The sequence below is a fragment of the Zea mays genome, chromosome 7 (assembly GCF_902167145.1).
Source record: "Zea mays cultivar B73 chromosome 7, Zm-B73-REFERENCE-NAM-5.0, whole genome shotgun sequence".
Classification (NCBI taxonomy): domain Eukaryota; kingdom Viridiplantae; phylum Streptophyta; class Magnoliopsida; order Poales; family Poaceae; genus Zea; species Zea mays.
Window position 1 is genome coordinate 29,349,339 of NC_050102.1, and position 72,089 is coordinate 29,421,427.

The window sequence follows — 72,089 nt, forward strand, 5'->3', positions numbered from 1 at the left end:
ATTGTATCATCTTGGATAATGAGCGATCGGCAGCGCGATGCTGTCGCTAGGTTGGGATTTTCAAGCATATTTGATTTGCGAACTGATGCCTTAGAGAGCAGATCACTCATCAGGTGGTTGATGGATAAATTGGATCAACATGACATGACCATACGCCCAGGGGCTGGCAAGGAACTGAAGATAACAAAAGATACGGTTCATCTGATTTTGGGTTTGCCATGTGCTGGAGGAGGCAGAGAGTTTACTGATTGGTATGGTGAAGTGGATGCTGCTGCAAAACTGAGACGTGATCTCAATGTTGGTAAAGAAGAATTTGATGTTGTCAAGCTTCAAGACAAGATAGTGCTTGGCAACGATGATGAGCTATCAATTAGATGCTTTTTTTCTGATTCTATTCAATCGGCTTCTTTTTCCTTCTGCTTCTTGGGGCATTACAAACAATGAGGTACTCATGACTTCAAACATGGCCCGAATGTCTGATATTGACTGGTGTCAACTAGTTTACACGGATTTGTGTGATGCTGCCGCACGTTGGCATAAAAGGAACAAAACAAACATCACAGCAACAATATATGGATGCTCACTCATTGTTCTGGTAAGTATTTTTTTTGTTTAATGTGCATATATATGGTATGCAAATAGTTGTTATGTACTAATTTTATATATTTGTGCACTCCTTTTTTCAGATTTACTATCTTGATCACCTACATCACCCTGCATCTCATGTTAACAAATATGGTACTCCACGCATTAAGTTTTTTGACAATGAGACCATAAAAGAGTTGGCTCGTGGTGACAGACCCCCCCCCCCGTAAAACAGGTGAACCATTCAGATATGCAGAGGTTAGACATAAACAACTTTTTGTCCTGTTATGCAGATGTTAAAATATTATTACTGCTAACTGTTCTATATTACTTTATACAGTTTCGTAGCCGTTCAGAAACGTGTTACGTCATTGCTCCAGAACGGCCTATTTCTGCCGTTTTCAACATATATGTGCCACGTATCAAGAATTTGATTGGCAACAAGTTGCAATGTTTGCCCTCCCAGCAGCGTCCAATGTTTCAATCATTGTTTGATGCTCATGACAAAGAGGTGGATAAATACTGTGATTCCCTTCAGCTGAGCCATCAGATGATTGTTTCGAAGCAGAATGAACTCTCTGAAACATTTGGTGAAATGATCGATGAAGTTCTGAGAGCTGCAACGCAGCGCGATTCACAGCCAGAAGGTTTTAGTATTTATGTTTATTTTTTTAAACTAATCAAGTTCACGAATTATTTCCTGGAAAATAATATATACTTATACGATCTCAAATAATTTATTATATGCAGTTTTGTATATACAAATTATATATTAATTTATACTCATACAAGCAGCAACATATTTTTTCAGTGTATTTCATTTTTTGAAAACTGTATTTTATTTATGCATCCTGATAGTATACTGATGTAGTTTGCAAATGTGTATGTTTAACCATTTTTTTATAACGATACATTTATATTGCAGTTATATTTCAGTAACAACTACTATATTATTATATGTTCCAAATGTAGATAACCCCCCACTACCTCAATGCCTCCAACAAATGATCCAGTATCCACACCAACTGTTCCAACACCTGATAAACAACAACATGATCAGGAAAGCCATGTTCCTACTGATCATATCAAAGTATCAGATGATGTAAGTTTTCTCATACAAACTATATATACAATGCATATATTCTATTCTGCATACAAGTTACTGTTTACTCAAATCTCAGTTGTTTCCATTATAGATTGTCAGTGGGAACGTCTGCAAAAAAGATGAAGTTATGGATGCCCCTATTTTTGACAAGACTCCAAAATCTAATGTTTGACTTCCTTATATCACAATTTTTATTATTTCATTTACAATGTATGCAAGTAACATTAATATATATGCATGCTTCATTTTTTTTAAATCCCCAGGCTCCCACAACAGACAAGCCTGCTGCTCCTAAGTTAACACCAGATATAAATAGTGTAAGTATTTACACCTTCATCATAGTATGCTAATATTAATTATACCCTATGTTTCATTACGTTTATATTAATAAATTTATTGGTTACAGGAAGGACAAAAATCTGTTACACATGATACTCCTGTATCTGGTGCACCTCTATTCGATAAAACCCCACTGACAGATGTAAGACATGTTGTCATTTTCATATTTTTCCTATTTATACACTAAGACATACATATTTATGCAACTGTTTACTAACATATATTCATATATTAGGCAACTACTGACCTGGTTGCAAAGGATAGTTCCTGTAAAGCTGCAGTCGCTGAACATCCCCACGTGTCACGTGAAGACTGTGCTCGCAACCTGCTTAAGTTCATTTTGTCAGGAAAACTAGATCCGAGCATGTATGTATTACTTATTCAAATTCCAATTAAGTATAATTAGAAGAATTGTAATCAAAGTTTTTTCCCCAGGTCTATCATTAATTTTGGAGGATTTGGAGGGTCTGTCCTTGATGTTGTCCAGTCGTTTGGTCCCAACAAATGTCTTGAGAATACTTTCATGCAGGGATTTATCGACTGTATTCGTCAGGATGATGTATTATACAATCCAGATTCTGTAATCAACACTCTAATACTGAATGTCAACGTTGGGGTAATTTTTTCTCCACAACTTTGTATCTTATTGCAACACTTACTGTATAAATATATAATACTAATAAATTTATTTTCTTTGTCCAGACCGTTTTGAATATCGAGGAGTTTGAACAACACAGTTCAAATCCACAGCCCTTCACAACATCACTTCTTAAAGAACATCTTGAACCGACCCTTCCTTCAGATGATGTTCTGAACCAGATTAAATTGGTGAGCTCTAATCAGTTTCATTTGTACAAATGTTAGAATGTTCTTTTGGTCACTAGTTTTATGTTGTATTAGTTTTAATTTTTCATATGCATAGTATAAATCATTCATAAATTTACATATATATTTAACAGATCCTGGTTCCTATGCTACGCCGAAGCCACTGGACCCTTTATGCAATCAATTTTGAACGTCGTCGAATAGACATCTTAGATTCAAATCCTTATGGTACATTGCTTGGAGGCACTACATGGAAACAAATCCATAATGATCAAATGATGATAAATGGAACGAAGATACCTTGGTCCAAATTAATAATGAGAAGACTTAGCATTGCCTTACATGAAGCTCGACCTGAGTCAACTGTACCAAAGTTTGGCAACTATTGGGCTCCTTCCCAATTGTCCAACCATGACACCAGGGTCAAATGATTGTGGTTTTTTTGTCGCAAACTTCCTCCGCTACTACGATTTTGATGATGGCGACTTATCAGAATTTTATACTCTGGTATGTCACTAAATTAGTCTTCTAATCTTGCATATATTACTCCTTCAGATTTTATTCTACCATTAATTTGATATTATGGCTATTTCAGGATGAACCATTGGACCAACGTGCCTTTGTTCTGCATTACCTTACCTTTCATCGCAACAACATGGTTGCCCCCCTTCCTGCAGAACTGCTGCCTTTCAAGTATTCTCCAAGGAGACGCCGTTGTTTGAAAGCCAAGACTTAGATAGCATAGCTGAACATGATTCCCTGTGGGATCCACAAAACTGTTTATGTTACTTGTTAAGTCACTTATGTCAGGCCTCTGATCATGTGTTTGATACTCCGTGTGTCACTTATGTTCAATGTGTCTAATGTCTATGCTACTTCGCATCAGTTTTTATTTGAAGTGTGTCAAACATAATTGTTACCAGAATGTCTATTTATGTTATCTGTTAACAAATTCTATGCTTTTTTCATCTCCAGCTTGTGAGTTGGTTAATCGTTTTGCTTCCAATGTTTGGCTTATTTGTATTATCATATTGTTTCAATATTCAAGTTTTATGCATAATATATACTTCCTTATTTTATATACACTAGGTTCATCTTTTATACATTTTTCATGCTAATTATGCTAATTGTAACAAGTGTTTATGCTATATCCTGTTTGTTGTATTTGAAGTGTGAAACCGACGTATGCACTCCCATTTGATTAGTATTGTTAAGTGTATACAGTTTTATATACCATTAATGTCCAGACCTTCCGATTGCTAAACGTTCAATGCCAATTTGTTGTACATATTCAGTTACATAATTTGTGTAATTTTCTATATTTACGCAACATTTTATAGTTTTATATCAACGCATTATATAACCCTTTCATGCAAACTATTGAATTTCCAACAAAATAAAGCATAAGTCATTGTGATATTACAAGTTTCTACTAAATCGACCACTCTTTAGTCACACTTCAAATTATTCGCCCAAATCCATATGCTCATCGGCTTCTTCATTTTCCACTTCTTCATCAATACGATGTTTTTTTTGCAGTCGATGTTTCATTCCACTGTGGAGCAGTTGTTTTATTGTTTAGTCTTGATCCGGCTGGCCGTCCTCTCTTTCGATTAGACAGTTTTGCTAGCCTTTCCCTGTTCTCTTCCACAGACAGACATGTTCTGCTGTTATGCCCATCTGCTATTCCACACAAATGGCATCTCCTATTCTTCTTTTTCTCTCCTTTCGCACCTAGTCTCATAATCCTATCTTCTGAATTTTTGATTGTCCGGCCTTTTGGTCTTGCACGATCCGGCATACTCAGATTTATAACATCCACATTAAAATTCAACCTCTGCATAATAATAGACGTTACTATTTAGTATACACATATTTACATATATTTATACCAATCAGTAAAATCATTTATCAATGCTCACCTTTTTAGCTTCTGAGGATGCAGCAATATGTTCCATTTGTTCATGTGCTACGTGACACGGAGAACTTGTATCACCAACCTCATGTGAAATTCTCATGTTGTCCTCCTTTAGAGCCCAACCCAAATACATCAACATTTACATGCAGCATAAATATATATATTTTCATTTTAGACAAATAAACAATATTATTTTAATATGTACCTGGTTACCAGTTGTTATTATTGTTAACGCATGTTCACATCCAATCCTGGTTTTATGCGAATCCTACAAAATATTATTTGCTTATTACATTGATTTTATATATTCATTATGTACAATACTTCATGCAAGCTTATATATATATCTTTTACATACCTTATTATGACATGTAATTGTATTGTCATCTTCCATCCCATCGCCAGCATTATTTATATTCAACTCTTCTTCCTCATACAAAATAACATGTTACTATGCATAATTTATGTTACAAATAGTATAACACTAAAACATCTGCAATATTATTACCTAGTCTTCCTCATTATCACTAACATCTGTTGACTCATTACATCCAATATCTGGCTCCAATCGGCTTAGAACGACATCGAGCTCATCCAACACATCCATCGCCTTATCGTACCCTGCTTTTGACATACACGCCTGGCGAACTACTTTCATTGTTTTCGTTAACAACATTTTCTGTCTGTATGATTTAGTAACTCCATCCTTCCCCCTGAAGCTCTTATCAATTCTTTCAAACGGAACATCTTTTCTTGATGAGACAGTGTACCTTTGCAATATATACTTTGAAGGTATCTTTTCAACTTGAAGATGCATGAAGGCTCTTAAAAGATGAACACACAATAGACCTGAAAACATGAAAACGAACCATTATTTCAAAAATATACATTAATTTGTACTACAATCATCAAATTCTCTAGTTGAAAGGGAAATGTGCCCTTGGGCCATTTCTAAGTATTTTGGTGATTTAGTGTCCAATACAAGTACTTAAGTGTAAAATGGTGGACAAAGTACAAATCAAGGATAAAGGTATGTTTCTCAGACTTAGTACATTGTTTTATGGACTAATGTGTTGTGTCTAAGTGCTGGAAACAGGTAAAATCCAATTGGAAATGTCTTGGCTCGAGCAGCCAAGAATCTGCTGAGTCTGGGAGCACCGGACTGTCCGGTGGTGCACCGGACAGTGTCCGGTGGTGCACCGGACAGTGTCCGGTGCGCCAGGCTGGCTCGAGCGAACTGGCCGCTCTCGGGAATTCACCGGCGACGTACGGCTAAAATTCACCGGACTGTCCGGTGTGCACCGGACTGTCCGGTGAGCCAACGGTCGGCCGCGCGATCTGCGCGGGACACGTGGCCGAGCCAACGGCTAGAAGGGGGCACCGGACTGTCCGGTGTGCACCGGACATGTCCGGTGCGCCAACGGCTCCAAGTCTGCCAACGGTCGGCTTCGCCATTTAAGGAAAGAAATCGGGCACCGGACAGTGTCCGGTGTACACCGGACTGTCCGGTGCGCCAGTCGACAGAAGGCAAGATCAGCCTTCCTGGATTGCTCTCAACGGCTCCTAGCTGCCTTGGGGCTATAAAAGGGACCCCTAGGCGCATGGAGGAGTACACCAAGCATCCTTTGAGCATCATTGATCACTCACACTTCATTCTTGCGCACGTGTTCGACATTCTAGTGATTTGAGCTCCGTTCTAGTGTGCTAGTCTCTTGAGCTCAAGTCTGGGTTTTGCGTGTGCGTATTCGCTGTGATCTTTGTGTCGTGTGTGAGTTGCTAATCCCTCCCTTGCTCTGTGATTCTTCGTGAACATCTTGTGTAAGGGCGAGAGGCTCCAAGTTGTGGAGATTCCTCGCAAACGGGATATTGAAAGGCAAAGGAAAACACCGTGGTATTCAAGTTGGTCTTTGGACCGCTTGAGAGGGGTTGATTGCAACCCTCGTCCGTTGGGACGCCACAACGTGGAGTAGGCAAGTGTTGGTCTTGGCCGAACCACGGGATAAACCACTGTGTCATCTCTGTGTTTGATCTCTTGTGGTATTGTGTTTTGTTGAGACTCCTCTCTAGCCACTTGGCGATTATTGTGCTAACACTTAACAAGTTTTTTGTGGCTATAAGTTTAAGTTTCACAGGATCGCCTATTCACCCCCCCTCTAGGTGCTCTCAATTGGTATCAGAGCCGTTCTCTTCACAAAGGGACTAACCGCCCGAAGAGATGGATCCTAAAGGGAAGGGAATCGTGATCAACGACAAGGAGAAGGAGTCCTTCGTCAACGAGCCAAGGGATGACAAGTCCAACGACTCGGGCTCGGGCCACAGACGCAAAGATGGGAAGAAGAAGAAGACAAGACGCATCAAGGAGATCGTCTACTACGACAGCGATGAGTCTACTTCCTCCCAAAAGGACGACGACCACAACGAATACGAGAGAAAGAAACCGGTCAATTCGAACTTTTCTTTTGATTACTCTCGTATTCCTCAAAGTACTAATGCTCATTTATTATCTATTCCACTTGGTAAACCTCCTCATTTTGATGGAGAGGACTATGGATTTTGGAGTCACAAAATGCGTAGTCACTTGTTCTCTCTCCATCCTAGCATATGGGAGATTGTAGAAAGTGGAATGCTCTTTGATAGTACGGATAGTCCCATGTTTATTAATGAACAGATTCATAAAAATGCACAAGCTACTACTGTGTTGCTAGCCTCTTTGTGCAGGGACGAGTACCATAAGGTGAGCGGCTTGGACAATGCCAAGCAGATCTGGGACACCCTCAAGATCTCTCATGAGGGGAATGATGTCACCTTGCTCACCAAAATGGAGTTGGTGGAGGGCGAGCTTGGACGGTTCGCGATGATAAGGGGCGAGGAGCCGACACAAACATACAATCGGCTCAAGACCCTCATCAACAAAATAAGGAGCTACGGAAGCACGCGATGGACGGACCACGACGTCATCCGCCTAATGCTAAGGTCATTTACCATTCTTGATCCTCATTTGGTAAACAATATACGTGAAAATCCTAGGTACACCAAGATGTCGCTCGAAGAAGTTCTTGGGAAATTCGTTAGCGGGCGAATGATGATCAAGGAGGCGAGGTACGTGGACGACGCCTTGAATGGTCCGATCAACGAGCCGCAACCCCTTGCTCTCAAGGCAACACGAAGCAAGGAGGCGCTACCTAGCAAGGTGGCACAGATTGAGGCGGCCGGACTTAATGATGAAGAGATGGCTCTCATCATCAAAAGATTCAAGACGGTGCTTAAAGGTCGCAAGGGACAGCCAAGCAAGACCAAAGCCAAGGGGAAGCGCTCATGCTTCAAATGCGGTAAGCTTGGTCATTTTATTGCTAACTGTCCCGACAATGATAGTGATCAGGATCAAGGGAACAAGAGGGAGAAAAAGAAGAACTATAAGAAGGCAATGGGCGAGGCTCATCTTGGCAAGGAGTGGGATTCGGACTGCTCTTCGTCCGACTCCGACAATGAAGGACTCGCCGCCACCGCCTTCAACAAGTCATCCCTTTTCCCCAACGAGCGACACACTTGCCTCATGGCAAGGGAGAAGAAAGTAAGCACTCATAATACTAGTACTTATGCTTCTTCAAGTGAGGATGAGTCTAGTGATGATGATGAGATAGATTACTCATGCTTATTCAAGGGATTAGATAGAACCAAGGTAGACAAAATTAATGAATTGATTGATGCCTTGAATGATAGGAATATACTTGTAGAAAAGCAAGAGGATTTGTTGTATGAAGAACATGATAAATTTGTAGAAGCTCAGAAATCTCTTGCTTTAGAAATTAAGAGAAATGAAATGCTCTCTAGTGAACTATCTTCTTGTCATGAAACTATTGCTAAGTTAAAGAGTTTTAATGATGATTTAAATGCTAGACTAGAAGTAGCTAGTAAATCTAATTCTTGTGTAGAAATTGTTGAAACTTGTAATAGGTGTAAAGATTTTGACATTGATGCTTGTAGTGAACACCTAGTTTCAATTTCCAAACTTAATGATGAATTGGCTAGTCTTAATGCTCAACTTAAGACTAGCAAGAGTAATTTTGATAAGCTAAAATTTGCAAGGGATGCCTACACAATTGGTAGACACCCCTCAATTAAGGATGGACTTGGCTACAAGAAGGAAGCCAAGAACTTGACAAGCCATAAGGCTCCCATCTCCGCCAAGGAGAAAGGGAAGGCCCCTATGGCTAGTAGTGTGCAAAAGAACCATGCCTTTATGTACCATGATAGGAGACAATCTAGAAATGCTTATAGGAGATGTAACGCATATGATGCTTTTGATTCTCATGACATGTTTGCTTCTAGTTCTTCTTATGTGCATAATAGAAATGTTGGTAGGAGAAATGTTGTTCATAATATGCCTAGGAGAAATGTTGTTAATGTTCCTAGGAAAGTAATGAATGAACCCTCTACAATTTATCATGCTTTAAATGCTTCCTTTGCTATTTGTAGAAAGGATAGGAAAATAGTTGCTAGGAAGTTAGGGGCAAAATGCAAGGGAGACAAAACTTGCATTTGGGTCCCTAAGGATATTTGCACTAACCTTGTAGGACCCAACATGAGTTGGGTACCTAAGACCCAAGCCTAAATTTGCCTTGCAGGTTTATGCATCCGGGGGTTCAAGCTGGATTATCGACAGTGGATGCACAAACCATATGACGGGGGAGAAGAAGATGTTCACCTCCTACGTCAAGAATAGGGATTCCCAAGATTCAATTATATTCGGTGATGGGAATCAAGGCAAGGTAAAAGGGTTAGCTTGTCAGGCAGGTAAACAGGTGGGAGGAGCGCATCATAGCAAGAATGTGATGACCACATCAAGACCCCTGGAGCTGCTACATATGGACCTCTTCGGACCTGTCGCCTATCTAAGCATAGGAGGAAGTAAGTATGGTTTAGTTATTGTTGATGACTATTCCTGCTTCACTTGGGTGTTCTTTTTGCAGGATAAGTCTGAAACCCAAGGGACCCTCAAGCGCTTCCTCAGGAGAGCTCAAAATGAGTTTGAGCTCAAGGTGAAGAAGATAAGGAGCGACAACGGGTCCGAGTTCAAGAACCTTCAAGTGGAGGAGTTCCTTGAGGAGGAAGGGATCAAGCACGAGTTCTCCGCTCCCTACACACCACAGCAAAATGGTGTGGTAGAGAGGAAGAACAGGACGCTAATCGATATGGCGAGGACGATGCTTGGAGAATTCAAGACCCCCGAGCGTTTTTGGTCGGAAGCCGTCAACACGGCTTGCCACACCATCAACAGGGTCTACCTTCACCGCCTCCTCAAGAAGACGTCGTATGAGCTTCTAACCGGTAACAAACCCAATGTATCTTACTTTCGTGTATTTGGGAGCAAATGCTACATTCTAGTGAAGAAGGGTAGAAATTCTAAGTTTGCTCCCAAAGCCGTAGAAGGGTTTTTGTTAGGTTATGACTCAAATACAAAGGCGTATAGAGTCTTCAACAAATCATCGGGATTGGTTGAAGTCTCTAGCGACGTTGTATTTGATGAGACTAATGGCTCTCCAAGAGAGCAAGCTGTTGATCTTGATGATGTAGATGAAGAAGATGTTCCGACGGCCGCTATACGAACCATGGCGATTGGTGATATACGACCACAGGAACAAAAGGAGCAAGATCAACCTTCTTCCTCAACTTTGATGCATTCCCCAACTCAAGACGATGAACAGGTTCATCAACGAGAGGCGTGTGATCAAGGGGGAGCACAAGACGATCATGTGATGGAGGAAGAAGCGCAACTGGCACCACCAACCCAAGTTCGAGCGATGATTCAAAGGGATCATCCCGTCGACCAAATTCTGGGTGATATTAGCAAGGGAGTAACTACTCGATCTCGATTAGTTAATTTTTGTGAGCATTACTCCTTTGTCTCTTCTATTGAGCCTTTCAGGGTAGAAGAGGCCTTGCTAGATCCGGACTGGGTGTTAGCCATGCAGGAGGAACTCAACAACTTCAAGCGCAATGAAGTTTGGACACTGGTGCCTCGTCCCAAGCAAAACGTTGTGGGAACCAAGTGGGTATTCCGCAACAAACAGGACGAGCACGGGGTGGTGACGAGGAACAAGGCTCGACTTGTGGCAAAAGGTTATGCCCAAGTCGCAGGTTTGGACTTTGAGGAGACGTTTGCTCCTGTGGCTAGGCTAGAATCAATTCGTATCTTGCTAGCATATGCCGCTCACCATTCTTTCAGGTTGTTCCAAATGGATGTGAAGAGCGCTTTCCTCAACGGGCCAATCAAGGAGGAGGTGTACGTGGAGCAACCCCCTGGCTTCGAGGATGAACGGTACCCCGACCACGTGTGTAAGCTCTCTAAGGCGCTCTATGGACTTAAGCAAGCCCCAAGAGCATGGTATGAATGCCTTAGAGACTTTCTAATTGTTAATGCTTTCAAGGTTGGGAAAGCCGATCCAACTCTTTTTACTAAGACATGTGATGGTGATTTGTTTGTGTGCCAAATTTATGTCGATGACATAATATTTGGTTCTACTAACCAAAAGTCTTGTGAAGAGTTTAGCAGGGTGATGACGCAGAAATTCGAGATGTCGATGATGGGCGAGTTGAACTACTTCCTTGGGTTCCAAGTGAAGCAACTCAAAGACGGCACCTTCATCTCCCAAACAAAGTACACGCAAGATCTGCTAAAGCGGTTTGGGATGAAGGACGCCAAGCCCGCAAAGACTCCGATGGGGACCGACGGACACACCGACCTCAACAAAGGAGGTAAGTCCGTTGATCAAAAAGCATACCGGTCAATGATAGGGTCTTTACTTTATTTATGTGCTAGTAGACCGGATATTATGCTTAGCGTATGCATGTGTGCTAGATTTCAATCCGATCCTAAGGAGTGTCACTTAGTGGCGGTGAAGCGAATTCTTAGATATTTGGTTGCTACGCCCTGCTTCGGGCTCTGGTATCCAAAGGGGTCTACCTTTGACTTGGTTGGTTACTCAGATTCCGACTATGCTGGATGTAAGGTCGATAGGAAGAGTACATCAGGGACGTGCCAATTCTTAGGAAGGTCCCTGGTGTCGTGGAACTCTAAGAAACAAACCTCCGTTGCCCTATCCACCGCTGAGGCCGAGTACGTTGCCGCAGGACAGTGTTGCGCGCAACTACTTTGGATGAGGCAAACCCTCAGGGACTTTGGCTACAATCTGAGCAAAGTCCCACTCCTATGTGATAATGAGAGTGCTATCCGCATGGCGGAAAATCCTGTTGAACACAGCCGCACAAAGCACATTGACATCCGGCATCACTTTTTGAGAGACCACCAGCAAAAGGGAGATATCGAAGTATTTCATGTTAGCACCGAGAACTAGCTAGCCGATATCTTCACTAAGCCTCTAGATGAGAAGACCTTTTGCAGGTTGCGTAGTGAGCTAAATGTCTTAGATTCGCGGAACCTGGATTGATTTATAGCATACATGTATTTATGCTCTTGATCATGTTCCTTATGCATTTGTTGCTTATTGTGGTGCTCAAGTTGTACAAACACTCCCTGGACCTCACAAGTCCTTTTTGCAAGTGATGCACATATTTAGGGGGAGCTGTGCTACAACTTGACCCTTTGAGACTAATCATGTACTTGAGTTTGGTTGTTTTAGTCTCAAAAGAGGATTGAAAGGGAAAAGGTGGACTTGGACCATGCAAGACTTCCACTGCACTCCGATGAAAAGAGTAACTCTTCCAAGTTCATCTTTATACTCTTATTGCCTATTTGCTCTTAGTTGAAGATTTTGGTGAGGCAATGGGGTTAATGGGCCAAGATTGATCCCGTTTTGGTGTTTGATGCCAAAGGGGGAGAAAATAAAGGCCAAAGCGATAAATGGATCAGCTACCACTTGAGATATTTTGAAAATAGTAGAATAGAGCTTTTTGTTTGTCAAAACTCTTTTATTGTCTATCGTGTCAAAAGTTGGCTTCTTGTGGGGAGAAATGCTGATTATGGGAAAAGGGGGAGTTTTTGGAATCTTGAATCAAATACTCTTGAAATGACTCTCTTTATGCCTTAACATGTGTGTTTGACTTAGAGATAGAAATTTGAGTTTTGATTTGCAAAAACAATCCAAGTGGTGGCAAAGGATGACCCATATATGCCAAAATTGAACCAAAACAATTTTGAGTTCTTGTTTGAAATGTTTTTGTATTTGTTCTACTTGCTTTATGTTGTGTTGGCATAAATCACCAAAAAGGGGGAGATTGAAAGGGAAATGTGCCCTTGGGCCATTTCTAAGTATTTTGGTGATTTAGTGTCCAATACAAGTATTTAAGTGTAAAATGGTGGACAAAGTACAAATCAAGGATAAAGGTATGTTTCTCAGACTTAGTACATTGTTTTATGGACTAATGTGTTGTGTCTAAGTGCTGGAAACAGGTAAAATCCAATTGGAAATGTCTTGGCTCGAGCAGCCAAGAATCTGCTGAGTCTGGGAGCACCGGACTGTCCGGTGGTGCACCGGACAGTGTCCGGTGGTGCACCGGACAGTGTCCGGTGCGCCAGGCTGGCTCGAGCGAACTGGCCGCTCTCGGGAATTCACCGGCGACGTACGGCTAAAATTCACCGGACTGTCCGGTGTGCACCGGACTGTCCGGTGTGCACCGGACTGTCCGGTGAGCCAACGGTCGGCCGCGCGATCTGCGCGGGACACGTGGCCGAGCCAACGGCTAGAAGGGGGCACCGGACTGTCCGGTGTGCACCGGACATGTCCGGTGCGCCAACGGCTCCAAGTCTGCCAACGGTCGGCTTCGCCATTTAATGAAAGAAATCGGGCACCGGACAGTGTCCGGTGTACACCGGACTGTCCGGTGCGCCAGTCGACAGAAGGCAAGATCAGCCTTCCTGGATTGCTCTCAACGGCTCCTAGCTGCCTTGGGGCTATAAAAGGGACCCCTAGGCGCATGGAGGAGTACACCAAGCATCCTTTGAGCATCATTGATCACTCACACTTCATTCTTGCGCACGTATTCGACATTCTAGTGATTTGAGCTCCGTTCTAGTGTGCTAGTCTCTTGAGCTCAAGTCTGGGTTTTGCGTGTGCGTATTCGATGTGATCTTTGTGTCGTGTGTGAGTTGCTAATCCCTCCCTTGCTTTGTGATTCTTCGTGAACATCTTGTGTAAGGGCGAGAGGCTCCAAGTTGTGGAGATTCCTCGCAAAACGGGATATTGAAAGGCAAAGGAAAACACCGTGGTATTCAAGTTGGTCTTTGGACCGCTTGAGAGGGGTTGATTGCAACCCTCGTCCGTTGGGACGCTACAACGTGGAGTAGGCAAGTGTTGGTCTTGGCCGAACCACGGGATAAACCACTGTGTCATCTCTGTGTTTGATCTCTTGTGGTATTGTGTTTTGTTGAGACTCCTCTCTAGCCACTTGGCGATTATTGTGCTAACACTTAACAAGTTTTTTGTGGCTATAAGTTTAAGTTTCACAGGATCACCTATTCACCCCCCCCCCCCTCTAGGTGCTCTCACTAGTATGCAAATTTTTTATGCTAACCAACATAATACGTACAAACTTGTATGTTCCCACTGTTTGCACTCGCATGTATACTCCCCAGCTTCTATGTCTGCTGTTATCTTGAATTGATGTTGTCCCCACACAATTTTATTAGACCTTTTTGTATGTTGTACGATCCATTCATTATCACATCCGTCTGGGTCCTTTAATATTTTGTATGCAGTGGCGTATTTCATTGATTCCTCAAATCTATTCATAACAGCTCTGGTGTATGCTCTAGAGACTCTCACTTCGAACCTATATAATGTATCTGTTGTCCTTGGTGCCTATAACACATTATTATCATAATTAAACAAATTATTTACATAAATGTATGCAAACCGTTATTGCTAACAAGCACGACATACCTTGCTCACCAATGCCTCCTTTGATTCTTTCATTTTCCTGCTGTGCAACATTTTCATCATTTGTTTAGCGAACTCATGCAGTGGGGTGTTCGCATCTACATGTGATTGCTTCACTAATCTGTTCATGCTCTCACTTCGTTGTGTAGATACCATTACCCCACAGAAGTCATTTTTAAAAAATGCAGGTATCCATTCTTTTCTTATTTCATATAATTTGCGTAGAGTCATATCTTCATGAAGATTGAACTCCTCTAGCATCATTTCCCAGGCACATTCAAACTCATGAGGAGTTAATGGATGATGTATAATAGACTGGAATGTTGTTTTAAAATCTTTAACAGCAAACCTGGCATATATCTCATTTAGGAATGGCATAAATCTGTTCTGTACATGCCATAAGCACAGTCTATGAACTGTTTTTGGAAATACAGTTCTCAGAGCAATTGGCATTGCAGGATCTTGATCTGCAATTGCTCACAGATTATTCAGTTATTTTCAAAATAAATTAATTCACTGTTTTGCATAACAAATTTATATATCACATACCTGTAAGCATAACTCTTGGACCCTCGCATCTCATACATGTTTTGAATGAATTGAAAGCCCATTCAAAAGTATGTACAGTTTCATCTCCCAACAAAACAAATCCAAACACTGTACACTGCAGATGGTTGTTAGCTCCAACAAACATGCCCAGTGGTTTATCATATATATTTGTCTTGTGTGTTGTATCAAATGTCACAGCATCACCATAATCTGCGTATTCCCCCTGCATACTTGCGTGTGACCAAAAAATACTAACTATTTTCCCATCATCGTCTAGCTGGAAATCACAAAAAAATTGTGGATTCTGTTTCTTGCATTCTCTAAAGAAAGCCAAAAGTTTGGCTACATTATTTGAGCAATTTTCTCTTCTCCTGGTTGCCCTCCTACATTTGTTTGCACAAAAATTATTACACACACATTTACTATAGTAATATTCATGGCTATTGATATATACACATGTAACAAAAAAGTATTGCTTACATGTTTTTCAGATCCTGAGCAGTTACCGGTACGTTCTCCGGCCCATCATGCATTTCTGATATAAAATCAACTATGCAATGCTGCGGCACTCGGCTATCATGCATTGCATCCACAAAATTTATGAACTCGGCATCCCTAATTTTGTTGCAACGTAAATGTTGTTTCTCTGCTTCGTCAGTTATGAACACATGGTTATGCTCCAAGTTTACCAGTTCAATTTTTGTAGCTACAACCATTTTGTTTTCATCATCATATATATTTTTTAATTTTATTCCAGCTTTGCATTGTGTACGCCCCGATGATCTATTCCTCATCCTAGGTGTATCATTTGATTTTGCTGCACTTTTACCTTCACGTGAACAATTTATCCACTTACTGAATGTCTTCTCTCTGTATTTCTTCAGTGGAAATCCAACTTCATATGCATACCTTTTATAGAATTTATATGCATCATCAATATCCTTGAAAGTCATCCCTACCGTTGGCACTATAGTTGGATCAATGTTTTTTACCTGCTATTTCATTGTCATTGTTGTTTGTACCATGGAATATGTTCACAACAATATAATCAATCAATAATCAAATACAGCGATTGGACTTACATGTGAACGCAGTATCTGTGGCGTATCCATCTCCCTGGAGCTAATATTGGACATAGGAGGTCGAACCCTTTGTTCTCCTTCTTCCCCTATGCTCATCTCGGCGATCTCAGGACCCATTAGAGCAGGCGGTGGTGTCACCAGTGAGTTACCACCAACTCCTCCCTCTGTCTCTGGATCAAGACGAACGCCATCTCCTTCCATCGCCGGCGACCCTCCAGAGCCGGCCATATCCAACTCCGATTAGTTATGCAGGCTTAGTGGTCTTTTTTCCGAATGAAAGTAAATCTCGGATACTATAAAAGTAACCGCATCCACGTTTACAGGGTCTCCCCATTATTTCGGAAACCGTCCCGATATTATGGTGACGTCTTTGTCAAACTAAAATTCATAATATAAAATTTACGCATAATGACACAACGTTTTACGCCAATCGGTATATACTGTTTATGCATCTATTATGCCGTTTCGGTTTTATGCCATATCTTTCAACATCTTATGCTTCATTTTTTTACCTTCCGCACATTACTTACCATGCAAGATCCATAATTTACGCGTCCACGTATCACAGTAATCACGTTTGCATGTGGCATCTATTCCCTTTAATTCCGCGCAATTCCCTTACCATTCAAACAACCGCGTCACGGCGCCGTCTGTCCTGCATGCCGCCTCTCAGCCCCACGTTAAAACACAGGCGCGCCTGTTCCATCGACCAGACCTCGGGAACCGACCTAGGCTTCCTTTAATATTCGAAGCCTAGGGCTCCCGTTATACCTGCCCTATATATATATATATATATATATATATATATATATATATATATATATATATATATATATATATATATATATATATATATATATATATATATATATATATATATATGTATGCTAACATTATTTCATATAGGGTGAAGCTTCAGTCGAACCCCCATTCGACACACATGTGCGCGACCTCTCTACAAAGCCGCTCGCGTGCGGCCCCCACATTAGATAGAAAAGACACGAGATCCTAGAATGATTTAAGTTTGTTTTTAGCACCTGACCTAGTAATGAAAAAACTGGCGGCTCAAATCCCAATAAAAAACAGTAACAATCTTCGTCTCTTACTTTCGCTGCCATTCACGTTGCTTAGATTCACATACGACAAAACCCCCTGTCATCGTAACTAGAGATGGCAATGGGTACCCACTACTAGGACTGGGCACTCGGTTAACCGAAATTTTTCGGTTCGGTTTTTCGGTTTTTTTTAAAGTTCGGTTTTTGAAAAATGCCAACCGAAATTATCTTTAGAAAAGGAAAAACCGGACCTCCGGTTAACCGTATAGTTCGGTTCGGTTTTCGGTTTAACCGAAAAAACCGAACTAGGCTGTGCTGTGTTTCAGACTTTCAGTACCCTGTCCGCCGGCTAGCTGGCTGTGTAGTCCGAAAAAAACAAATAGCTATGTGCTGCATAGTACACGCCTACACGGCTTCCGTCCCAGCACTCGGACGACTCCAAGGCCTGATCGCCTGCTATTGCTAATTTGCTATGCCAGTGCTATTGCTACTGACCGATTGCCAGTGCTGCATGCCTACATAGAATAATACAAGGAATTCTGAATTGCTATTCTGCATGCCGACGGGATTGAGCAAGGGTGCCTGCACCTGGGCCCAGGCAGCGTGAGGGGCTGAGAGCCGGAGAAGGCCCAAGACAGCAAGCCGCGTTTCTGAAGACTTGGGCTGAAATGGGATTATAGGCTGATGGGCTAACAGTTCGGTTTTTCGGTTTAAACCGAACTAAAAACCGAAAACCGAACTAAATTTCGGTTTCTGAAGAATGGTAACCGAAAAATATAACGGTTTGATCGGTTCCGGTTTTTTCGGTTTCGGTTCCGGTTTTTTCGGTTTCGGTGTTCGGTTTTCGGTTTTTATGCCCAGGCCTACCCACTACCCGAAATCTGGTGGGTTTTTCTCTATTAGGGTATGAGTTTGGGTCAATTTCTCTACCCATGGGTTTGTTAATGGGTTCAAATGGAAACCCAACGGGTACGTGGGCATGGGTTTGTTCCGCTACCCGAAATCCGGTGGGTTTTTTCTCTATTAGGGTATGGGTTTGGGTCAATTTCTCTACCCATGGGTTTGTTAATGGGTTCAAATGGAAACTCAACGGGTACGTGGGCATGGGTTTGTTCTTCCGCTACCCATACCCGCAAACACATGGGTTTTTAAAACCCGCCTTAAAATCAACATTCCTTATAATTATGTCTCATAATATTAATAATTGAATATGTTCTAATTGAAATAAACTTTCATGTAACAAATTTTAAGCTAAAATTAGTTATCACTTGTTCCTTTTATCCAAGCTTATTAATGTATTAATTGTCATTTACACGATGAATTATTTTTTACGTTGATGTTAGTGGGTATGGGAAACCCGTTGGGTACCCGAAACCCACATGGGTATGGGTTTGGGCAAAATTTTATACCTGTCATGGGTATGGGTTTTTTAGCGGGCGTATTTTTCTTCGCGGGTATGGGTTTGGGCAAGTAATATTCAGCGGGTTTTTACCCATTGCCATCTCTAATCGTAACATCGTCATCTCAGTAACCTACCTCCCCCTACCACCGCCCCCAACCCCCACTCCCAAGAGTCTCGTTCTTGCAACTACATCATCATCGTCGACTAACCATCCTCGAAGAGGCGACTTCGTGCCGTCAACCTTTCAGAAATCGTGGGTGATTTCTTGTTGCTACGATTCATCAGTAATTTCAAGTTGCTACAATTTCATAGACTAGTAAGTGGTTCGAACACCCAATTTTTATTGGGTTCATCACGTAATTAACGCATAATGTAGTCTAGAAAAATAGTTAGTGGATGATCCATGTATATTTACTGAGAGGTCACAGTAAAATTGTTGAACATTTGGTTAAATACTGCGTAGGTGTTGTTTTTCATGGTTGAATACTAGAATTGTTGGCTAGAAGATTATTGTATGCTTGTTATTAGTGTAATAACTATTGAATACCTATGAAATTACAGTGGAAGTGATATTCTTTTAATGTGGACTGCTATATTACATGAGAAATTATTACTAACTCATTGTTGTAAAATTATTAAGTGATGAATGTACTAATACTAACTTGTTATCACTGAGTGATTACTTCAAAATTACTATACAAATTACCTTAATATTGTTGTGTATTGCTACAGATTATTCATAAAATAATTATTGAGTGATTGAAACACGAGAGCTATGTTTTTGCAATTAGTTCAACCATCACCTATGATACACCCAGCCTAGGTGGGGTTGGCTGAGGCCCAACAAATTAGGGTTGCTCGGAGCCCAACAATTCATTAAGCACACCAAACTCAGAGAAATGACCAATTGCCCCAAAAGACTAGTCTGATAGGGGAAGGGTGTCTCTTCCTTTTAAGGTGACTTCCTCCTCCCAAGTTAAGCGAGGTGGGATAATTCTGAGGCTCACACGGTCGCCGTCCGACTACAATTAGGCCAACTAGACCAATTGCATCTTTGCCAACGGGTAATAGTGGAGGATGTCCTCATCAACCTAGGACCCCACTTGTGTCGGTAACGCCTGAGATGATACTTCTAAGCCCATCAGTTCCTGCTACGATACCTCAAACTCAGACGTTTATGCCTAGTGAGCCATTAGTAGTAAGCCCATTGCGTTGGGCAAGATATCTAATTGGGCAGAATGCAATGATGCCGCCTCCATTGGGTGTTTCAACATCCTGAGTAATAACCTTGGAGGTAGAGCAGTTGTTGTCACGCTCGGATTTAAGAACAAATCCAAATGCATCTCATATGTGCGTCACGATCAAGTTCCACACACACAATGACTCAATCTATAGAAACAAATGTCATAATCTTTATTACATAACGAAAATGTCTTATAAAATAAATGATAATAAAATAAATTGAACTAAGATAATTGTCTCCTCAGGCACGGTTGACTGGGAGACGACGCCTAGATCTCATCGAACTCATCGTAGTAGTCCTCTTCCGGTGGTATCTGCTCCTGACCTCGTGTGATTATAGCAAGGGTGAGCTCCCATATGGTCATTGCTCAGCAAGTGTGGGTAAAAGTGTAGTGTGAGGCTTCCAATGGAAGATGGTTAAGGCGAGCATTGCTTTTAAAAGTTGGTCAAAATTTTATTAACAATTACTAAGTATAAGTAAATACCAAGCCAATTAAGTAATATTCATAAATGAGATTCCCACGGCCACAATGCAATGCATGTCAAGTTAAGTTTAGTTCCATCATTTAATCATGCGAGAGGCCCGAGCCGCTCTTGACCGTGAGCATGGCTAATATACCAATTTTACACTATTCAGAGGTTGCACCCTTTACCCATAAGTCGTGATTCCTTTTTGTCTTAGGTTGCGTAGACCCTTAAACACTTCCAAGGTGAGTATGCGAGCGCTCAATATGAGTCCTTTACAAAGTTCAACTAGTATGAGAAAACCCGCTTTGGTTCTGACAGAGGGGTATAAGAATCCCTCGTCCGAAAAAACTATCATAGGCATATCGCCCCGAGAACCTCCCTAAACTTGCACAACTCCTCCTCGCTTGCCCAATCAGGTAAGGCCCTCACATACCAGGTTTCCTAATTAATTAGCCAAGACCAGAGCCATTATAGTCTTGTGGTAGCACTATTGTCTCGGGTTGGCGCTCCATGTTCTAGTTGCATAATAATATTAAGGCAACAATAACAGTAAAACACAATCATAATTCATGTGGAGCATTAATCCCAAAACTAGGTAGAGCATAGCAAGACTACCCAATAATTCATTTGTATGCAAGGTGTAGGGTAAACAAGCTAGACTAGGTAACCTAATAGTTCCCATCAAATTAACCTAATAGTGCATGCATGGTGGGAACAAAAAAGTTAATATTATTGGGTCAAAATGTGATCAAGGACACAACTTCCCTTCTGCGAGCTCCTGTTTAGATTCTTCAACCTGTTGTGCTTCTGGTTCCTCGTTCACTTGCTCGTCTATTCGCAACAATACAAACAAACAATATATAAACAAAAATTAACATCACACCAAATATGAGAACAAACTACATAATAATATTATATGCGCCGAGATGAAACTGTAGGTTCGAGAACCACTAAAATCAGAATTAAAACAGAGAAGTTATGGATTAAATATGTTTTGGGATAAATTTTATATTAAACTTCGAATTTTCTTATTTGTATTATTCTACCCGGACGATGGCTATTATTTCTAGAGAGTGTAGGGTCACTCTTATAAATTTTTGGGTCTGCTAGCAATGTTCTTTGAATAAGGGTGGATGGAGGGTTAATTTGGAGCTTCCCTAAGGACTCTTTAATAAAAGAACCATGGCTGAAGGGGTATGTGTGGAGCAACCCAATCACAAACTTACGACTCAGATTAAATCTCCTAAAAACCAAACCAGTACGCGTTTGTGGCCACTAGATCCAAGATCTACGGCATCGATTTTAAAATGGGGGAGATCTCATCCTATCCGTGTGATCCTAAACAGACCGCCCTGATTTCCCCAACCGAACTGACATCTAAGATCTAATCCCGATCCCTTGCTTACAGATCAACGGTCCTCAAACTATCCCCTTACGACGCCAGCCAAGGCGGCGGCGCCCCTACACATGGCAGAGGCCATGCCGGAGTGCCCCAATCGGTCCTCCATTGCCCCAAACCTTAATCCACCTAGCCCTTCTCGTTGCAGACATCATTGCAAACACATTGGTAGGTATACTACCAAAGGGCGCAGCATAAAGGGCTCCGCCCGTGACAAAGGTTTAGGGCTCCATGACGGTGATCAACGCCGGTGAGGAATTCATGGCCACCAAACCCATTAAACCCAATAGCGCCCAGTGGTATGCTAGGAAGAGATGACAACAAACGATGAGAGGGAGATATTACCGACAACAATGCAATGAAGCCCCTCAACCACGTCATCCCGCAGCTTTGCGGTGGCCACCAAGTTCGACGAGGAATCACACGCCTATTGAGCGATCCCGCTGTAGGAAATGGTGACGCCTAAGAGGAGAATAATTAGGACTTCTAAAAAATATCTCTAAACTAGGCAACAAATAAATCCCTAGAACAAAACCTATGCAAATAATCAATCTAGAATGTGCAAACTCAGTTTTGTCTATGTTGCTATCTCTACCGCAAAAAGGAGTTGTGTAACCTAAGTTCCAATCCTAAAAATTCTACACTAAGAATAGTAAAGATTGTAACTTAAGTAGAGAGAGTAAATGCGGAAGATTAAGGAGCTAGTAGATAAAGCAAACTCTCGTCGATGACGCCGGTATTTTTACCAAGGTATCCAAAACCACGCAAGGTCCCGACTAATCCTTGTTGGTGCCCCTACACAAAGGGTATCCTACGCGAGGGCCAAGAACCACGGTCGAATAACTCTATAGAGAGCCACGGGCCTTCTCCACGCGCAAGTGGTGCTCCACTTCCGGCTCCTCTCGGACGCTCCCTGCCGTCTCCACTATCGAGCTTTCGTTTGAAACGCCGCGAGCCTCGTTCTCTCCAGTACAAGGTGGTGGCCGTGACACAAACTCGGTTGTCACGATCTCGCAAGACTCTCGTCCCACTCGGTACAATATTACAACGACTCGCACAAGAGCCGAGGGGTTTTGTGGGTTTTTCTAAACTCACTCAACTAACTAGGAACAACCTTGAGCAAGCGCATAAGCGGTCTAACTAACCTAAGCACTACGCAAAGCACCTACACTAATCACCGAGTGATTCTATTAAGCACTTGGGTGTATGAGCACTTGGAAATGTCTATAACATGTGTTGGTATGTTACTTGAGCTCCCACACCTTCAAATGGTCGGTTGGGTGATGTATATATAGGCCCCAACTCGAAACTAGCTGATAGAGAAAAATTGCTGCTCTCTATGGTACACCGGACAGTCTAGTGTTGTGTCTGGTGCCCCACAAGCCATTGGATATGAACGCTGTAGGTGATCGTTGCCGCGTGTCAGCCTTGCACCAGACAGTCCGGTGGCTCTCCTCCATAGTGCCACCAGGAGCTAGTCGTTGGGCTGCAGTTCCCTGGTGCACTAAACAGTCCGTCGGGTGGCATCAGACTGTTAGGTGTGCCACCGGACAGTCCGCTGCTCTCAGCCGGACGGTCCGTGAGTGGCTACACTTTCTTTAAGTATTGAACTTTGCTTGATACTTGTTGATCTTCACTTATGATCTTCATAATGTTTTTTGAGGTGTTGCTTCCTCAATGCCTTAGTCCAAGTTACTTTAACATCCTATAAACTACAAATACAAACACATTAGTCTACATATTATGTTGATTATTAACCACCAAAATCATTTAGTTAAATGGGCTGAGGTCCATTTTCCTTACACCCGCGCACCGCCACGCGGACAACCTTCCCGTCTTCGGTTGAACCCACTGGACTCACTGCCAACGTCGAACCCGTGGTGTTGGGGATAAGCAACTGCGGCGGCGGCACACCTCCCTTCTCTTCCACGCTCGGCTATGGCGGCTATCACGACGAGGTGCAGACTCTAGCCAACATATGGGTTGACGCCGCAATGCTCGCAGATATATAGGCCCGGACGAAGTGATTTGGATCCTAACCGAATCCCACCCCACAAATTCTATTTCAAGCTCGTTGCTGCGACGCTGCATCGATGGTGAAGCGGAGCTGACCTCTCGGTCCCACGCGACGGTGACAGATGATGGTGTGTGCATGGCGGTGACAGAAGATAAGGCGCGGAGTGCGCGCAGAGCGACTGGCGACCGGGGCCTAGCTGTTGCGCTCCGAGGCTGGGTTGGGTGCATGCACGAGGTAAGCTGGGCCTTGGATGGGTTCTGGCCCAACGTGAAGTTTTCTTTTTCTTTCTTTTATCTCTTGTTTTTATTTTCTATTTCTTTTTCCTATCATTATTATTTTTAAATCTGAACTCAAATTAAAATATGATTTGAATCCTTAATTTCAAATTAAATGCAACACAAAAAAAATCCAGCATGGGATGTATACTTACATATCTTTATTCATTAATTGATTAAAACAATTAGATATGATGGTGTGCATGTATGTTAAATAATTAAAAGATCCGCATAATATATAGCTAACTATTTTCCCACTTTATTTAACAAAAAAACTGGGCATTACAGTTGTACACCCGTGTAAGTATTTATTCTGCAGACATACTCTAGCTAGATGTTCTTCAATTGCTAGTAAGAAATTACCTAACAAAACTGCAGGATCCGATGATCACAAAAAAGTTCATGCCAACTCTGCATATTCACTTCCATAGCATGAGTGAAGCATATGATCTCTATGAGACGTACGCTGTGTTATTTGGATTTAACATGAGGAAAAATAGGAAGAGAAACGGTGGCCGAGCGCAAGATTTTGAATGCTCATTTGCTGATAAAATTACTCATAGTAGAGGATCAGACCGTGATCATGGAAAAACAAGCAAAAAAGGAATGCAAAGCAATGCTGTGCGCAATGAACACGAGAGACGGGGTCGTGTTTTTTTTTTTAAAAAAAAGGTCATACTCGAGCACAACCATGTCCTCACTAGGCCCTCCACAATGACAAAACAGACACTACCGGAACCGACGGCTTTGCCGAGTGCCTGAAGCACTCGGCAAAGCCTTAAAAACACTCGGCAAACTCTTTGCCGAGTGTCGCACTCGACAAAGAGGGCTCGGCATACAGCGCATTGGCAAAGCCGTCTTTGCCGATTACTTTTTCTTGGGCACTCGGCAAAGTGGTTTGCCGAGTGCCAGAGAGCACTCAGCAAAGAAAAGCAGCCGTTACGGCGACGGGTGACGGAGACGGAGTCTTTGCCGAGTATTCCAGGCGACACTCGGCAAAGGAGTTACGTTTGCCGAGTGTCTGACTGACAGCACTCGGCAAAGAATCCGCTAGAGGGGTCCCCATGTCAGGTACTTTGTCGAGTGCTTGATATGGCACTCGGCAAAGCGTGCTTCTTTGCCGAGTGCCAGAGCCACTACACTCGGCAAAGAACCTATACCGGTGCCCAGGTCTTGGTTCTTTGTCGAGTGCTATGGTTCTGACATTCGGCAAAGCACTTCTTTACCGAGTGTTACACTCGGCAAAGTGACCAGTACACACCTTTTTTATTTGTTTTCCCTATTCCATCCAAACAAACAAAAGATATTTCACAGATATCACATATATACATCACAGATCATCACAGACATATATAGCCAACACAAACAATATTAACACAAATTCTGACATAAGTTGAGAGGTTCTCAACACAAACAGTATTAACAGAAGTTTAGAAGTATCAACACAAGTTCACAAGCTCTGACAAGTATTCAACATAAGTTTTGTGTTCGAAACACTAAAAACATAACTCTCATGGAGGTGGGCGGTTGGACTGGTGCTGCGTTGGGCTGAACCCTTCATGAGGGTTGTTGGATGCCGCCCCAGATTGGCCCTGCACAGAGAAGAGATTGCATGTGTTATACTATATGCATTACCAACATGTAACTACAATTTTGATACTCACAAGAGTATGGAATAGAGCAGGGTCAACTGCAGGGAACAATGGAGGTGGCGGAGCAAAACTCTGTTCGGCGCCAAGGCTCTGCATGTACTGGAACGTCTCTGCCATCCTCTGATCAGCCACCAGGCGAGCCTCCCGCTCCGCCATTATCCTCGCCTCCATCTCTTGACGTTCCCTCCTCTCTTCTTCTAGTTGGGTCTGTAATATTACAAGCCAACGTTATAGTAACTCAAAGAGAAGGTATATAACTCAAGGAAGCACGAGTTACAGAACCACTAACCTCGAGTTGTTGTATGCGATGTTGTGAGCTGTCGTGCTGAGGTCGTATGGCTGGACTCGAGCCTGTGCTCCTTGCTCGCACCTGAGACAGAGTGGGAGTGGAGGACGAGTCGATTGCCCTGTCGGCAATCTAGTACCGCCCATGTCTCTTGCCTCCTCCGACCCTCATGAGCACATCGGGGTCGATCGGCTCGGTGCTCGGATCATAATCTGGGCCATGGACCTCCTGCGCCATGGCGGTGTCGTCATGAAGGCGGCTGTAGACGGCGGGGTTGGTGTAGGCCTCGGGCCCGTCATTCGGGTTGTAGGTGACGTCGGACGTCGCCTTGCCCTTATGGGCCATAGCATAGGCCGAGAAGGTGGAGCAAGGCCGGCCACCATGTGACGCCGACTGCAAGAAAACCAACGAGATAGTTAGAAATAATATCTAATCCAATGCTATATATCTAAATAAAAAAGAGGGCGTACCCATGCTTCGGCATATTGGCCCAGGCTCCGGCTGTCTTGGTGGTGGGAAGGACCTTGCATCATCATACGCCGTTCTCGGCTAGCGTTGTGTGCCTCGTCCCAGTCAGCCGAACACCACCTATCCACCATCTGCTCCCAGCACAGAGGATGTGCGGCGCACCAATGTGGAATCATCTACAAAGTAAACACGTAAAGTGCATATCAGAAGATAAAATAAAATGCATGCATGGAGTACTGGTACCAAACATGCATGACTTTACCTGCAGGTACTGGTCCCTGGTCAACGACATGGTTCGGGCTTGCTGTTTGGTCACCCTCTCCCCAAGGACGGAGCCGTGGTAGCTGACGATGGCCTGGATTCCGGCCTCATAGTGCATGTCCACGACGAGCTTCTTACAGCTTGTGGTGGCCACCACATCCGCCCTAGCCTCGTATCCAGCCTCGCATCTGAAGAAATCCTGCATACAAAAACGATGTATCCATACCTTATTTCAAGAATTTGCAACGAATGCAACATATTTTACATTATACTAAGACTTACCCACATCTCTTGCTTCACCCGCTCCGCCTTGTTATTGAATTCCTGGTCGTCCCGGTCTACTGCATCGGGGGCGACGGCATAGTGGTCGAAGATGTAGGCTGGGCCCGTCACTCCAACATACTCAACCAGTCCAGGGAAGTGTTCCCTGCACAGCAGGACGAGGATGCCATTGGGGAGGCGACGATGACCCCCAGCAAAATCCACAACCATCCAAGACCTGTCCAAGTGATAAATAAAAAGTATTAGTTTATATTATGATTTTGAACACATAATATGAACAAGAATGAAGAACATAAAGTTACATGCCTCTCCCCATCCGGCCGAATCAGCGGCCGCCTGTCCCGAAGTATGGGATGCTGAGGGAGACTCGCGGGACCTCGCAGGTAGATGCTCCTCGAACCTGAGGCGGTCTGCTGAGCTTCGTTGTCGTCCTACTGCTGGTCATCGCCGTCGTCCTGCTGCGCCGCCTGCTGCTCGACAAGGTCGTCCTGCTGCGCCGCCTGCTGTGCCTCGTCCTGCTCTGCCTCATCCGCCGTCCTGCTCCTCCCCCTCCTCCTCCTCAGCCAATTACCGCCCACCATATTTGTCCAAAAACCTGCAATTAAGAGTAAACAAATAAGCACATATAAAAAGATGTATTTAAAAACAGGTGCGAAATAAAAAGTCATATAGCATTACATCGATTAAAAATAATCTTCATACTTCATATGTGTCGGGGTTAGCCAGATCATAACTCTCATCATCACTATCAACCATTTCAATCTCAACACCATCGGAAGACACAAGTTCGTCATTAATGTCATTGCCTTCAAGGATTACTAAGTCATTATCATTTTGCACCTCATCATCCTCCTCATCAACAACCATTTCAATATCTACGTCCATTCCGATAGCTTCGGTTAAGTCTATCTCAAATCGCCCTTCTAGCCCATCTTCTTGGAAGAACTCTCCATCATATGTGTCCGGGTCTAAGTTGTAATCTTCATCGTTAGGAACAGGTAACCTCCCATGTGGCGATACCTTATACACAACATCCCAACCCTTAAGATATTCTTTCGTTTGGCACGCATATGGGAGATAATACACTTGTGTGGACTGTTGGGCCACGATATAGACATTGTCTCCTGGTAAGGTGGAATCTTGTCGAATTTCGACTATCCCAAGATTAGAATATGTCCGTCTCGTCACTTGAGGGTCAAACCAATGACATTTGAATATCACTGGAGTAAGAGGTTTGGAACCATAAAAATTGAGCTCATATATTTCTTCAATTCATCCAAAATAATCGACATCGTCAAGGCCGGGCGTAAAGACTCCAGAACACGTTGTTTTCCGATTGGGCCGACTTTTGTCGTAGTTTGTTGTGCGAAAACGGTTTCCATTGACGTCATACCCAGAATATTTCTTGACCCTATAAGCAAAGTCGTTGGCTACTTGTCTCAACTCGGCACTCATAGACGGATCTCTTTGGCCCTACAAGTATTCACAAGTTAAAAGACGCTAAATTGAGTTCAAAGACGTATCTCTTTTACAAACTAAGCATGTACCTTACGTTTGAACCAGGAAATGAAATCGGGCAACCCATTTCTCGCACCCTTTCTAAGAAGAGTGTCATATTCCTGTGGAGTGGGGTCCCTTGATCGACGCCAGAATTCATGAAGAAATTGTTCCATGTATGGCATCACCACTTTAAGGTTGGTCAATACATGTAGCATGATATGTCTCCACTCTTCATGTGCCAGGGTCTTGGTGGTCGAGCCACTTGCGCTTCTGAGTTGGCCTCGAAATATGCTAAGGTTTGATTCATTGTCGCCATCATTGTAACGAGGGGGTGGATTATGCACGCTCGGCAGTTTGTCACCATAATAAGTTGTTGTGAAGTTTGAGACCTCCTCTAGAATGTATGCCTCTGCAATGGAAGCCTCGATTTTGCATTTATTTCTACATTTCTTTCGAATAGTCTTTAGACATCTCTCGATTAGATAGCACCAACGTCCCTGCACGGGCCCCCCTCCCATTCGTGCCTCATAGGGGAGATGAAGAATCAAATGCTGCATTGGATTGAAGAAGCCGGGTGGAAATATCTTCTCAAGCTTACACAGTAGCATGGGTGCCAATCTTTCCAAGTCTGCAACCACGGTCCGAGATAACTCTTTTGCATAAAGCTGACGAAAGAAATAGCTCAACTCTGAAAGCGCTAGCTAGACATGCTCAGGGACATAGCCTCGAACCATCGCAGGAAGAATCCGTTCAATCCATATGTGGAAGTCATGACTCTTCATCCCTAAGACACGCATAGTAAATAAGTTCACCCCCTTACTCAGGTTAGCTACATACCCATCAGGAAACATCAACATCTTGATCCACTAAAGTACTTCCTTCCTATGGGCCCTGCTTAGGACGAAATCGGCCTTAGGCCTTCTCCACGTCTTTCCGCCACTTGGCTGCTTCATCTCTAGGTTTAGTCTATCACATAACGTTGCCAGATCCACTCTTGCCTTTACGTTATCCTTTGACTTATCAGGAATGTCCATAATTGTTGTCCATAGTGCCTCGGCAACATTCTTTTCAGTGTGCATCACGTCAATGTTGTGTGGAAGGAGCAGATCGTCATAATAGGGGAGCCGAGTCAAGCCAGACTTATGTGTCCACATATGCTGCTCACCATATCCCACAAAACCACCTTCTGTATTGGTCACGAGCCCATCTATCTGTTGACGAATTTCGGCACCAGTCATCGTTGCAGGTGGGTGGTCTGTCACTACGACACCTTTCGTAAAGTTCTTGATGTCTAGGCGGAATGGATGGTCAGGAGTGAGAAATTGTCGATGTTTATCGAAGGACGAATATTTGCCACCCTTTTTCAACCAAATGAACGTGAGAGCTTCCTTGCAAACTGGGCATGGGAACTTACCGTGAACACACCAGGCGCAGAATAGCCCATACGTCGGTAAGTCATGCATGGAGTACTGGTACCAAACATGCATTCTGAAGTTTGTCTTCGTAGCTTGGTCATACGTCCATACCCCTTCCTCCCAGGCACGTACCAATTCATCGATCAAAGGCTCCATGTACACACCCATTTTATTCCCCGGGTGTCCGAGAATTATCAACGACACGAATATATTCTGCCTTTGAAAGCACACACCAGGGGGAGATTGATTGGGATAACAAACACGGGCCAACATGTGTACGGGGCAGCGCTCATTCCATAGGGATTGAACCCATCTCTGGCCAACGCAACACGTACATTACGAGCCTCTTCGCTTTCTCACGGTGAATGGCATCAAAGTGTTTCCATGCTTCACCATCTGATGCGTGCACCATCTTGTTAGGATTGTATCATTTTCCATTTTTGTGCCATGTCATCTATTTCGCGGATTCCTCTGTCATGTACAGATGCTGGATCCTCGGTATGAACGGAAGGTGTCGTAGGATTGTCAAGGGGATGTCGAGCTGCCTCTTCTGTCCATCACCAGAGTCTACCTCCATGAACCTAGACGATTTACACTTGGGGTAGTACTTTGCCTCCGTGTATTCTTTCCTAAATAGCACGCAACCCTTCGGACAAGCATGAATTTGCTCATACGTCATCTTGAGTGCACGAAGGAGTTTCTGTACCTCGTACATGCTCTTTGGCAGAACGTGATCATCCGGAAGCAGGCTCCCAATAACCGTCAACAAGCCATCGAATGCGTCTCTACTCATGTTGTACTACGACTTGAACGCCATTACATGCCCAATGGCATCCAGTTGAAAAACCTTTGTCTTGCCGTGAAGGGGCTTCTATGCCGCGCCAAACATGTCATAGAACGCCTTTGCAGTCGGCTCTGGCTCGTCATCCATACATCCTCCCGTGTATTGTGCCTCCTGATAGTCGTTTAACATATCCGCTACCCCCGCATCGACATCATAATCCTTGACGTGTTGTCTCAGCACCTCCTCTCTCGTACGATGCGCTTCACCATGAAAGATCCACCGAGTATAGCCCGACGTAAATCCATTCTTCCAAATATGTTCTACCATGGCCTTCTTTGGTTTTCTTTTCCGGTTGGCACATTTGTTGCACGGGAATGGGACTAGACTCGCTCCTTTAGCAGCTTCGCCATATGCCCGTTCCACGAAATCATCGGTTTTTCTAATCCATTCATGGGTCACATCGTTCCTTCCTCTACGGCCCGTGTACATCCACTCACGGTCCTCCATCCTCTAACATAAGCCTAGCAATAGAAAATTCCAGCAGCACCTCCTTTGTATGGGGAGGTTTATAAAACCTGCAAATAAAAGTATCAGCACGATGGCTGACAACCACACATATTTCAACGGCACGATGGCCGACAATCACATCTATATATATTTAATCTATCAGAGATAACACAACAAGACTACATATTAACCTAACCAAAACACGTATATAAATATGACTAAATATTAAACCTAATCGTTTCATATAAATCACCTTCAAGGTTTGGTCGCGGTCGAGACGGCGGGTCGCGGGCGAGACGACGAGTCACGACGGTCGAGGCGCGGCGGCGTGGAGGGCGCGACGGCGGGCGGGCGCGGCGGGGGGCGCGGGCGTGGCGAGGGGCGCGTCGAGGGGCGCGGCGAGGGGCGAGGGGCGAGGGGTGTGGGCGCGGTGGGGGGCGCCGGTGCGGTGAGGGGCGGCGACGCGGTGAGGGTGGTTGGGCGGGGCGCGTCGAGGGCGCCGCGCGGCGGCGGCGCGACCGGACGGCGAGGGGCGCGGACAGCGACGGGGCGGTGGCGCGTGAGAGTGTGAGTGAGAGTGAGAGAGTGAGGAATAAAGGGCTAACCGTCGGTAAGTAAACGGTCTTTGCCGAGTGCCCGTGATCTGGCACTCGGCAAAGATTTTTTTTAATTTTAAAATATACTTTGCCGAGTGTCCTCGACCCGGCACTCGGCAAAGTCCTCTTTGTCTAGTGTCCCCTAGGCAACACTCGACAAAGATTATTTCACTACACTTTGCCGAGTGTCAACCATTTGACCCTCGGCAAAGGCTTCTTTGCCGAGTGTCATCTCTGGACACTCGGCAAAGTACATTTTTATTTTTATTTTTTTTCAACCAAACTTTTTGTGGTATGTTCCTACACTATATAGACCTACATGTACCATTTGGGACAATTATAACAGAGTTTTCAATAGGTAGTAGATTTAGTTCGTTTATTTGAATTTCTTTAGAAAATTTAGATTTGAACTGTAGGTCACTCGAAACTTGAAAAACCGTGCATGCAAAAATGATATCCATGCTACTTAGCACAAGTTACGACCGATTTCTAGAGCGGATAGAAAACTTCGAGCAACATGCTCACTAAACATGGCCGTAAACTTGCCATCCACGTGTTTAAAAATTGTATAAAACACAAACAAAGTCAGAAAATCATAAAACTTGTCCACGTGTCATGATATCATATATAGAGGTTGTGATAAAAATTTGAGAAAGTTTCGAGAAAGTTGTGACACACTATGTGTAGAAACCTAAGAGATCATGTGTGGATCTCTATGATTTCATGTGAGGATCACTTAGGTTTCTACACATAGTGTGTCACAGCTTTCTCAAAACTTTCTCAAATTTTTATCACAGACTCTATATATAATATCATGACACGTGGACAAGTTTCATGATTTTCTGACTTTGTTTGTGTTTTATACAATTTTTAAACACGTGGATGGCATGTTCACATCCATGTTTAGTGAGCATGTTGCTCGAAGTTTCTGGTCCGCTCCTGAAATCGGTCGTAACTTGTGCTCAGTAGCATGGATATCATTTTTGCATGCATGATTTTTCAAGTTTCGAGTGACCTGCAGTTCAAATCTGAATTTTCCGAAGAAATTCAAATAAACGAACTAAATCTACTACCTATTGAAAACACTGTTATAATTGTCCTAAAATGGTACATGTAGGTCTACATAGTGTAGGAATATACCACAAAAAGTTTGGTGGCCAAAATAAAAAAAATAAAAATATGCTTTGTCGAGTGTCCACAGAAGACACTCGGTAAAGACCCTCTTTGCTGAGTGCCAGATATTTGACACTCGGCAAAGAATCTGCTTTGCCGAGTGCCGGCTTTCAGGCCTCGGCAAAGGCTGACGGCCGTCAGCTGTAGACAGCCGCTGACGACCCTTTGCCGAGCGCCATCTTTGCCGAGTGTTTGCCGCTCGGCAAAGCAGTCTTTGCCGAGTGTTTCTCTGTGCCGAGTGTCCCACACTCGGTAAACAAGCTCTTTACCGAGCGCAGGACTTTGCCGAGTGCGGCTCTCGGCAAAGTCTTCTTTGCCGAGTGCCCGATAAAAAGCACTCGGCAAAGCGCTTGGCATTCGGCAAAGGCCTAGATTCCGGTAGTGAGATGAGGGCACACAAACTGAGAGAAACTGGTGTCTGTGAAATGATAGATGCCATGCACCGAGCAAAAGTGCCTCATGTGAACGACATGGATGTGCTTAGAGACTGTGTTGGAGGTTCATCAAATCCGTCCTTGTTTGAGAGGGACGTTCAAAATAAGTAATTACTGATGCTAATTTTGACTTGGTAATGTCTGATAATCTTGATGCTAGCTCAATTTGTGACAAAATTGAAACGAAACGAGCCAAGCTAAACACGAGCTGACGAGACACGAGTATTTTGTCCAACCCTACTTGCATATTTAACTTGTAACACTCTTATCCAAATGAGGCAAACATGTATATTCTAGGAATCTACAAAAAATCCTACAAAGTCTATGTTGATCACTAGAAAAAATTTTGTATCTATGATATCCAAAATTAGGATAAATTTCATACTTGAATTCGTTTTCATTTTTCAAGATAGTGTTACCTTTTTTGTGATTACTCCTAAACCACTGATCGAATTTGGGCAAAACAAGCAGTATTTAAAATATAACAATGATACCTACAACTTTTATAATCATGGAATTACTAAAAACCTAATTGATCCATACCGAATTTTTAATTAAACCTGCTATCCTAGAAAGAACAAACGACGATTGTTGAATGGCCCCCCTTGTCCCCTTCTCCGTCTCCAACTCTTCTATCCTTTGAAGATTGTGTTTCCATAGCAGGGGAAACAACCTAGGGAAGGGGCACAGTCTTGTGGTGGAGACTACATAGGCAGTGGAAAAGGAGCGGCGCCTATGGACAATGGATGAGGGGCGTTGGCTATTAGAGGAAGAGGTGCGAAGGATCATATTATATTAGGATCAGACTTTATTCCTATTTATTTTTGTACTAAAATTTATTAAGTGTTCAAACAAGTCGTGAAGAAATATTTGGATTATAATCCATTACCATCTCTAGGTGTGGCTAGAAAATAGAGAAGAAGAGTGGCGTAGGAGGGAGAGAGGGCATGACTAGAAAGAAAGAAGTGTGTGAGGAACATAGACGGACACACGGTGGAAGAGAGACGCGCGCGTGGGAAGAGGCATAAGTAGGGGAAGAAAACGATAACTGCTAGGAGGAAAGATGAAAAAAACTCAAGTCTAACATCCAACAACTTCAATTTCCCAACAACATAAACAACTTATCGAGAAACCAACATCCAATCTGGACAAGTTAATACTCGCTCAAGTCTAACATCCAATAACTTTGATTTCCCAACACCAAAAACAGCTTATTGAGAATCCAATCAGGACAAGTTAATATTCGATCGTAATCGTCTCATCGAGCTCTACACATCCACGACATCTGATCATCCATAGGACATACCATTATTCGATTATGATTTTATTTTGTTTGTATAATATTAGATGACCTAGGACAAGTGGTCGAGGTGGGCGCATACCAGGTTAGCACATACAGTGGAATTGAGGCAAGTGTGGGTGAGTGGAGGTGGTAAAACGCGGGCAGGACAGGTGGTGGTGGTGGTGGAGGAGGAGGTGCAAAGAGAGAGTGGCAAGAGGCATAAAAGCATGTGTGAGGGACGTACTGTTGGGTAAAAAAACTATTTTTTTGTTGGATAGGGAGAGAAGCCCCATAAAAATTCTTAATTTTTGGTGCCTCGAACCACACACCGACGACAAAAAAATACTAATTTCAGTCAGTTTTTGCCCTGCTGGTAGAAAATAAGTTATTTATGTTGACTAAGTCGTGGCTAATAAAAATTGATAAATTTCCGTGCACTGTTCTAAAAAAATTGTAGAACTATTTTTGTATATGGAAATTCTCTATTTTCGTGTTGTGACGGTATCGCTCGAAGAGAAGCCTGAAATGAAGCATAAATCCTTTAGGAAAAGTGTGAAAAAGGATAAATATAGATGTTGTTAATTATTATATTATAAATAAAAGGTAAGACGAGAGGAAACCGGCGCGGCTGTTTCGGAGAGGTCGTTGCCGGTTCCTCCTCGCTGTTGCTGGGGCGACCAGCAAGCAGCCGCGTGCCACCGACGCGACCGCTTCTGCGGCTGGGCTTGGCTGGGCCAGTTGGGCATGCATGTGAGCCGCTGGGCCCACGAAGTCCAGCGTGTTTACGCCTCCGCTCCGCCCCGCCCCGCGTCTGCCTGCCCAGCCCAGACGACTCCCCTCCGACTTGTACCTAACCTATCGAGACAGAGTTCCACGAAGCAGCACCAGCACGGCGCCGCCTCAGCCTATATATAAACACACAGCCGCCCCCCGTCTTCTACTCTGACTCTCATCTGAAGCGCGCGAGAGAAACGCGTATACCCAGGCGGCGGTTGAGGAAGAGGAGGAGAAGAAGAAGAAGATGGCTTCCTCCGCATACGCCTCATGGTCCAAGCGGTGGATCCGTCCCGAGGTACGTACGCCGTTGCTGTTTCCCATCTGATCGTTCATTCGGTTTCTATCGATCGGAGAATTGGGTCATCGGGGATGGATGGATGGATCTGACGGGATTTGCCGATCCCGGTGTCGCGCGCGTCCATGGATCAGGTGTACCCGCTGTTCGTGCCGATGGCCGTGGCCTTGGGCATCTGCTCGTACCAGCTTGTGCGCAACATCACGGGCAACCCCGAGGTGCGGGTGACCAAGGAGAAGAGGGCGGCCGGCGTCCTGGACAACCACGACGAGGGCGAGAGGTACGCTATGCACGGCCTCAGGAAGTTCGTCCGCGGGAAGAAGCCCGAGATCATGGCCTCCATCAACTCCTTCTTCGCCGACCCTCCCAAGGACGATTAAGCTAGATTCCGTCATGGATGGATGGATGGATGGATTCCCGATTCCCGATCGTCCATAGTATGTTTTACCATTCATTAGCTGCCGGCGGCGCGCCTTGATTCGTAGCCGTCGTCGGTACATTTTTTTTTGTTTCTAAAATTCTAATTCTCCCATATAAATGGAACATCATGCATTTGTCGTGTTTGCTTGCATGGCTGCGAACGAATTCAGCACGCCTTGTGATTTTCATCACATATTTGATTGATAACGGATGACTGTATGATATTGTTGCGTCCCAACAAATTATGTTGATTTATTTACACCATACGCATGTATTAATATCTTTCCTCTTTACACCACAAAACGGCGGCGGAAGAGAGGGGAAAAAAGTCGCTGACCCGTGAGAACTACGCATGCGCCAGACGGCGGCACGAAAAAGGCGAAGGCAATTCGTGTTTGGCCACCGACGACCGCGTGCGTGCCAGTGTCAAACTAGTTGGCGTCGTCGGCATGTGAAAAAAAAAGAGGCGAACCGATGGTCGTTGCCTCCACGTCCAGGCTGTCAAACGGCCGGCTCGCGTGCACCCACGACGTCGCCGCCGCCGCTTACTTGGCTTCTGATTCGCGAAAGCTGGGTACCCGATTCCAGCTGTCAAACCCAACCCGTTGAACGCGCCGCCGCTAGCGCTGGCCGCATTAACGGTCATTTAGGCCTAGTTTGTAAACTTAAATCTTCACCCGTTCTTAGAATTGAGTGGAAAATTAGCTTTTCATCTCAATTCTTAAAATTTCTGAAGGAGATTTAATTTTTCAAAATAGCCCTCCATTTTGCTGACATCACTTCGCCTTCTGCCTAGAATTTGATAGAGAAGATCTAGCTGTAAAAAAAACGAAATTAGATTGATATGACAAAAACAGTCCTACAAGGTAAGCTTTATTCTCGTGTCTTGAAATAAGGCATTGTCATAAGGTTTTGTGTATATATGTTGCATATTGATATGAGGGTATAGAGGGGAATTAAATTTCTTTCTATTCAATTTTGACTAGTAAGGGATTTAATATCCTTCAATCGCTCTCGAAATGAACATGTCCTCATTGGGCACCACCTCCCTTCGATTGTGTTCCTGTTCTAGGGTGTCGGACTAGGCAGGGTGTCGGACTAGGCAACGCCAAGGAGGACAAGATTCGTTCTTCTCATGTTCTTGTTCCAGAGCGTCCTACTCGGTAGTGCCTAAGGAGGAGGACAAGAGCCGTCAAGATGTACCTCTCCGAGGTGATTGGTGCGTCGTCATCGATTCTTTCACAGGGTAGAGCTTAATCCACTCGTTGTCTCAATTATCAAAACCACTAAGGCTCCGTTCGGTTGTGCCCAACCAGGCCGGGTTCGGTCTGGATTGGGGGGCAATCCAGGTTGAAATCCGACCCCAGTAGAAATCTCGGTTTCTAATTTTTTTTATGTTCGTTTAAGCCCACTAGAATTTTAGCCCATAGGTTTGGAAATTTTTTTGGCTAGAGAAGGTACTGGATTGGAGCCACGACTCGAAGGGCCTGGAAACAAATCCGAAGCGGGCGACACGAAGAAGAGCAGCGGCGGCGCAAGCGAGAGATGAGATGCTGCTGAGCGGCGGTGGCGCAAGCGAGAGACGAGGAGCTGCTGAGCGTCAGCGGCGACGACAACATCTTCCCCGCCGCTAGCAAACTCTACTGCACCGGCAAGCTTCTCTCCGGTTGGTCCCTCTCACTTTAGCTAGGGTTCTTGAACTAGAGTCATTTCTTTCTTGATCCTGATGTTCATGGTACTGGTGGTGGCTCCGGATCCACCGACGGGGATGGGGGAGGGGCCATGGGTGCAGGCAGTGGGGCGGCCCGGGGCCACAGTTGGCGTGAGGCCATGAGCACCTCATAGTTTCCTTTTCGAATCGATATGTTCCCTTTCTGATTTCTGTCGGCAGGCGGCGACGTGGGGTAGAAGACCAAGGCGGCTGCGACCACCGGCATGAGGAAGGTGAAAGAGGGAATGTCGCAGGGGTTCCAATGGATCAAGGACAAGTGCCAGCACGGCGGCGGCAAGAAGCAGCAGGGCTCCGAGGCCCCTAGGTACTACTCACCCCTGTCCTTATCGCATTAGCATTGTTGCTCGGCTTCAACACGCTGTCTGCTGCTTCCGGTAGACAGCAAATTCTTTTTTTGGTGCTTGCTATTGGTATGAATAGTATACTGCATATAGGTTGTGGGCCGGTGATCCGATATTGGTGGTGTTGCAGTTGTAGAGTAAGTTTCTTCGTACCTGATGTGTGTCGTAGCTACTGAATTGACCACTTCAATGTATATAAAATGATATTTATGCACTTATATTTCTCTGCTCATATTTTTCATCTAAATGAAGGACGATACTTATATTTCTCTGCTCAGATTTTTCATCTAGATGGAGCCCTTTTCCTGTCTCATTTGGGTACCCTCAGTAGTCTAATAAACTAATATTTTTTAGGATAATAGGATGACAATTTCTTGTATACCACTGTAATCTTGTACTATGTCCATTCTGCTACACTCTCCTCCATACATCTTATGCTTGGCAATTGGAAGCAACCAGCCAGAAAATGAACTACCCAATTGCTCATCCACTTTGAGGCATATATGTTTATAAGGCTCACAGAGTAACCAACTATAGCCAGCTGAGGAATCTGGGGATGGATGCATTCTCTATAATGTATTCTCTATACTATAATAGTGTAATGAGATTACTGAAACCAACATACTATTGAATTTATCAAGTAAAATGTAAAGTTTGGAAAAAAATATTTACATTGACTTCATATGTCAATTTTGTTAATATTATATTATCTACTGGTATAACCTAGTCTCTAGAGACTCCAAAAAACATTCAAAATTCATTACTAGATCGTTGTCATGGAAATGGTGCAATAGCAAGCAAAAGATTGCATGACAAGCAAATGTTGATTTTTAATTGCATGACAAGCAAATGCTGAGCATGAAAAAAACATTTGCACTTATTAACCACAATGATTGTTTCTGTTTTCTACTACTGCATGTACACTTGGAAATTAGCAGCAATGCCTATTATATACTTGTCCATCTATTGTTGTGTTATTGCTTCACATTTTTTCTATTGCAGTTTGCTTTGGTTTATTGTGCATATTCATTCATTTGTCTCATGGTGTTCCAGGGTCCAAGGATAAGAGAGAGAAATTCAAGTCATGTCATGCCAGTTGATACATCATTAGGCTTGGTAGAGTTTGAAAGCAATTGTTTGATAAAAATCTGATCATTGGATGTTGATGTTTGTTTTTATGTCCGTTTTTTAAATATATGTATTGAGAATCATGACATGCATGTTTAAATTTAGTGAGAGATACAATTGTATTTTCTATGTTTAAATTTTGTACAATTGTATTTTCTATGTTTAAACTTTGTTAGGTTTTATTAGCTTTTGTTGGTTTTCAAGTTTAGAATTTGATCCACATGGAATAAACGAACAAACATAGTTGATTGGGTTTTAGGATATAATTCATATGGAATAAACGAACAATATTGGTTGTTTGGGTTTAGAGATTTAATCCCACAAGGGATTGGGTGAAAGGCTTGGATTCACCCAATCCATGTGTGGAAAAAACCAGACCATGAAAAATTCCCAAGCTGCCGAATGAGGCCTAATAGAGTTTTCACGGGGGGAAGTTGGGCTTGCTAGTAGATTTTAATCTAAGCAAAAAAAGAGGATCCCAATTCACTTATCCTCTTGGACATCTTTATCCTTTCAATAGGCCTTCTCGTAGTTTATTTTGAAGATGATACCTTTGCCCTTACTTATTCTTAGTTCATGTAACACTTCCTGCAAAATGACTGATCCCTCCAGAATGTTTCGCCCAGGAATGGAAGTTGTTTGGAATTTGCTCACAACTCTAGTCACCACTTTTTTAACCTTAAAGTTGGCACCTTAGTCACCACTTAAACATTACATACAAGCAAATGGGTCTAAACTGTTTAACGGCACACAAAATTTTAACTTTGGGTGATAGAATGATAATGCCATAGTTCATTCTCCGCAACTTCGATTTATCTCTATGTAAATTATCCAACATCTCCATCACAACACCCCCTCAACTCATTCCAAAAGGCTTAAAAATTCGACTAAGAAATCATCAAGATCAGGAGCATTGTTGCTTCTTGTCTCTTTCAAAGCATAGTTGAATTATTCCATAGTGAAAAGTTTGATCAAACCATCATTCTCTTCTAAAGTTACATTGTCCTCTATATCCTGCAAGTTCCTTTGAATGTGGATATTCAACACTTCATATGGACCTGTCGGCGTTTCGACCCCGGGGGGTCCCTGGACCGACGAGTAAATGTGTCGCTGCGTGTCCCAGCCCAGATGGGTTGGCGCGAGATGGAACACAAGGGGGGAAAACACGGCTCGCGTTATCCTGCGCCAGGGGGATGCGCTCGTAGTAGGGGTTACAAGCGTTCGCGAGGGAGAGAGAGTGAGCCTGTTCGTCAGCCCGTCCTCCCGCGCGACCCTCCCGCATGAGGCCCTGGACCTTCCTTTTATAGAAGCAAGGAGAGGGTCCAGGTGTACAATGGGGGTGTAGCTATGCGCTAACGTGTCCGACAGAGAGGTGCCGGAGCCCTGTGTACATGCCAACGTGGCTGTCGGAGAGGTGCTAGAGCCCTGTGTACGTGGTATCGTGGCCGTCGGAGGAGCGCTTGAGCCCTGTAGAAGCACAGCTGTCGAGGCTGCTGGGATCTTGCTGATGTCTCCTTGCTTCCGTAGGGGGCTGAGAACCACCGTCGTCATGGACGCACGCGGGGAGCCATCATTACTTGTTACCGGGGCGAGCCTGGATGGGACGCCGGTCTTGTTCCCCCGTAGCCTAAGCTAGCTAGGGGTAGGGTAATGATGTATCCCCCGTGGTGTGGTCGGTCCGAGCCCAAGGTTGGGCAAGGTAGAGACTCCTCCTGAGGCCGAGGCCGGGGTCGGGCGAGGACGTGATTCCTCCCGAGGTCAAGGTTAAGGCCGAGCCCTGGGGTCGGGCGAGGCGGAGACCACCCTCCGAGGCTGAGGCCGAGCCTTGGGGTCGGGCGAGGCGGAGTCCTCCTTCTGAGGCCGAGGTTGAGGTCGAGCCTTGGGGTCGGGCGAGGCGGAGTCCTCCTTCTGAGGCCGAGGTTGAGGCCGAGCCTTGGGGTCGGGCGAGGCGGAGCTTCCTGTTGCGCCTGAGGCTGAACTTGGCTGTTGCCAGCCTCACTCTGGCGGGTGGCACAGCAGTCGGAGTGGGGCGAGCGGCGCTGTTTTCCTATCAGGTCGGTCAGTGGAAGGGCGAAGTGACTGCGGTCACTTCGACCTTGCCGACTGAGGCACGTGTGTCAAGATAAGGCGTCAGGCGATCCTCGCATTGAATGCGCCTGCGATACGGTCGGTTGGTGAGGCAATTTGGCCAAGGTTGCTTCACAATGAAGCCTGCCCGAGCTAGGCTTCGGGCGAGTCGAAGGTGCGTCCGTTGCTTGAGGAGGCCCTCGGGCGAGGTGTGAATTCGCCTGGGACTACTATTCCCGCCCGAGGCTGGGCTCGGGCGAGGCGAGATCGCGTCCCTTGAGTAGACGAAGCCTTGACCTGAATTGCGCCCATCAGTCTCTGCAGCTTGTGCTGATGGTGGTTACCAGCCGTGTTTAGGAGTGTTGGGGGTACCCCTAATTACAGTACCCAACAGTAGCCCCCGAGCCTCAAAGGGAGTGTTGGTACTCGCTTGGAGGCTTTGCCGCACTTTTTTGTGAGGGGACCGGCCTTTCTCGGTTACACTTTGTTCCGGGGGGTGCGCGCGAGCGCACCCGCCGGGTGTAGCCCCCGAGGCCATGGAGGAGTGGTTTGACTCCTCTGAGGTCTTAATGCCTTTCGTGGTGCCTCGGTCGGTCTGGTTGTTCCCTCGTGTGATCCGATTGTAGCCCGGGTGCATGGTCAGGTTTCGAGTTTTTAGGTTGGTTTGTTGACGCTGTCAACGGTTTGGTCGTAGCCGGGTTTGCGAGAGCAGCCCCCGAGCCTCTGCACGGAGCGAGAGGACGATCAAGGAATGTCTCGACTTTTATTATACGCCCCTTCGTCGCCTTTCCGCAAGGAGGAAGGGGGGAAAGCGCCATGTTGCCCTCGGAGGGCGCCGAACATGGTGTCTCCAGTGAGTTGCTAACGGGTGATCCGAGTGGACGCCCGTGCCCCGTTCGATAAGGGTCGGCTAGTGGCCCAGAGGCGCGCTCCAAAAGTACATGCAGGTGATTTGCCGGACCCGGACCCATTCGACAGGGTCCGAGGGCTCGATGCCTCCCTCTGATGGGATTCTGTTACAAAATCGCTCCTGCTGGTCTCAGAAATGTCCTAGGGTACCTCGGGAGCGTAGCCCGAGCCTCGGCCATATAACGGACGTACCCAGAGTCATCCCTCGCTCTACGTGCTCTAGGGCGACTGTCGAACCCTTCCGAGGGGCGAGCCTTAGAACCCCTGATCAGTAGTGGGCGCGGAGCCCGAGTGCTCTGGGGCGACTGTCGAACCCTTCCGAGGGGCCAGCCTTCGAACCCCTGATCAGTAATGAGCTTGAAGCCTGAGTGCTCTAGGCGGCTGTCGAACCCTTCCGAAGGGCCAGACTTCGAAACCCTGATCAGTAGGAGGGCTCGGGGCCCGCTTCCTTCGCGGAGAAGGATCCCTTTCGAAATATCCCCTTTCCCGGTCCCTGTAGTAAGAGAGAGATAGGGGAAGAGGAAAAGGATATGAATTTAAACGGTGTGGCACACCTTTTTTGACGCGGTCATCATGGCGGAGGTGAAACGACGCCTGCTTCGCCTGCCAAAGGTGTTGCTTGCCTTGCCGCGGAGTTAATGCGATGGGACGGGCGGTTCGCGGGGCGGCCGTTGCGCGTGCGCGAGTCGTTCGAGGAACGGGCGTTTCGCCTTCAAGTTTGAATTCTGCGGTGGGTTCGGGCGAAGTGTTGAATGGATCTCGCTGTAACGCCCTGAATTTGGGGGTAGAATTTTTTCTTCTTTTCTCTCACCAAATTCAGGTGTTACTCTCTTTTCTCTTCCTGTTTCGCTCTTTCTTCCCAATTTCAAAACAGTATAGTGACAAGTTTCTGTGTCGTGTATGAACAAAAACCTAAGTGTCATGGGTGTTGCATCATGCCGAAGCACATTTCTTTGTCTGATATTGCGTGTGCGTCTCGTTCCGTCTCGGTTTTCGGTTCGCAATTGGAGTATGTTTGATAGTCGTGCGTGTCGTGGGTTTTGATCCGCGAAGTGGCCCGGCCCAACCTAGCCCGGCCCAGCCCGGCCCGTGCGCCCCCGGCGCCCCACACCCCCCCATGCGCCCCCTCCTCCTCTCCCTCTCTCATTTGGATTTCCTGCGCAGCAACCTCCCTCTCCCTCTTCCACCTCTCTCTCCCAGTGGTGCCCTAGCTTTTGGAGATGGTGATCGCCGGAGTTGGATCCCGAGGTGAGCTCCCCTCCCCTCCCTTCTTCTCTCTCTCTCCCTCTCCCTCCTCTTCTCCCCCTGCGCGCGCCCTCTCTTCTTCCCCTGCGCGCGGCCCCGCCCTCCCCTACCGGCGCGGCGCGCGGCCCCCGCCCTCCCCTGCTCGCGCGGCGGCGTGGCCCCTGCCCCCCTACTCGCGCGTCGGATCCCCCGCCCCCTCCCTGCTCGCGCGGCGCGCGGCCCCCGCCCCTCCCCTGCCCGCGGCGACGCGGCCCCGCCCCCTCCCCTGCCCGCGGCGGCGCGGCCCCGCCCCCTCCCTGCTCGCGCGGCGCGCGGCCCCCGCCTCTCCCCTGCCCGCGGCGGCACGGCCCCGCCCCCCTCCCTGCTCGCGTGGCGCGCGACCCCCTGCCCGCGACGGCGCGGCCCCGCCCCCTCCCCTGCTCGCGCGGCGTGGCCCCCGGCGCGGTGTGGCCCCCGGTGCGGCGCGGCCCCCGGCGCGGTCCCCTGCCCCGACGCGGCAGCTCGGCCCCCTGCGCGGCGTCCTCGGCCCCTGCGCGCGGCGTCCCAGCCCTCGGCGTGGCTCGCGCGGCCTCGGCGCGGCCTCGTGCTTCCCCCGTTTACCCCTAACGCGTTCCCGCGTGCGCAACCCCACGCGCACGGCGATTATTCTTGGTTTTTAGTTAATTTCAAACTCCGTTAGTTAGCGTGCTGTGTCACGCGCTTCGTCGCGCGACGAATTTATCTAATTTCAAATTCTATTGATGTGTTGCGTCGTGCGCTTCGTCGCGCGATGATCCTTTGTAATTTTAGGTTGTTTAATGTGTGACGTCGCGCGTCGAGCCACGCGACGTTCCACTTTAAACTCAGTTCTGTTGACGTATGCCGTCGTGCGTTTCGCCGCGCGACGCTCAACGTCTCTTTATAATTAATGCAATTGTCTCGTCGTGTGCTCTGTCGCAAGACGAGTCGTTGATTTCTTAATTCGATTTAGAGTATTATGTCACGCGTCTCGCCACACGACAATCCTTTTAATTTATCTTCGTCTGCTTATAATGATTAGACATGAAACATGACTTTACTTTATGCTAAACGTAGTGTCTACATTAATGTCCTTCAATTGAGCGAGTGGTTTAATTTATAATAATGTAACGTGATCGTTTCTCGACTGTATTATCCTCTTTCTCTCTTAACCGTAATTGCGAGCCCGCGTGGAACGTCTGTTTATTTATTGCATCCTATTGTATGGTGTACTGTTCTTTTGTATTAAATATGTGGATGTATATATGTTTGCGCTCGCATAGAGAACGATCCGGTTGAGGAGCCCGAAGAACTCGCAGGAGAAGCCCCTGAGCAGCAGTCGGTTGGTGGAGGCAAGTGTCCCTTGACCTATCTCTGTCCTATACATACTTTAATTTACCTCCCGCATTACACATTCATACCTAAGGATTGACTAGCTTTTGTTATCCATGTCCTTGTTACCTATCTGGGTTGGATTATTATTGCTTAATCTTATGCTATTGCTCAACTCTAATCAATGAACATGATGAGAATTATCAATGATACGCTGTTTTCCCCTCTTTTATTATGATGTCATACTTATGGTCTTCAAGGGGGCTCGAGTGGTTTCTCGAGTGCCTCTCCATAAGGACCTGTTCGTTGGATGACCGCCCGGGAAAACAGTGCAACCATGAGGGTGGAATGGGGTGCCCTTAGCTGAATAATTAGAGGAGCCGGGGTGTAGTTTGCTTAGCCGTCGTGTCGTCAATGGGGCTCGGTGTATGCGGCTCGCTCTGCCAAGCTTGGGTTCGCCCCCCTTGGGGAGGAGTGCGGTGCATTTAGGAAACCTAACGGGCGGCTACAGCCCCGGGGAATCTTTGTAAAGGCTACGTAGTGATGCCCTGCTGGACCGCCTAGGCAGTTGTTAATGGGGAGTAGCTCTCTCCAGGTAGAAAGGGAATCATGGCTTGTGGGTAAAGTGCACAACCTCTGCAGAGTGTTTAAAAACTGATATATCAGCCGTGCTCGCAGTTATGAGCGGCCAAGGGAGCTCCAGTGATTAGTGATACTTGATCAGAGATGTTCGGATTTGCAGGTGGCAATGAGATTGATGGTTCTTAGTTTTGACTCTGGTAATGGTAAGTGGTACTCTTTCCGTTTGGAAAGGAGTACGTTTGGGTTAAAAACGTGGGTTAATTCTAAAACTTGGCTTTCTCTACTAGTAATAATAATCTGACCAACTAAAAGCAACTGCTTGACTTATCCCCACATAAAGCTAGTCCACCACAGCCAAACAGGATACTTGCTGAGTATGTTGATGTGTACTCATCCTTGCTCTACACACCAAACCCCCCCATCCCCAGGTTGTCAGCATTGCAACCACTGCTCAGGAGAAGATGAAGCTGTGGAAGGAGACCATCAGGAGTTCCAAGATTATGATGAGTTCTAGGCGTGGGTTAGCGGCAACCCCCAGTCGACTGCCTGTGAAGGCCGCGTTTATCTACGTTTCTTTTCCGCACTTTGATTTATTGTAAAGACTATGTGGATGTCTCAGACATATGATGTAATCGACTATTTCCCTTTTTAATACTATTTGAGCACTGTGTGATGATGTCCATGTTATGTAACTGCTGTGTACGTGAATTTCTGATCCTGGCACGTACATGGTTCGCATTCGGTTTGCCTTCTAAAACCGGGTGTGACATAGGTGGTATCAAAGCCGTGCTGACTGTAGGACCGCTAACCTAGAGTAGAATGGTCGTTCTAAGGATTATAGACCTCTGTCCTTGCCTTGACTTTGGTATCCCTTCAAAAGTTGGTCATATCGACCAAAACTATGTTCTACTATATATTATACCTTGCTGAAAATTGTGTTTTATTCTAATCCTTCATTTATTCATGGTTTACTTGCTGGTCATACTAGTTCTGTTCTCACTCTTTTGCTTGCGGTGTCTTTTGTAGATGGCTCGTCTTAGACACACTGCACGAAAGTCTGTCATCCCCTTCTTACCCTCTCGTCTCGCGGAGCATCCACTTCGCCGTCCCGTGGCCGGTCAGTCCAGTCACTTGGAGCGGCTGCACCACCGCCTGCATGAGGAGCAGGAGTGTCGATGACAGGAGCAGCAGGGCTCTTCTTTCTCGCTCCAGCAGGAGATAGAGTCTGTGAGGAGCTGCTCCCCCGTGCTTCCTCTGGAGGCGCCCCCTGCACCACGACTGGGCGCTCCAGCCCCTGGAGTAGTGAAAGGGAAATGTGCCCTTGGGCCATTTCTAAGTGTTTTGGTGATTTAGTGTCCAACACAAGTACCTAAGTGTCAAATGGTGGACAAAGTACAAATCAAGTATAAAGGTATGTTTCTCAGACTTAGTACATTGTTTTAGTGACTAATGTATTGTGTCTAAGTGCTGGAAACAGAAGAAATCGAATTGGAGAAGTGATGGCCTTGTTCAGCCAAAGTCAGCTCGGTCTGGGTGCACCGGACTGTCCGGTGGTGCACCGGACAGTGTCCGGTGCGCCAGGCTGGCTCAAGCGAACTTGCTGCTCTCGGGAAGAAATTAACGGCGTACGGCTATAATTCACCGGACTGTCCGGTGTGCACCGGACAGTGTCCAGTGAGCCAACGGTCGCCGGGCCAACGGTCGGCCGCTTAATCCGGGCGCGACGCGTGGCCGAGCCAACGGCTAGAAGGGGGCACCGGACTGTCCGGTGTGCACCGGACAGTGTCCGGTGCGCCAACGGCTCCAAGGCGCCAACGGTCGTCTTCGCCAAAGAAGGAAAGAAATCTGCACCGGACAGTGTCCGGTGGTGCACCGGACTGTCCGGTGCGCTAGGCGACAGAAGGCAAGAATTGCCTTCCCAGATTGCTCTCAACGGCTCCTAGCTGCCTTAGGGCTATAAAAGGGACCCGTAGGCGCATGGAGGAGAACACCAAGCATTCCTTGAGCACTCTTGATCACTCACACTCCATTCTTACGCACTTGTTCGACATTCTAGTGATTTGAGCTCCGTTCTAGTGTGCTAGTCTTTTGAGCTTAAGTCTGGGTCTTGTGTGTGTGTATTTGCTGTGATCTTTGTGTCTTGTGTGAGTTGCTCATCTCTCCCTTACTCCGTGCCTCTTTGTGAACATCAAAGTGTAAGGGCGAGAGGCTCCAAGTTGTGGAGATTCCTCGCGAACGGGATAAGAAAAGAAAAGCAAAACACCGTGGTATTCAAGTTGATCATTGGATCACTTGAGAGGAGTTGAGTGCAACTCTCGTCCGTTGGGACGCCACAACGTGGAGTAGGCAAGTTTTGTACTTGGCCGAACCACGGGATAAACCTCTGTGTCATCTCTGTGTTGATCTCTTTGTGGTTATCGTGTTGTGCAATTTTTCCTCTCTAGCCACTTGGCCTAACTATGCAAACTCTAATCAAGTTTTGTGGATTAAGTGCTAAGTTTTCACAGGATCACCTATTCACCCCCCTCTAGGTGCTCTCAATTGGTATCGGAGCCGTTCTCTTCAAGAAAGGGACTAACCGCCCGAAGATATGGATCCTAAGGGGAAGGGAATCGTGATCAATGATAAGGAGAAGGAGTCCTTCGTCAACGAGCCAAAGGATGACAAGCCTACCGACTCGGGCTTGGGCCACAAACGGAAGGATGGGAAGAAGAAGAAGACAAGGCCAATCAAGGAGATCATCTACTACGACGACAGCGACGAGTCCACTTCTTCCCAAAAGGACAACGACGACAACGACTACGAGAGAAGGAAACCGGTTAATTCGAACTTTTCTTTTGACTACTCTCGTATTCTGCAAAGTACAAATGCTCATTTGCTCTCCATTCCACTTGGCAAACCTCCTCACTTTGATGGAGAGGACTACGGATTTTGGAGTCACAAAATGTGTAGTCACCTGTTCTCTCTCCATCCGAGCATATGGGAGATTGTGGAAAGTGGGATGAAATTTGATAGCTCGGATAGTCCTATGTTTATCAATGAACAGATTCATAGAAATGCACAAGCTACTACTGTGTTGTTAGCCTCCTTGTGCAGGGACGAATATCATAAGGTGAGCGGCTTGGACAATGCCAAGCAGATCTGGGACACCCTCAGGATCTCACATGAGGGGAACGACGTCACCTTACTCACCAAAATGGAGTTGGTGGAGGGCGAGCTTGGAAGATTCACAATGATTAGGGGAGAGGAGCCAACTCAAACATACAACCGGCTCAAGACCCTCATCAACAAGATAAGGAGCTACGGAAGCACACAATGGACGGACCACGACGTCGTTCGTCTAATGTTAAGGTCCTTTACTGTACTTGATCCACATTTGGTGAACAATATCCGTGAAAATCCTAGGTACACCAAGATGTCGCCCGAAGAAGTTCTTGGGAAATTTGTAAGCGGGCGAATGATGATCAAGGAGGCGAGATATGTCGACGACGCGTTGAACGGTCCAATCCATGAGCCTCAACCCATTGCTCTCAAGGCAACGATTATCGACAATTGTGACTAACCTTGTAGGACCCAACAAGAGTTGGGTACCTAAGTCCCAAGCCTAAATTTGCCTTGCAGGTTTATGCATCCGGGGGTTCAAGCTAGATTATCGACAGCGGATGCACAAACCATATGACGGGGGAGAAGAAGATGTTCACCTCCTACGTCAAAAACAAGGATTCCCAAGATTCAATAATATTCGGTGATGGGAATCAAGGCAAGGTAAAAGGGTTAGGTAAAATTGCTATTTCATCCAAGCACTCTATATCTAATGTGTTTTTAGTTAAGTCTCTTGGATATAATTTGTTTTCTGTTAGTCAATTATGCAATATGGGATATAATTGTCTATTCACAAATGTAGATGTGTCTGTCTTTAGAAGAAGTGATGGTTCATTAGCTTTTAAGGGTGTATTAGACGACAAACTTTATTTAGTTGATTTTGCAAAAGAGGAGGCCAGTCTAGATGCATGCTTAATTGCTAAGACTAGCATGGGTTGGTTGTGGCATCGCCGCTTAGCACATGTGGGGATGAAGAACCTTCACAAGCTTCTAAAGGGAGAACACGTGATAGGTCTAACCAATGTTACTTTCGAAAAAGATAGACCTTGTGCAGCTTGTCAAGCAGGTAAACAAGTGGGAGGAGCGCATCACAGCAAGAATGTGATGACCACGTCAAGACCTCTGGAGCTGCTACATATGGACCTCTTCGGACCCGTCGCCTATCTAAGCATAGGAGGAAGTAAGTATGGTCTAGTTATTGTTGATGACTTTTCCCGCTTCACTTGGGTATTCTTTTTGCAGGACAAATCTGAAACCCAAGGGACCCTCAAGCGCTTCCTCAGGAGAGCTCAAAAAGAGTTTGAGCTCAAGGTGAAGAAGATAAGGAGCGACAACGGGTCCGAGTTCAAGAACCTTCAAGTGGAGGAGTTCCTTGAGGAGGAGGGGATCAAGCACGAGTTCTCCGCTCCCTACACACCACAACAAAATGGTGTGGTAGAGAGGAAGAACAGGACGCTTATAGACATGGCGAGGACGATGCTTGGAGAGTTCAAGACCCCCGAGTGCTTCTGGTCGGAAGCCGTGAACATGGCTTGCCACGCCATCAACAGGGTCTACCTTCATCGCCTCCTCAAGAAGACGTCGTATGAGCTACTAACCGGTAACAAACCCAATGTTTCATATTTTCGGGTGTTTGGGAGTAAATGCTACATTCTAGTGAAGAAGGGTAGGGATTCCAAATTTGCTCCCAAAGCCGTAGAAGGTTTTTGTTAGGTTATGACTCAAATACAAAGGCGTATAGAGTCTTCAACAAATCATCGGGTTTAGTTGAAGTCTCTAGTGACGTTGTATTTGATGAGACTAATGGCTCTCTAAGAGAGCAAGTTGTTGATTTTGATGAAGTAGATGAAGAAGAAGTTCCAATGGCCGCAATACGCACCATGGCGATTGGAGATGTGCGGCCACAGGAACAAGATGAGCGAGATCAACCTTCTTCCTCAACAATGGTGCAACCCCCAACTCAAGATGATGAACAGGAGGCGTGTGATCAAGGAGGAGCACAAGATGATCATGTAATGGAGGAAGAAGTGCAACTGGCACCTCCAACCCAAGTTCGAGCAATGATTCAAAGGGATCATCTCGTCGACCAAATTTTGGGTGATATTAGCAAGGGAGTAACTACTCGGTCTCGATTATTTAATTTTTGTGAGCATTACTCCTTTGTCTCTTCTATTGAGCCTTTCAGGGTAGAAGAGGCCTTGCTAGATCCGGACTGGGTGTTGGCCATGCAGGAGGAGCTCAACAACTTCAAAAGAAATGAAGTTTGGACACTGGTGCCTCGTCCCAAGCAAAATGTTGTGGGAACCAAGTGGGTGTTCCGCAACAAACAAGACGAGCACGGGGTGGTGACAAGGAACAAGGCACGACTTGTGGCAAAAGGTTATGCCCAAGTCACAGGTTTGGACTTTGAGGAGACTTTTGCTCCTGTGGCTAGGCTAGAGTCCATTCGTATATTGCTAGCATATGCCGCTCACCATTCTTTCAGGTTGTTCCAAATGGATGTGAAGAGCGCTTTCCTCAATGGGCCAATCAAGGAGGAGGTGTACGTGGAGCAACCCCCTGGCTTTGAGGATGAACGGTACCCCGACCATGTGTGTAAGCTCTCTAAGGCGCTCTATGGACTTAAGCAAGCTCCAAGAGCATGGTATGAATGCCTTAGAGACTTTTTAATTGCTAATGATTTCAAGGTTGGGAAAGCTGATCCAACTCTTTTTACTAAGACATGTGATGGTGATCTTTTTGTGTGCCAAATTTATGTCGATGCCATAATATTTGGTTCTACTAACCAAAAGTCTTGTGAAGAGTTTAGCAGGGTGATGACTAAAAAGTTTGAGATGTCGATGATGGGCGAGTTAAGCTATTTCCTTGGGTTCCAAGTAAGGCAACTCAAGGATGGGACCTTCATCTCCCAAACGAAGTACACGCAAGACTTGATCAAGCGTTTTGGGATGAAGGACGCCAAGCCCGCAAAGACTCCGATGGGAACCGACGGACACATCGACCTCAACAAAGGAGGTAAGTCCGTTGATCAAAAGGCATACCGGTCTATGATAGGGTCTTTACTTTATTTATGTGCAAGTAGACCGGATATTATGCTTAGTGTATGCATGTGTGCTAGGTTTCAATCCGATCCAAGGGAGTGTCACTTAGTGGCCGTGAAGCGAATTCTTAGATATTTAGTCGCTACGCCTTGTTTTGGGATCTGGTATCCAAAGGGATCTACCTTTGACTTGATTGGATATTCAGACTCCGACTATGCTGGATGCAAGGTCGATAGGAAGAGTACATCAGGGACGTGCCAATTCTTAGGAAGGTCCCTGGTGTCTTGGAGTTCTAAGAAACAAACTTCCGTTGCCCTATCCACCGCTGAGGCCGAGTACGTTGCCGCAGGACAGTGTTGCGCGCAACTACTTTGGATGAGGCAAACCCTCAGGGACTTTGGCTACAATCTGAGCAAAGTCCCACTCCTATGTGATAATGAGAGTGCTATCCGCATGGCGGATAATCCTGTTGAACACAGCCGCACAAAGCACATAGACATCCGGCATCACTTTTTGAGAGACCACCAGCAAAAGGGAGATATCGAAGTGTTTCATGTTAGCTCCGAGAACCAGCTAGCCGATATCTTTACCAAGCCTTTAGATGAGCAGACCTTTTGCAAATTGCGTAGTGAGCTAAATGTCTTAGATTCGCGGAACTTGGATTGAGTTATAGCATACATGTGTTTATGCCTTTGATCATGTTCCTTATGCATTTTATTGTTTACTTATGGTGCTCAAGTTGTACAGGCATTCCCCGGACCTTACAAGTCCATTTGCAAGTGATGCATGAATTTAGGGGGAGATGTGCTACAACTTGACCCTTTGAGACTAACTGTGTGCTTGAGTTTTCTTAATTTAGTCTCAAAGGAGGTTTGAAAGGGAAAAGGTGGACTTGGACCATGCAAGACTTCCACTGCACTCCGATGAAAGAGTAACTTTTTCCAAGTTCATCTTTGTACTCTTGTTGCCTTTTTACTCTTAGTTGAAGATTTTGGTGAGGCAATGAGGTTAAAGGGCCAAAATTGATCCCGTTTTGGTGCTTGATGCCAAAGGGGGAGAAAATAAGGCCAAAGCAATAAATGGATCAGCTACCACGTGAGAATTTTGAAAAAGTAGAGTTAGAGTTTTTGTTTGTCAAAATACTCTTGTTTGCTTCTTATTATCAAAAGTTAGTCTCTTTGTGGGGAGAATGGTGGATTATGGGAAATAGGGGGAGTTTTTGATACTGTGATCAATTTCTATTGGAACAACTCTCTTTATGTCTCTACAAGTGTGTTTGACTTAGAGATAGGAAATTGAGTTTGATTTGCAAAAACAAACCAAGTGGTGGCAAAGAATGATCCATATATGCCAAATTTGATTCAAAACAAATTTGAGTTCTTATTTGAATTGATTTTGTACTTGTTCTACTTGCTTTATGTTGTGTTGACATTAATCACCAAAAAGGGGGAGATTGAAAGGGAAATGTGCCCTTGGGCCATTTCTAAGTGTTTTGGTGATTTAGTGTCCAACACAAGTACCTAAGTGTCAAATGGTGGACAAAGTACAAATCAAGTATAAAGGTATGTTTCTCAGACTTAGTACATTGTTTTAGTGACTAATGCATTGTGTCTAAGTGCTGGAAACAGAAGAAATCGAATTGGAGAAGAGATGGCCTTGTTCAGCCAAAGTCAGCTCGGTCTGGGTGCACCGGACTGTCCGGTGGTGCAGGCTGGCTCAAGCGAACTTGCTGCTCTCGGGAAGAAATTAACGGTGTACGGCTATAATTCACCGGACTGTCCGGTGTGCACCGGACAGTGTCCAGTGAGCCAACGGTCGCCGGGCCAACGGTCGGCCGCTTAATCCGGGCACGACGCATGGCCGAGCCAACGGCTAGAAGGGGGCACCGGACTGTCCGGTGTGCACCGGACAGTGTCCGGTGCGCCAACGGCTCCAAGGCACCAACGGTCGTCTTCGCCAAAGAAGGAAAGAAATCCGCACCGGACAATGTCCGGTGGTGCATCGGACTGTCCGGTGCGCCAGGCGACAGAAGGCAAGAATTGCCTTCACAGATTGCTCTCAACGGCTCCTAGCTGCCTTGGGGCTATAAAAGGGACCCCTAGGCGCATGGAGGAGAACACTAAGCATTCCTTGAGCACTCTTGATCACTCACACTCCATTCTTACGCACTTGTTCGACATTCTAGTGATTTGAGCTCCGTTCTAGTGTGCTAGTCTTTTGAGCTTAAGTCTGGGTCTTGTGTGTGCGTATTTGCTGTGATCTTTGTGTCTTGTGTGAGTTGCTCATCTCTCCCTTACTCTGTGCCTCTTTGTGAACATCAAAGTGTAAGGGCGAGAGGCTCCAAGTTGTGGAGATTCCTCGTGAACGGGATAAGAAAAGAAAAGCAAAACACCGTGGTATTCAAGTTGATCATTGGATCACTTGAGAGGAGTTGAGTGCAACTCTCGTCCGTTGGGACGCCACAACGTGGAGTAGGCAAGTTTTGTACTTGGCCGAACCACGGGATAAACCTCTGTGTCATCTCTGTGTTGATCTCTTTGTGGTTATCGTGTTGTGCAAGTTTTCCTCTCTAGCCACTTGGCCTAACTGTGCAAACTCTAATCAAGTTTTGTGGATTAAGTGCTAAGTTTTCACAGGATGACCTATTCACCCCCCCTCTAGGTGCTGTCAAGTAGCTGCTGGAGGAGACCCAGACGACGGAGGTGGCAACGACAGCTCGAGCCACGACACCGACTTTTCTGCTGACCAGGAGCCGGAAGGATGGGTTGCTCGACTCATCACTCACGACGCTGCTCGCGGGTGTCACTTCCACGATGCGCTCGACACCCTGCTACGTCGGGCACTTGACTGGCGTACTTGGTCTGTCGAGTATCGCTGTGTGGTCTACTAGCATAGTCGCGGGGTCTACCCGGACCGCTGGGAGGCGACCTGCTTGGTGCGCCATCTTGAGAATAGTCTCCAGGGTGCTGAGGTCTGCTCGGAGCACTATTCTATCTCTGAGTGGGACTCAGCTTAGGCGGCCATGCAAGATGCTGCACGGCGTGCGCTTTCACACTACTGCTCAGTGCTCGGTGGGGTAGTTGACGGTTTCAACCTGAAGTATTACCCCCGCCGTCCATCTGGCAGCACAGGAGGTGTGATTGTCTCACCTATTGGTGAGGACAATCCTAGGTTGAGTAGCACAGTCAACCTAGCCACCGTGCTAAACACGGAGCTACCATGCATTAGACGAGCTGAGTAGGGCTCGTGCTGATATCGCCCAGTTGAGGGCTGAGCGCGCGGAACGTCGTCACCTGGATGATGGTTCCCCCGCTTCCGTCGGGACCCAGCACCCGTACCGCTCACCTCGGCGTGGACACCAGCCTTATGGCAATCCCGACTGCAAGACCAAGATAAATCTAGAACCATAAATCGTTAGAGTTGGATCTTGTAATTAATACGAAATATATACATAGAAGCTATAGTCTTAGCGTTAGTCTCGCTCTTAGTCAGTATTAGTTAGACAGGGTAGTTTGCTTATCCTGTGCATTTATGTTTGTCATGATGAACTATGTTTGATTTGGATCTTTGTAATGACTGTCACCAGAGTGTGGGTATCCCCTGCATTTTGGTTTACCTATTATATGTTAAAGGAGCTAGCTATTTAGTTGGGAAGCCTTTTGTTTCACTTTCCTCTTTATCTAAGAAGATGTGTGGTCTGTGTTGGAGATCAGTGAAGATGCTCATCTGTTCAGTGTTGCTGAAGAATTCTATACCCTTTTCTTATGCTGCAAGATTTGCAAGATCAGTTCTGATGTGTGGTTGCATTCTGCAGATGTCAGAAAACAGGCGTAGAGGAGGAAGGCGTGCTCAGCAGGAGCAAGCCGCTCAGCAGGAAGAGGTACCCCAGCAACAGCAACTGCCGCCCCCTGCCCCCGATGTCCATCGAGCAGATGTTCCTGATGCAGACCCAGGCAGTTCAAGCCATCGGTCAGACTCTGGCCGCCATTCAGCAGCAGCAGCAACAGCCACCACCTCAACCTCAGATGCCTCAGATGCCCAGAGACAAGCGTGCTGAATTCATGAGAGGTCATCCCCCAACGTTTGCTCATTCTTCTGACCCCATGGATGCTAAAGACTGGCTGCGCACTATGGAACTAGAGTTGCATACCGCTCAGTGCGATGACAGGGAGAAAGTTCTGTATGGTCCCCGTCTGTTGAGAGGAGCGGCCCAGTCTTGGTGGGAGTCTTATCTCGCCACCTATGACAACCTCGACACCATCACCTGGGAAGAGTTCAGAGGTAGCTTTCGTCAATACCATGTGCCTGCAGGTCTGATGACATTGAAGAAGGAGGAATTCCTGGCTCTCAAGCAAGGGTCATCGTCTGTCAGTGAGTACTGGGATAGGTTTCTGCAGTTGTCTCGCTATGCTCCTGAAGATGTCAACACCGACGCCAAGAGATAGTACCGTTTCCTGAGAGGCTTGGTCGACCCTCTACAGTATCAGCTGATGAATCATACCTTCCCGACATTCCAGCACCTGATTGACAGAGCAATCATGACAGAGAGGAAGCGCAAGGAGATGGAGGATCGCAAGCGCAAGATCAGTGGACCCCAGCCTGGAAGCAGCAATCGTCCTCGTTTCTCAGGCAATCAATCTCAGCAGTTCAGGCAGAACCAGCATCCACCTCAGCATCAGCAGTTTCAAAGGCAGTATCCTCAGCATCAGTATCAGAACCGTCAGAGCAATCAGTCAGGAGGAGGTCAGTTTCACAGGCAGAATCAGCAGGCACCTCGTCTTCCTGCCCCCGCAACTCAACAGAACAGTCAAGTAGCCCCAGCTCAGGTTGGAAACAGAGCATGTTTCCACTGTGGAGAGCAAGGCCATTGGGTGATGCAATGTCCGAAGAAGGCAGCCCAGCAGCAGTCAGGCCCCAATGCCCCAGCAAAGCAGAATGTGTCTCAGCCTGGAGCAGGCAACCGCTCTCAACCGCGCCATAATCATGGGAGACTGAACCACTTGGAGGCCGAAGCAGTTCAGGAGACCCCCGACACGATAGTAGGTATGTTTCCAGTCAACTCCCACATTGCAGAAGTGTTATTTGATACTGGAGCAACGTATTCTTTCATTACTGCATCATGGGTAGAAGCACATAGTCTTCCAATAACTACCATGTCAACCCCCATTCAAATTGACTCAGCCGGTGGTAGAATTCGAGTCGATAGCATTTGTTTGAATGTAAGTGTGGAAATAAGGGGGATAGCGTTTCCCGCTAACCTCATAGTAATGGGTACTCAAGGAATAGATGTCATCCTAGGGATGAATTGGCTAGATAAGTATCAGGCAGTTATCAGTTGTGATAAGAGGACAATCAAATTGGTGTCCCCACTAGGCGAGGAAGTGGTGACCGAGTTAGTCCCGCCTGAGCCGAAGAAAGGAAGTTGTTATCAGATGGCTGTTGATAGCAGTGAAGCAGACCCAATTGAGAGTATCAAGGTTGTGTCCGAGTTTCCAGACGTGTTTCCAAAGGACTTACCAAGTATGCCACCAGAGCGGAAGGTTGAGTTTGCTATAGAACTTCTTCCTGGAACCGCCCCCATCTTTAAGAGAGCTTACAGAATATCTGGACCAGAGTTGGTTGAACTTAAGAAGCAGATTGATGAGCTGTCAGAGAAAGGTTACATTCGGCCAAGCACCTCGCCTTGGGCCGCCCTTGTCCTATTTGTGGAAAAGAAAGATGGCACCAAAAAGATGTGTATCGATTATCGAGCTCTGAATGAGGTCACCATCAAGAACAAGTACCCCTTGCCCAGAATAGAAGACTTGTTCGACCAGTTGAGAGGAGCCAGTGTGTTCTCCAAGATAGATCTGAGGTCAGGTTATCATCAGCTCAGGATTCGACCTTCAGACATTCCGAAGACGGCATTCATTACCAAGTATGGGTTGTATGAGTTCACTGTGATGTCTTTCGGTCTAACAAATGCACCGGCCTTCTTCATGAACTTGATGAACAGTGTATTCATGGATTATCTTGATAAGTTTGTGGTGGTATTCATTGATGACACTCTGATTTATTCTCAAAGCGAAGAAGAGCATGCAGACCATTTGAGGATAGTATTACAGAGATTGTGAGAGCACCAGCTATATGCAAAGTTGAGCAAGTGCGAGTTCTGGATCAGTGAAGTTCTGTTCTTGGGTCACATAATCAACAAAGAAGGATTGGCCGTGGATCCGAAGAAAGTGGCAGACATTCTGAACTGGAAAGCGCCAACAGATGCCCGAGGAATCAAGAGCTTCATTGAAATGGCCGGATATTATTGGCGATTCATTGAAGGGTTTTCGAAGATTGCGAAACCAATGACAGCGTTGCTAGGCAACAAGGTTGAGTTCAAGTGCACCCAGAAATGTCAAGAGGCTTTTGAAGCGCTGAAAGAGAAGTTAACTACAACGCTTGTCTTAGTCTTGCCTGACGTGCACAAGCCCTTCTCGGTGTATTGCGATGCTTGTTACACAGGTTTGGGATGTGTGTTGATGCAAGAGGGAAGAGTTGTGGCTTACTCGTCCCGACAGCTGAAGGTTCATGAGAAGAATTACCCAATCCATGACCTAGAGTTGGCAGCAGTGATTCACGCATTGAAGACATGGAGGCACTATCTGTATGGACAGAAATGTGATGTTTACACAGACCACAAGAGTCTGAAGTACATATTCACTCAATCAGAACTGAATATGAGGCAACAAAGATGGTTGGAGTTGATCAAAGACTATGAGTTGGAGATTCATTACCATCCAGGAAAAGCGAACATAGTGGCGGATGCTCTGAGCAGGAAGAGTCAAGTCAATCTGATGGTCGCTCGTCTGATGCCTTATGAGTTGGCCAAAGAGTTTGACAGGTTGAGTCTCGGATTTCTGAACAACACGCGAGGAGTCACAATTGAGTTGGAACCTACCCTGGAGCGGGAAATCAAAGAAGCACAGAAGAATGATGAGAAGATCAGTGAGATCCGACGACTGATTCTAGATGGTCAGACCGAAAGGACCAATCAAATCCTTGAAGACATGTTGAGAGCCTGTGCGTTGCAAGATCAGTCCGGATGGGACAAGCGATTGCCTTATGCAGAGTTTTCCTATAACAACAGTTACTAGGCCAACTTGAAGATGTCACCATTTCAGGCGCTCTATGGAAGGAGTTGTAGAACTCTGTTGCAATGGGATCAGCCTGGAGAAAAGCAAGTGTTTGGGCCAGACATTTTGCTTGAGGCTGAAGAGAACATCAAGATGGTCCGAGAGAATCTGAAGATAGCGCAATCAAGGCAGCGAAGCTATGCAGACACAAGAAGAAGAGAGCTGAGTTTTGAGGTTGGAGACTTTGTCTATCTGAAAGTGTCACCGATCAGAGGAGTCAGACGATTCAAAGTCAAAGGCAAGCTAGCGCCCCGCTACATCGGTCCATATCAAATCCTCGCAAGGCGTGGAGAAGTGGCCTATCAGCTCAGTTTGCTAGAAAATTTGTCTGCTGTGCATGATGTTTTTCATGTGTCAAAGTTGAAGAAGTGTCTGCGAGTGCTAGAGGAGCAGTTGCCAGTGGAAGGCCTTGAAGTCCAGGAGGACTTGACCTACACAGAGAAACCAACGCAAATCCTTGAGACTACAGAGAGAGTCACCCGAAGGAAGACTATCAGAATGTGCAAAGTCAGATGGAGTCATCACTCTGAGGAAGAAGCAACTTGGGAGCGCGAAGATGATCTGATGGCTAAATACCCTGAGCTCTTTGCTAGCCAACCATGAATCTCGAGGGCGAGATTCTTTTAAGGGGGATAGGTTTGTAACGCCCTAAATTTGGGGGTAGAATTTTTTCTTCTTTTCTGTCACCAAATTCGGGCGTTACTCTCTTTTCTATTCCTGTTTCGCTCTTTCTTCCCAATTTCAAACCAGTATAGTGACAAGTGTCCGTGTTGTGTATGAACAAAAACCTAAGTGTCATGGGTGTTGCATCATGCCGAAGCACATTTCTTTGTCTGATATTGCGTGTTCGTCTCGTTCCGTCTCGGTTTTCGGTTCGCGATTGGAGTCTGTTTGATAGTCGTGCGTGTCGTGGGTTTTGATCCGCGAAGTGGCCCGGCCCAGCCCGCGCGCCCCCGGCGCCCCACACCCCCCATGCGGGTCAGCGAGGGGTACTGTCTACCCGACGAAGATGAGGCTGCCTTAGCCGAGGTTCAGAGGCTTGACGCGGCCGTCGTGGGCCCAAGCGCGGTGCTGGCGTCCTCCTTCGAGGTGGAGATCCTTCCGCTCGCGTCGCCGTCTGGGGCCGGGCCAGATCTCGCCGAGGGTGGAGACGATGCCGAGGGTGGAGACGATGCCGAGGGTGCCGCTCCTCCCCCGGGCGATGTCTGATTCTGCCGGAGGAGTCTATTTGGAGCATGCATGTGTTTTTCGCGGCCGCCGAGGCCTAAACACCTTATTGTCGTGTTATAAAGCTGCGTTTGTTTTCCTCTCGTTTCGAGTATCCGGACTTGTTCGTCAGTAGCAGAATCGCTTATCCGAGCAAGAGTTACTTTTCGCGGAAGGTGACGAGTGCGGTATCCGTATCCCGGAGGCGTAGGAGTCCCTCGGCTCAGTCGGCCTTGCCGCTTACGTGCGCTCTTACTCGTTTTGCAGGATTCTGTTATCGATATAGACGAAAAGTGTGATGGAACCTCCCAAGTAATTAGGCCCACCTACAGTTGTCCTTGTCCAACAGACATCATACAACCCTGTAGATGTTCCTGAATCACTCGACAAGTTCGGTATCTTCTTTCTTACCTTTCCAGGAACGTTTCACCCGTCTTGCAGACATTACAGAACATCAGAGATACAGAAATGTGGAAGTGATTACATAAACTTATATTTATTTAGAAAGTAAGATCAAGTTGGTTATTACAGACCAGAATTATAAAACGAGTGCTGAGTGGTATTATTACAATACCAAGGGAGGTAAAAACTCCTCCCATAAAGTTTTTAAACAAAGGTTCTAATGGAGGATCATTTCCTCCCGTACTTCATTCGTGGTGTTCTTCTTTTGGCACCACCTTAGAGCAAAAGCAACAAAAATTTGTCGCTTCCTCACCTAAAAACAACAGGGGAATAAACCCTGAGTATGGAATTACTCAGCAAGTCTTACCCGACTAAAGAAAAGAATCTCAAGGGTATGCTGGTTAAGGGACTCAAGGTAAGGCTTCTCAATAATCAAAGACTCTGTTTTGCAGAAATGCTTACTAAAGTGGATCCTTAAAAATCCAGTTTTATTTGTCAAGTTAAGTAAAATTACCTGCAACTAGAGTTCTTTCTACCCTAGTTCAATCACTTGACCTACACTAGCCAACTTCTTAACAAACCCATCATCTTTAGTGGATTGCTACATATAGGGCAGTGACCAAGTCTTCATAATCGTGAAGGTACGGCGATCCGAATCGATTATACTCAGCAGAGGATCTCCAATCACACGACATATGTAGCACTTAACCCTTGCATATGTCAACCCGCCACCGGGGTTCTTAAGACCAGATCAGGTTCACGCAAACCGAGAGCACAGATACACCACCGTCTAGCCTCTTGCTACGGAGGGTACACGCTACTCCCGCCACCGCTCCACGCCCATTTCGTGTTATCTTATTCTGGCCTTAGTCTGCCCGAGGCAAGGCTTACCCATGACGAGGCATGTGACCAGTTAAAGGGTCCTCGGTCATCAAGCCTACATCGACACGGTCCTTAATCGACTTAGACGGAGACACTACACCGAGACTCTCTTCTCGTGCAAGTCACCCGCCCGGTCTCAGCTTAATCATTTCAAACCCAAAGTTTGGTACCTGGCAGATGTACATTTTTCCGATGTTGAACCCATCACGGCCGTGATGGATCCACCATCAAGTTTTATTTTTGAAAACACCCTCCCACTTTGCCAATCATCTTTTGTAAAACAAATCCTTTTGTTTTTCTAAAAGCAATACTAAGCATAGAAAAAACTTTTTGTAAAAACAGGGTTTCAAGGAAGGTAATCAAGTTCAAGGAAGGTAATGCAGGAATTGTTTAAGCATTCAACTCCTATCACCTAATGCAGCAATCAAGTGAGAAAGATTTTAAAAACATCAAGGAAGGTGGCAAATGCACCGGGGCTTGCCTTCGTTAATAGGTGAGTCAGGCTCGGACCCGCAGATATCAAAGTAGAAACAATTTCCGGCCTAAGATTCCGAAGGTGGTGGTGTCTTCTCTTCGGTCACTTCGATCTCTTCTTCGTTTTCTAAATATAACCATATAGGTATATATAAGAATGAATGCCATGTAATGCTCATGAGAGTGCAAAGATAATAAAGGATTTATTATCTAAGTCTTGAATACAACTTTCCTTCATGGAACTCCGAGAACTTAGGGTTTCCGGAGTCAGTAAAGGAGTTCAAAGGGCAGGGGGGTTTTGGGTTCTAAGTATCAAACAAGGTCCAAATCAACCCAAACTCTACCCAAGGCTTCTAAATAATGTGTAGAGCTTATATAAAAAGTTTGGGCAATTATGGGATTACTATTTATCTTCTAAAAATCCAGAACTAATGTTTTAAACTACTTTAAATGCCTCAAAATTCCTTATTTATTTTAAAAATCATGAAACTATTTTTATTAAATACCATGGAAAATAAGAAGTCTAGGAAAATTGGTTTCACAATTTTAGGATTTTTCTACAATTTTCTATGGATTTCTAAAGTTCTAATGAAAAAGAAAAGGAAAAAGATTGAATAGTGTTGGGCTGGTTTTAGCCCAGGTGGCCCAAGAACAGCAGAAGCGCACGCGCGCCCGCGTCCGCGCTGACTGCTTTGCGAAAAGACCCTCGGTTTATTGGCTAACTCGAAGTGGGTTCAATCACTGTTTTCTGGAGTCACTGACAATTTACACAGGAGTCCCCCAAGTTCTATTTCTTCACCGCCCGTGGTCCCCGACGGTGCACGGCGCGGCAGAGCTCCGACGAGCGCGTAGACCGGCCGAACATGGCAACGGCTGGCGCTCAGCTTCGACCTAAACCAAATTCATTACCTAACAAACGTTTCCCCTAATTTAATTGTGCAAATGGTGGCCTATTCTATCCTGCCCACGAGAACCACGAAGGCCATGAGCATTTGATCGCGTTCCCGATGATTGGTGGTCTCTCAGTTTGAATTGGTGACTCGGTAAGCATCACAGAGCTATGAGAGTGCTCAAACGAGGGAGAGAGAGGGATAAGCTGACCGGATTGGGGATGGCCGCGGTGAGGTTAGTTTCGCGGTGGCGGAGAACTGATTTGGGGCGAAACCAAAATTCTAGCTCTCGGATGCACGGTTGCTAGCGATTCTTGTTGGCGGGGTGGATGATGACCTTGCAGAGCTGGTGGGGGCTTCAATTTATAGGGCTCAACGGCGGTGGCCGGAAATTCGGATGACAATGCACGGTGGTCGGAGGAAAGGAAGGGCACTGGTGCAGTGGTTTCGTGTCCTCAGTCGTGGCGATGGCTCCGGTGATCAACGGAGAGCAAGGGTGAGTCACGGTGATGCGGTAGATGGATAGAGACACGCGGCGCAAGGCCGGGAGGCGGTGGTTCACCGGCGAAAAAATCTGCTCCAGCCGCAAAGCAGCAGAGTGCGGAGGTGAGTCACCGGAGTGACCTCCAGCTCACCGACGGCGAGGATCCTTACCCCGCGACGTTATCCATCCAACCCGAGTGTGAATCCTGGCGCCGGTGACACAAATCACGGCGAGACTCATCGGCGGTGAGATTTTTCTGGCGCTGGCGATCTGATCCGGTGCAGACACTGTACCATGGGAAATGGTATTCAGTCAGTCTGACAGACCGTTTTTGAACATGATTTTCTCCCAAACCTGTATGGCAACACATACCAAGCTCTGCAGCAAGATTGTAGGGCTACAAACCGGTTACATCTTTGTCATAGCAACCATGGTTCAATTCTTAATAAACCAAGCTTGAATTCACAACCAAAGCTGACTCTGTTACACTGAACATCTGAATTTCAGAGTGGAACCAGCCTGGCAGCCAAACTTTAGGCTAAACTATCTCCAATATTTTCTTAACAACTATGCTCACACTCTTAAGAAAAGTTGTTCTCCTATGATTGGGCTACAATTTTGATGTGGTGACCTAGGGCAAAAACCCTATAATTTGAAAGTTACAAAGCTCAAAAGTTGAGCCAAAACTCTGAAATTCAGACTTACTTAAGAGGTGATTTTTGCAAATAGACCCAAAACTTAGGGTTTTACTTGCAAATCTTCCTAAATGTGAACCATGTGACTTTATATGCTTTAACATAGTAGTTTTGGCACTTTAGTCCAAATGTGCATAGTTTTTGCACATAGGCCCCTAGGGTTTGGACTTAGGGTTTTCCAGGGTTCCAATTAGGGTTTTTGGTATCCCAGGGGTATAAATGTGATTCAAGTTCATTCTTGGGAACATTTTATGACTATTCCCCTAAAGTTTTTGATTTTTCTCAATTTGGGTTATGTCTTACCCCTTTAATCCCTATTTAGGGTTAAGTTCCCTATCCAGGGTTCTATTTGCAAAGTGCTATAACAATACAACTTGTTTGAAATTTTTACCCAGTGAATGCATTCTAGGTGTGTCAAAAATATGGAATGCCAATGCTTATGATGCCATGCTCAAGTTTTAATTACAGTAACACCAGGGGTGTTACATCCTTCCCCCCATAAAAGAATCTCGTCCCGAGATTAAAAGTCCTAGGGTAAGTAATGGAAAAGGAAATGTGTCACATTCTTATTTCCTTATTCTTGGTACAGGGCAGGGGTGGTTTGGGAATTTACTCCTTTGTTACAACAGCTACACATGCTTTACAAATCACAAGAGGCTAAAAAGCCTGGGAAATTCTTATCTAAAAAGTCTTGAGTTTCCCATGTAGCCTCATCTTCGGAATGTTGGTTCCACTATATCTTATAAAACCTGAGAGTTTTTCTTCGGGTAATCTTGTCCTTTTGATCCAAGACTCGAATGGGATGCTCGAAATATGTCAAGTCCAGTTCAAGGACAACATCTGTCACTTCAACGGTTCGATCGGGAATCCGAAGACACTTCTTCAATTGTGACACGTGGAACACATTATGCACAGCAGACAATGTTTTGGGTAGTTGGAGTCGGTATGCCACTGGTCCACATTGCTCAAGTATAGGGAATGGACCAATATACCGGGGTGCAAGCTTTCCTTTAACCCCGAATCGTGATACCCCCTTCATTGGTGAAACCTTTAGGTAGACATAGTTTCCCACAAGGAAGTATAAGGGCATCCGCCGTTTGTCTGCATAACTCTTTTGACGAGCTTGAGCGTTCTTCAAATTATGAATTATCCTTTGGACTCTTTCTTCAGTCTCTTTCACCAGATCAGGCCTGAAGAAGTACCTTTCACCAGGTTCAGACCAATTTAGCGGAGTATGACATCGTCGTCCATATAAAGCTTCAAAGGGTGCCATCTTGATGCTTTCTTGATAGCTATTATTATATGAAAATTCCGCTAATGGTAAACATTCATCCCATTTTTGTGGAAATTCCAGAACACACGCCCGTAGCATATCTTCAAGTATTTGGTTCACTCTCTCAGTCTGTCCACTGGTTTGAGGATGGTAGGCTGAACTATGGAGCAATTTGGTACCCAGGGATTTATGAAGTTCCTCCCAGAATTTGGATATGAATTGAGGTCCACGATCCGACACTATAGTCTTCGGAACACCATGCAAACTGAGAATACGGGCAATGTACAATTCCGCATAGGTAAGTACTGGGTAATATGTCTTGACCGGCAGAAATTGAGCAATTTTCGTGAGCCGATCAACAATAACCCAGATAGAGTCATACCCCTTTGCGGTTCTGGGCAATCCCACAATAAAGTCCATACTAATATCTTCCCATTTCCATGTTGGGATCGGCAAATATTGTAATGGACCAGCAGTCTTCATGTGTATGGCCTTGACACGTCTTCAAGTGTCACACTTAGCCACATAGCGTGCAATTTCAATTTTCATCTTCGTCCACCAGTAGTGCTGCTTTAGATCATGATACATCTTAGTGCTTCCCGGATGAATAGAATAGCGACTAAGATGTGCTTCATCTAAAATTTGTTGGCGGATCTCTTCATTCTTTGGCACCACTATGCGGTTGTTGAACCATATCACACCTTGATCGTCTTCTTTGAAACATTTGGCTGTTCCAGCCCTTATCTTCTCACGTATGTGCTTCATACCCTCATCATCTTTTTGTGCGTCAATTACTCTTTGTAAGATGACTGACTCCAGCTTCAAATGATTTGAAGTCCCATGTTGAATCATTCCCAGGTTTAATTTCTCCATCTCCTGGCATAATGTAATGTCAGAAGTCCTCATTGTTAGACAATGGCAGGAAGCCTTGTGACTGAGCGCATCTGCCACTACATTTGCTTTTCCTGGGTGATAATGGATTTCTAATTCATAATCCTTGATCAGCTCGAGCCATCGCCTTTGTCTCATATTCAATCCTGACTGGGTGAAGATATATTTCAAGCTTTTATGGTATGTATAAATATGACAGACATTACCCAGCAAATAATGACGCCAGATCTTTAGGGCATGAACCACCGCAGCTAACTCCAAATCATGAGTAGGATAATGTTCCTCATGTCGGCGCAACTGCCTTGAAGCATATGCAATTACTCGGCCTTCTTGCATTAGCACACAGCCGAGGCCACTACCTGATGCGTCACAATACACATCAAAGGGCTTATTAATATCTGGTTGAGCCAATACCGGAGCAGTGGTTAATAATATCTTCAATTGTTCAAAAGCTTCATCACACTTTGAAGACCAATTGAATTTAATATCATTCTTCAATAAACTTGTGATTGGCTTCACAAGCTTAGAAAAATCTGGTATGAATCGGCGGTAATATCCAGCCAGTCCAAGGAAACTTCGGACCTGATGAACAGTGGCCGGGGGCTTCCACTCCAAAATGTCCTTGACTTTGCTGGGATCTACCGCAATCCCCCTGGCAGATAGTACATGTCCCAGAAATTGAATTTCCTCCAGCCAAAACGTGCATTTGCTGAACTTGGCATATAACTGATGTTCTCTCAAGCGCGATAACATGATCCGTAAATGTTGTGCATGCTCCTCTTCATTCTTGGAATATATTAAAATATCGTCTATGAAGACCACCACAAACTTGTCCAACTCAGGCATAAATACCGAGTTCATCAAATACGTGAAGTGGGCAGGAGCATTTGTCAATCCGAAAGACATTACCAGGTATTCAAATAATCCATACCGCATAGTGAATGCGGTCTTTGGTATATCCTCAGGCCGAATACGGATCTGGTGATAGCCCGATCTGAGATCAATCTTGGAAAATACCCTTGCTCCAGTCAGTTGATCAAATAGAATGTCAATCCTCGGAAGAGGGTACTTGTTTTTGATAGTGACCTCATTTAGGGGTCGATAATCCACACACATCCGTAAAGTTTGATCCTTCTTTTTGACGAATATGGCTGGACAACCCCATGGCGATGAGCTTGGCCGGATGAATCCTTTTTCAAGTAGATCTTGTAATTGAATCTTCAATTCTGCCAACTCATTTGGAGGCATTCGGTACGATCTTCTAGATACTGGAGCCGTACCGGGCTTCAACTCAATTACAAACTCTACCTCTCGTTCAGGCGGCAATCCAGGCAAATCCTCTGGAAATACATCGAGAAACTCGCGTACTACCGGAATATCCTTGATCTTCGGTATAATGGCTTCATAAGCTCTGCCAGTAGCTTTGGTTGGGATGGGGATAGGCAAAAGAATTTCTTCCTGGTTATGACTCAACCTGATAATTCTCTGATCAGTGTTGAGAGTTGCTTTATGTCTGGCTAACCAATTCATGCCCAAAATGACATCTATATCTTGGCCTTTCAGAACGATCATATTAGTAGGAAAGTCCCGTCCGGCCAATGTTACGGGCACTTGATAGGCCACTTCTCTAGTAAATAATTTTCCCCCTGGTGAGTGAATTTTAAACCCTTCTTTTGATTCATGGCATGAGATGCAATGTTGCTCCACAAATTTCTTGCTGATGAATGTATGCGAAGCACCAGAATCAAAGAGAATAACTGCTGGATGATTGGCCACAAGGAACGTACCCATCATTACCGGCTCACCGTCCGGTGTAGTGGCCACTTGCGTATAATATATGCGTCCCGTCTTCTTAGTATTCTTGCCCATAGTATTTCCCTTGGCTTGAGATGAATTCCCAGATCCTTCCTGATTGTTTGACTGGTTCTGCTTTGGATAAGGGTAATCCTTGATAAAATGCCCAGACTTCCCACAATTGAAACATCCAGTCGATGAGCTGGGAAGGGCAGGGAATCGAGTGCCTGGGGCACCCGGCTGATTTGATGCAGTAGGGGCATTATTGGGACGAATAAATACTGGCTGCTTAAAAGGGAAGGAGGGTGGACGAGAGAAAGAGCGATTCTGGTTGGAAGGCCGAATGACAAACCGTTGCCTTTTCACCGGGCCCTGACTAGGCCTGTCACCTCCAAAACCCTTGGATTTTCCGGCGCCTGCATACTTTGCTTCAACCGCCAATGCTGTACTGACAGCTCTTCCATAAGTAAGATCTATGAAGGTTGCCATCTTTCTTTGCAGTCGATCATTTAAACCTCTCATAAAACAATTCTTCTTCTTCAAATCTGTGTTCACTTGATCGATTGCATATTGCGACAAATGATTGAACTAATTGAGATATTGATTAACAGTATCCCCTCCTTGTTTCAGCTTCATAAATTCTTCTTGCTTCATATGAAGGATACCTTCTGGTATATAGTGTTCGCGGAAGGCCACCTTGAATTCTTCCCAAGTTATCTGATGATTGGTCGGTTGAACGGCCACAAAATTTCCCCACCAAGTGCTGGCAGGTCCGCACAGTTGCTGGGCTGCGAATAAAGGCTTCTGGGTTTCCGAACATCGCAGAAGTCCGAACTTTTGCTCGATAACACGAAGCCATTCGTCTGCCTCTGACGGGTCTTCGGCTTTGACAAACAGCGGTGGTCGTGTCTCTGAGAAGTCCAAGTAAGAGGTATCACAGGGACCCTGTTGATAACCCCGCCCGCCTTGCTGTTGAAACTGTTGACCCGCCATCTCTCTTAGAAAACGGGTATTATCCGCGGTTGCATTTACCAAGGCGGCAATCGCCTCGGCTAGTGTGGGAGGAACAGGAGGTGGATTTGGGGTAGACTCCCTCCCACGGGAGGTACTAGCTCCGTCCTGTGCGCGAGTCTTGGAAGGCATCTGTGGCAACAACATTTGGAAACAATATGATATGCCAAAAAAAACCATCCATTTTACATTACCAAAAAGAGTAATGTTACAGACTCAGATTTTCACAACAGGATACATTACCTATTATACAATACCACTACCTATTATACAATAGTACAACCTATTATACAATACACTACTTCCATTTCTACTACTACACCACTATTCCTGCTTCCGGTTGCTTTTGGCAGCCTCGTCGTCGGGTGTGGGAGACCATTCGTCGACCAGCCTCATAGAAGGAGGGGGCTGAAAAAGGTCTAACTCACCACCAAGCGCTTGTCCCGCAACATGCGAGGGTCCGGCTTCCGACTCGACAGGATTCGTAGGCTCACTGGGATGCAGTTGCGAATATAATACATGAACTTCTTCATGTAAGGTATTGCAATATGTCTGCAGGTCATCAACGGACAAGTTGAGCTCGGCTACTCGAGCTTGAGCCTTTTCCTCCTTGGCCCATGCAAGCGAACGAGATTGAACAACCCAGTCGAGTGCCAAATCCCGGTCCGCGAGCTGATCTCGCAGATGGCGGACGTCTCTTCTCAACTCATTTATTCGGTCGCCATCTACGACCCATATAGCCGTCCTGCGGCGGAGTTCCGCTTGGAGCCGACTTACTTCTGCTTCAAGATCCCCTATAGGATCGTTGCTTCCACTACTACTATTATCATGTCTTTGGGCCAGCTGATGACACGGCACACCAATCGGTCCAGTATGTTTGCGCGCTGTTCTCCTTGTGCACGACAGCATTTTCTAAGGGGGGAAATTTGATTAGTATAGTTCTTAGCATGATGCATGTATAATTACAGAATCAACCTTAGTTGATTCACACCTTCTATATGTTGCACTCTTACTTCCTGGTCTTTAGGATACACTCTTCAGAATACCTAGGTAAGAAGGGAAGAGAGTTTCTAGATAAGACTTTTTTAGAAAATCCTTTTGAAGATGCCTCATAATATCTGCAGAGAAGGGCTTCGCTCCGATATCAGCTGTGACGGAACCTCCCAAGTAATTAGGCCCACCTACAGTTGTCCTTGTCCAATAGACATCAGACAACCCTGTAGATGTTCCTAAATCACTCGACAAGTTTGGTATCTTCTTTCTTACCTTTCCAGGAACGTTTCACCCGTCTTGCAGACATTACAGAACATCGGAGATACAGAAATGCGGAAGAGATTACATAAACTTACATTTATTTAGAAAGTAAGATCAAATTGGTTATTACAGACTAGAGTTATAAAACGAGTGCTGAGTAGTATTTTTACAATACCAAGGGAGGTAAAAACTCCTCCCATAAAGTTTTTAAACAAAGGTTCTAATGGAGGATCCTTTCCTCCCGTACTTCATTCCTGGTGTTCTTCTTTTGGCACCACCTTAGAGCAGAAGCAACAAAAATTTGTCGCTTCCTCACCTAAAAACAAGGGGGGAATAAACCCTGAGTATGGAATTACTCAGCAAGTCTTACCCGACTAAAGAAAAGACTCTCAAGGGTATGCTGGCTTAAGGGAGTCAAGGTAAGGCTTCTCAATAATCAAAAACTCTGCTTTGTAGAAATGCTTACTAAAGTGGATCCTTAAAAATCCAATTTTATTTGTCAAGTTAAGTAAAATTACCTGCAACTAGAGTTCTTTCTACCCTAGTTCAATCACTTGACCTACACTAACCAGTTTCTTAACAAATCCCTTCATCTTCAGTGGAGTTCTACGTATAGGTCAGTGACCAAGTCTTCATAACCGCGAAGGTACGGCGATCCGAATCGATTATACTCAGCTGAGGATCTCCAATCACACGACATATGTAGCACTTAACCCTTGCATATGTCAACCCGCCACCGGGGTTCTTAAGACCAGATCAGGTTCACGCAAACCGAGAGCACAGATACACCACCGTCCAGCCTCTTGCTACGGAGGGTACACGCTACTCCCGCCACCGCTCCACGCCCATTTCGTGTTATCTTATTCTGGCCTTAGTCTGCCCGAGGCAAGGCTTACCCATGACGAGGCTGTGACCAGTTAAAGGGTCCCCGGTCAGCAAGCCTACATCGAGACGGTCCTTAATCGACTCAGACGGAGACACTACACCGAGACTCCTTTCTCGTGCAAGTCACCCGCCCGGTCTCAGCTTAATCATTTCAAACCCAAAGTTTGGTACCTGGCAGAGGTACATCTTTTCCGATGTTGAACCCATCAAGGCCTTTGACAGATCCACCATCAAGTTTTATTTTCGAAAACATCCCTCCCACTTTGCCAAACATCTTTTGTGAAACAATTCCTTTTGTTTTTCTAGAGCAATACTAAGCATAGTAAAACCTTTTTGTAAAAACAGGGTTTCAAGGAAGGTAATCAATTTTAAGGAAGGTAATGCAGGAATTGTTTAAGCATTCAACTCCTATCACCTAATGCAGCAATCAAGTGAGAAAGATTTTAAAAACATCAAGGAAGGTGGCAAATGCACCGGGGCTTGCCTTCGTTAGTAGGTGAGTCAGGCTCGGACCCGCAGATATCGAAGTAGAAACAATTTCTGGCCTGAGATTCCGAAGGTGGTGGTGTCTTCTCTTCGGTCACTTCGATCTCTTCTTCATTTTCTAAATATAACCATATAGGTATATATAAGAATGAATGCCATGTAATGCTCATGAGAGTGCAAAGATAATAAAGGATTTATTATCTAAGTCTTGAATACAACTTTCCTTCACGGAACTCTGAGAACTTAGGGTTTCCGGAGTCAGTAAAGGAGTTCAAAGGGCAGGGGGGGTTTTGGGTTCTAGTTATCAAACAAAGTCCAAATCAACCCAAACTCTACCCAAGGCTTCTAAATAATGTGTAGCGCTTATATAAAAAGTTTGAGCAATTTTGGGATTACCATTTATGTTCTAAAAATCTAGAACTAATGTTTTAAACTACTTTAAATGCCTTAAATTTCCTTATTTATTAAATACTATGGAAACTAAGAAGTCTAGGAAAATTGGTTTCATAATTTTAGGATTTTTCTACAATT

At 45.5% G+C, this 72,089-nt stretch overlaps 1 protein-coding gene and 1 long non-coding RNA gene across 3 annotated transcripts; both read left to right on the forward strand.

Moving 5' to 3' along the window:
• Positions 1-2,303: 2,303 nt before the first annotated feature.
• Positions 2,304-2,851, forward strand: LOC109940877 (uncharacterized). The gene is made up of 3 exons (XR_002263598.1): positions 2,304-2,395; positions 2,465-2,645; positions 2,732-2,851. It is a non-coding gene; the product is annotated as an uncharacterized lncRNA (long non-coding RNA).
• A 32,567-nt stretch (positions 2,852-35,418) lies between these two features.
• LOC100285481 (B12D protein) lies at positions 35,419-36,550 on the forward strand. Of its 2 annotated transcripts, XM_008653335.3 has the most exons (2): positions 35,419-35,869; positions 36,004-36,511. In XM_008653335.3, the coding sequence occupies exons 1-2, from the start codon at positions 35,819-35,821 to the stop codon at positions 36,247-36,249; spliced, it is 297 nt and encodes a 98-aa protein (XP_008651557.1). In that variant the 5' UTR covers positions 35,419-35,818; the 3' UTR covers positions 36,250-36,511. The 2 variants fall into 2 exon arrangements, with proteins under 2 accessions (XP_008651557.1, NP_001151846.1); NM_001158374.1 differs by lacking the exon at positions 35,419-35,869 and having other exon boundaries at positions 35,950-36,550.
• The last annotated feature ends 35,539 nt before the right edge of the window (positions 36,551-72,089 follow it).

Coding starts and splice junctions, on each gene's coding strand:
- LOC100285481 (XM_008653335.3), top strand. CDS start 35,819: ATGGCTTCCTCCGCATACGCCTCATGGTCCAAGCGGTGGATCCGTCCC. Junction 35,870..36,003: donor AGCGGTGGATCCGTCCCGAG/GTACGTACGCCG, acceptor TCCATGGATCAG/GTGTACCCGCTGTTCGTGCC.